Raw genomic sequence first — 72,089 nt, 5'->3', positions numbered from 1 at the left:
TGTACATAAACGTGCAGTTTCTTTCAACCCATGGCATGCTTTATACTTCTCTTCTTCTGTAATATCATAAGGTGTAATATCATAAGGGTGAAAGTGACCAACAGATTTCAGCAGCAATTTCCCATCAACTACTTTTTCAGTAATGGCCCTTCCTTTACATTTATGAAGCATGTTTAATTGACAACACCAGTATCGCTTACTTTTTACATTTTTCTCTAAATGATAGAGATAGCCCTCTACATGTAACATGTCAGTTTTCTTTTGAGACATAACAGTTTCATAGATTACACCTACTGTTCCAGGAGCAGGATGAGAACTGGCAGCCATTTTAAAGTTCAGTCGGAACTAAATGCACAAAACACAACATACTGACTTCACATTTAAGCATTTTACCTAATGTAACTTCTACACCTTGTGATATACAAACTTATTATATTTATTTACCATTTGTTAATCCTTTATTTGTACATTTATTCATTAAGACTTTTATATATTTGTTTTTTTTTAATATATTAACTTAATGAATATTCATGATTACATTATAATGATGCTATATGTTACTCTGTTTTGTAAGGCCAACTAAAACTTTTTAGAAATGTTTGTTTCAAACTTTTAAGTGTTCGTGTTTCATGACTTTCGAAGTTTAAGGTTCGATATTCACGTATTTCAACTTCTGTTAGTTCGACTACATGATATAGACCTTTATACAGAGTGTTAGTGTGTAGCTTGTTCCGAATTCTATTATTTTTATTCATGGTAAGTTGATCATCTGTATACAAACTGTGGAAAAGCTACAAGTTGCTATGCAGTAGTACATCTCCTTTACAACCCTGCTACTCTGCCGTCTATCAGTTGTATGCAGGCAGTTCCATGCTTTTCTTTTGCCTTCTAGCCTTGTGCAGTATGGGGCATTCATATAAACTCTATATCTATTGTGTGAAAAGACATGTGCTGTAAAGGAGTACTTATATATAATGCTTTGTTCACCAGCAACAGATCTCTTAAGTTATCCAAGCTATACTGTGAAGGTCTGCAACTTCTCTCTACAGCTGTTTCTCTTAATGTCTCATTGTAAACAAACCTTTTTATAGAATGCTGGGAACAGAGCTGGAAGTGATGTCCCACAAACTTAACTCACATTAGATAAACAATTTTCTCATTAAGTACAGCAGGGGAAACATGATTCTCATAGAAAGTAATTTACAGCTGTCTTTAAAAACTAAAACAAGTTGTATGCAATATGCAAGTTCTTCAGTCTTATTCTTGAAATACATTACATTCACCTTCACTTAATTGGATTTACAATGTCTTCAAAGCCAGAACAACTAAACTGGGCGGCTGAAAGTGAAATTCATGTTCAAAAAATGTGTTTTATTTTACAAGCAGTGTATTGGTTTTCAAATATACTTATTACACACTTTAGAATTTGGCAAATTTTAGTTTACAGGACAGGAAAAGCACTTTCAAACAAGAAATAAGTGACTAATTCTTTGACTTAAAAAAATAAAGATGAAATAGAAGACAGAAGTGTCAAACTGAAACTAAAGAACAAATGTAACACATTGCCTTTTGCTGCATTTAGTAGGAAGAATGAGGAACAGTAAATTTGCTAGTTGTGTCTATAAGCCTTTCTCTTTGGTCAGCAGACGTCCCAATGAGTCTTCTGTCTTTTTTAGATTGTGATAATTGCTGTTGCCCTAATTCCAAGCATGTGCATTTGTGCCAAGTACGGATATTGCCCTTTTAATGAGGTCTAAGTTTTTGAAGTGTTTCTGTGCAGGTTGGGACCAGTGCATAATGAATGCTCTTTTGCAATCTGAACACTTCTGAACTAGACATTCTGATATAAAAGATGCATTAGGTGTTTACTTAGAAATGCAATAAGCTATATGTGCATGATGATACACTTAGATATGCAAATTTATTATTTATTTATTTCCAGTTTGATAACCGGGGATGACCACTGGGCCCGAAGGCCCGTTTTCAGTGGAAGCCCGGGGAGAAAAGCTCCATGTAACAAACACTTTGCACTTTTAAAGCTGCATATTCCTTAATATTGCACACTTAAACAATTTAATAAAGTGAAGTACTATATATATATACATATATATATATATATATATATATATATATATATACACACACATATACATTGGTAGAAGAATGCAGATTGAGTAGCTGAGAGAAGAGGGAAAAGATGAGTAACAGGAGAAGGCATATAAGCAGAGGGGAAGTGAGGATTTAAAGGGTATCTGCAGCGAGATTAATATAGGGGGAAAAAAAAGAAATGTAGAGTATGGGGAGCAGAAGAAAGATTAGAGAGATGAGGGGCAGGAGGGGGAAAGTAATAGCTAGGAAAGTAATAGGACCTAGGTGGGAAGTATACAATTACATTTCCTGTTTTGGAGGAGGAGAGAATGTAGTAGAGATTTGAATTGTTCAGGACTTGTGGTGATTCTTAGCTGGGGAGGAAGCAGGTTCCATTTCTTTGCTATAGTATAAGAAAGGAGTAGGTGACCAGGTGGTCGTTTAGGTTTGTGTACAGAAAGAAGATTTTTGTGGCCTGATCTTAGGGGCCTGAGAGGAGTATAGAAAGGTAGGATATTCAAAAGAGCTGGGCAAGCATTGGGTTTGAAAACTAGTTTGTGGGCAGTAGTAAGTTGGAGGTAGTCAAGATGACTAGGGAGTTCGAGCCATTGGAGACTATGGAGGGAGATGCAATGGTGAGTAGAATGAGAAGAGTTGGTGACGAATTTGGAAATTTTGTTGTAGCAACTTTCTAGTTTAGAGGAGATGGAAGCTGTTAGGTTCGTTAGAAGAGGAGCACCATATAATAGAGAAGGTAGAAGGAAGGTGGAAATGAGGGTTTGTCTTGTAGCTAATGTTAAGAAGTTAGCGTTTCTATAAAGCATACCAAGCTTCTGGTGGGTTTTTTTTATATTTAGTTGAACATGAGTATTAAATTTCAGGTGTTCAGCAATAGTAACACCAAGTAGCTTGACATGAGTAACAACTTCTATTGTGGAGTGGGTGAGGCTTGTAATCTTGAAAGAGGATTTATCAAGTAGAGGAGCTTTAGAGGGGCGAAAGAGGATGATGTGGGATTTATTGGCATTAAGGGAGATATGGTTTAGAAGCATCCAATTCTCTGTAGCATTGAAGGCCAATTGGGTCTTGGACTGGAGTTCGGGAAGGCTGGAGGCAGAGCAGACTAGAGTGGAGTCATCTGCATATTGCACTATTTGAGAGTGAGGAATTGCAGAGTGAAAATTATTGATGAACACGTTAAAGAGTATAGGTCAGAGAATAGAGCCCTGTGGAACTCCGGTGGGGGTAGGAAGGAAGAGGTCCCTGTTTGCCATTTCACAGCTTGGGATCTTTCTGAGAGATAACTTTTGAACCAAGAAAGGGAATCAATAGAGAGACTGAGGTTAGAAAGGTGGTTGAGAAGAGGTGTGTGTGATACAGTGTCAAATGCTTTGGAAAGATCGAGAAGGACAGTAGAGACAATGTCTCCAGAGTCACGGGCATGGTTGACAATATCTAAGAAAGAGAGTAGAGCAGTAATGGTACTGTGGCCAGGATGGAAGCCGTGCTGAGTAGGGGTAAGGAGATGGTTATTTAGTATGTGGGGCATGAGTTGCTGGTGGATACATTTTTCCAGGATTTTAGAAATTGGGGAAAGAATGGCTATTGGGCGGAAATTAGAAGTGCTATTATTTTTGCCTCCTTTATGAAGGGGCAGGATGTAAGCTGCTCGCCATAGTTTGGGAACATAAGATTCTTGGATGGATCTATTGATGAGAATACTGATTGGTATGGCAATGCCATCAGCTGCAAGTTTGAGAAAGAGAGATGGGATATTGTCGGGGGCATTAGAGCAAGGCTTGAGTTTGGTCAGATGTTTTTTAATATAGCTGGTGGATACAGGTTTTAAGTGGAAAGTGGGAGGGGGATTAGGAGAGCAGAAGTGGGGAGAGGAGGGGGGAGAAGGATTTGGAGGAGGGCAGGGTGTAGATTTCGAGAAGGTTTTGGTCAATTCGGCTATAGAATTGGTAAAGAAGGAGTTACAAAGGGATGCAATTTCTGTGTCGGTCTTGTTATCGGGACAGGGATTGGATTTGGAGCCTGGGTGTAAGAGGGAGTTAATGGAATTCCAGAATTTTTTGGGATCTTTTGAGAGGGTAGACTGTAGTTTAGTGTAGTAGGATTTTTTATCTTTTGTGATAAGTTTTTTGGTTAGATTGCGGAGTTGCTTATATTGAAGGAGTGTATCTGGGTGTTTATTTTTGTTATAAATTTTCTAGGTTTCTTTGATGCATAAGAGTTTTAGTGTCCTTAGTTAGCCAAGGGGCAGAGTTTTGTTTTATTCATTTTGCTCGCGGTGGGGCTTGAGAGTTTAGAATTTTAAGGAAGGTAGTATTGAAGCTTACCACTGCGTCTTCTAGAGGAAGAGTTTTAAGGATATCCCAGTTTGTTAGTTTAAGGGTTTCAGAGAATATAGAGGGGTTAAAATTAGTGAGATTGCAAGTATGGGCATATTGGTGTTGTGAGGGAGGTGTTGGGCAGCTCGGAGAATAAAGGCTGGAAGATGGTCACTTATTGAATGAGGTAAAATACCAGAGTTGGAGATCTTATTAGGATGGCTAACTAGGATACAGTCTAGGATGGACCCTGGTGGGTTATTTTTGTTGGGTCTAGTAATGCTGTTTATTAGTTGAGTAAAGTTATAAAGATTAATAGAGAGAGTGGGAGTATTGTTATTAATTTTATTCCAGTCAATGTTGACATCACCTAGAATGTAAGTCTCAAGTTTGATATTTTTTGAAGCCCATAAGAGAATATTTTCTAGGGTCGCGATGTTTTCACCAGGGGGAATATAAATGGCTATAATACAGATACTTTTAAAGTTGTTCATTTTGAGGATTCCAATGGTTAGTTCGGCATTATTAAACTGAGGAATGGTATTCTGGTAAGGGGAGAGATTCAGCAGGCAGTTGTATATTAATGCTACACCACCTCCTTTTTTGTTTTGGCGATCGGATCGGAGAGCTTGGTAACCAGGTGGAATAATTTCAGAGTTTGCAATGTGTGGTTTTATCCAGGTTTCTGTGACTGCTACTATGTCAGGTACAGTGTGAGTTAGCCAAGCGTGGAAGTTTGTAATTTTATTATTTATACTCTGGATATTAATGGTAATGAACTTAAGATATTTCTGGTTGTTTCTAGAGGAGGACATAGTGGGAGAGGTATTGTTAATGGGACCAGGGTTGGGGTGTACGTCACCTGCTAGAGTTAGCCATGTAAAGGGAGAGGGGAGGAGACTCTTGTGATTGTGACATGAAGTTAGAGGGAGATAAAGTTTAGATTTGGTGGCAAAGGGTTTTAAAGAGATTGTATGGCATTTTAATTTAAAATAATGAAATGGATTAGGTTGAAGTAGGGAGGGGGATATTGGAAAGAAGTGGAGTAATAATGGGGGAGGAATGGAGAGAGTGGAGGAAGTGGGGAAGGAGAAAGAAGAGGGTAGTTTGGTGGAGGTGGAGGAGGTTGCATTATAGAGAGTTAATAGGAGGATAAGACATGTAAGAGAGGTGAGTTTATGTGCTAGAGACATGGTGGGCAGAGTAGGAATAAAATTTAGAAGAGAGGATAGAGTTATTGCATTAATGCATACAAACGCATACACTTGGCATGATTACAAAAGAATATCTGTACAATACATGACTTTAGTGTAGCAACTTTAAGTAGTATGTGCAATACAGTAAAGATAAAGTTGATGGAAAAATAGTACTGCTATAAACACAGCGTGTACATTATGCTGATAGTTGAAGTATTTGCTCATAAAGTGAAACCCAAGTTTCATGTTTGTTAAATGTAAAAAAAAATTGGATTAAGGATATCCCTTATTCTGTCTGAACCTTACAAAAAGCTTAAGGCATAGTGGATTGGATCTACTCAGATAGATCTTTTAGGGTACCGTGAGAAAAATCAAATGGGTACTTCTGGCACTGCCTCTGAAGTCAGTACACTAAAGTATATTTTGTAAACACATTTAAAGATTTCACAAATAGTAATGTATTATGTGATGAAGTTCTTCCTTAATGGAGAGCTACACTAAAAGCTCTGGGATGTGTAACACCCATGAGAATGAGTCATTTAGCCTAACTACAGGTAATACTTTATATGTAAAAGTGTGTGGCTACAGAATGGAGTGCATAAAATCACCTTTTTTTGCGCAACGTGCAGCCTTCCATTTTCAAATTCCTTGATCTGTCACTGAGCCTGGACCAGATCTAGTGTTACTGCAAGCAAACCACCTTTTTAAAAATGAATACTTGAATCTGTCTAAGCAAGTATATATCCTGGTCTCCGTTTATCCCTTACAAGATCTAAGAATAGAGGAGCTGCAATTAATTGAGAAACAGAATAATGATTTATATCAAACATGACAGACACTTAAAGTGGTAACTCAGGAAGCCTGACAGTTGTGAGGAAACATCAGATTGGAGGCAGATTCATTATAATTAATTTTTTCTATCCAGCTATGGGACGTGAAGGCAACAACATTTAAGTTAGGGAAGCACCATTCTTGGTGGTGACTTTAACTGTCTGTTATATTGATGAGGCTGCAGTGCCCCTAAGACAGACAGGCTCACTGCACTTACTAAGTATATTAACCACCTGACATCACAACATGAACCTAGTGATATGAAAGTAAACATTTATAATTGCCAGCTCTGTTGACATAGAGAAACAAAGCTCTGTCCATGTCCCAGGTAACCCAAGTTCATTTAGAGGCTATGGCACACTGGCATGACATAGAGCTGGTGTGGGAGAAAAGGAATCATGAGACTTAATCTGCTTGCATCTTTTTAGGCTTGGGGAGGTTGGTGGGGAGTGTGTCCATGCATGATCTCCATGGTTGAAGTTCTGGCAGATACTGAGGCTCACGTTGCACTACAGCCTACAAGGTTGTTAGGGCACACTCAGTATGCCAAGTTTCACAATGTGACAGTTAAATCAGTTACTGTCACATACACAGTTCTGTTCAAGAACTGCATATATAGTAAGACACAGAACCAGAAGATACTCTTCTTGTGTGCTTTATGTAGGGGTGCAGCATGATGAATTCACCCACCCATCTTTTACAAAAAGATAAATATTATTATGCATGAAACAAGTTAAGTCTAAACTGAAAAAGGTGTGTACCTTTCAGTGCAGGTTTACAATGAATACGGCAACATCGACCCATAAACAGTGAAAACCCACTAATGCGAATGGCCAGGTCAGCGATTTTTTTCCTAGGGAAAAAAATCACATGGCCGTCATCGTGAAATTGCCCTTTACCCCACTGTAGTGTGATCTCAGAGTTAGGGGTGTGGGGGGCACAGCCCCCCCACATTGGGGGATGTGGGCAGCAAAGCCCCCAATTTGTAGTGATTTAGGTGGTGTGTCAAGTGTGGCTGGTCTGCCGATTTTTTTCCCTAGGAAAAAAACTGACCTGGCCATTTGAGTTTTCACTGTTTATGGGTCGATGTTGCCTTATTCGCCGTAAACAGCTTTCAGCAACATAATATAGACCCTTCATTGCTGTTGTATTTTAAAATGAATTTTGAGGTATTTCATGAAATAGTTACATTTTTAATTCATTATCACTATTTTATCTCTATGAATTAATAGCATGTATTCTGCAGTTTCTAAAGCCCTTCTGGCAAAATCTAACAGCCTGGAAACTTTCATCAGACAAGATTCACAACAAATATATTCCACAGGCAGGCAAATACAGTATATCTCAAGATCATAACTGTCTATGCTAATATAAATGGGTGTATATCATTTTGTCAAAAACACAGACCATCAAATCTCTGTTTATCAATCTCAATAAATTAAAAGCTAAATTCGGTGAACGCTCACTTCCACAAATTTTTTCCCAGGGAAACTAATTAGTTGGCCATCGATGGTAATTTGCCCTTTTCCCCACTGTACTGAGATCTCATAGTTAGCATATTTAGAAGGGGGGGTGCAGCCCAACCACTTGGGTGGGTTTTAAATTATGTGGTTCTTATGACTTTCACTAGGTTGGTCCACTAGCTAGTTTTGGGGGAAAAATTTGTGGAAGTGATCATTCCCTGAATTTAGCTTTGATTTATTGAGTTCAATAAATAGGGATTTGATGGTTTATGTTTTTGACAAAATGATATAGATCCAATACAAACACAATGAAAACCAGTTTTATTTATACATCCTTAAAAGTGATGTTTTTCAAACATTTAAATTATTTAGGCATAAAATACATTACATTAAAATCCATCAATTGCCACAAAATTCAAGATACATAATGTGTCTTGTGCTTCTTACTAAAGCAAACATTATGGACATATTGTTATTATTATTTAGGTAACTTGTCCAGAAAATGTTATTAAATCAAGCCATTTAAGCAAAATAGCCAATGATAAGTATAAACCACAAAACGATAAAGTGGGCCTTATAATCTAACACCCTGCAAAGTTTTACCAGATCTAGGTATTCACAACAAATGCATATACATATTACTTTTTACTGAGGGTAAGTTACAAGTGAAAGCCAAATATATCATGTTTTATAACATCCAGACAATATTTATGTTTCCCTAAAAATTATCCTCAGGATTCACGAATCCTCTGTGTAAGACTAAATAAGTCTTACTCAGAAACTGCAGTTGAACGGTATGATGTCAGCGTGCCATGCATATTCATGAGGGCACGCTGACTCCACTCCAAGTCTAACACGGACCATGCAGGAAGGCAGGGGGCATGTCTGACTGCTGAGCAGTCCAAAGGTCCATGCCCCTGCAAGTGTCTGAATTGTGAAATGTCAACACACATGAGCGAGTCCACTCAAATGTCTACATACCCAACACTACACTCCCTCACATTGTAAACCCCCAGTACAGTTATAAAATGTAAAACTTTTAATTTTTTTTATAATTCCCGATATAGCTGCCCGTATTTGCGCCTGTTTGCGTGGGTGTGCCCATTGCTTAGCTGCAGTTAGCAATTTCGACATTGAAGAGCATAATAAGAAATGTTTATACAAATTAAGCCAAATAGCAATAGTGTAGTGGTAGAGCCTTCACCCAAAAAGGAGGCATTCACGGTTTGAGTCCCACCATTCCACTTTCTATTTTATGTTTTAAATTAGTATATGAAATAATTCCTGACATATATGAATAAAATTTTACTAAAAAGCATTGAAATGGCCTATGTATCAGTGAACAAAATGTATATATATAAATATAAGAAGGATCTTGACATATAATTGCCCGTAGCTAAGCAGCGCTTTACCCAGCGCAATATAGTTGCCCGTAGTTAAGCAGCACTTTATCCAGCGCAATATAGTTGCCCATAGCTAAGCAGAGCTTTACCCAGTGCAATATAGTTGCCCATAGCTAAGCAGTGCTTTACTCAGTGCAATAGGTTTGTGCGGAGGTGCGCACCACGCTAACCAGCGCACCATAAGGCAACGTGGAGCAACGTAGAGCAAAGTTGCCTAAACACAGCCACACCTTCTAGCCTATCTGGACAGTAGTAAAATAAAAAGCAATAACAAGGTTTGAACCCAGGACACTGTGCACCATAATCAAAGTACTGAACCACTAAGCCATGACAGCTTAGGATAAACAGCCTCTGTTAACATGCATATACTTATAAATGGTAGATTTACCATTGCTAAGCAGGTCTGCAGTCAGCCGAGAATTTTCAAAAATGGCCAATCACAAAAAAGTGCGGGAAATGCGGCATATTTAAGCTCCATAGGCGGGAATACTCACCATAACTGATTGTAGCTCCCATCTCCAGTTAGAATGGCTGGTGCTGGAGAGGGTACTTGCTTTCGAGCGCAACGCTGGGGCATCGAGGAGACAAAATACATGGTTTGGCTCCTTGTCCACCATCATGAGTCAGGACTCCTGCAGGGCCAGTTCCAAGGGACGGAGTACAAAGCAGAGGCTTGGAACTGGTTAGCTCATGATCTCACCAGTGCCACAGGCATCCCTCGGACTGGTGAGCAGGTCCGTCACCACCATGCAGACCTGAAGAGACAGAAGCAGGACCTACTGAACCAATGGATACAGGAGGCCCGTGACATGCAAGATGCCCCACTACTGAGTAGGTAGCCATGGAATGCAGTATGTAAGACATGCTAATTTAGTCTATATAATGGATAGGTATGTCTCAATATCCCTTCATTTACTTCACAGCTGCAGGTGTCCGTGCTGTGAATCACCAAACCTATGCAGATAGGCAGCTAAGGCTGCACCACCAGGTAGATTAGGAATTATTCTGCATGCATTGTTATATAAAATAGGTGAGAGATCCTGATAAAAAGTGTTGTAGCCCAATAATACAGCAATAAAATGCCCTGAATAATTCCTCTGCATGTACTGTTATGTAAAATAAGTCAGAGAGCCAGAAAAAGAGTGTAGTAATCCATTAATAAAGGTAAAATAAGTCCAGAATAATATCTCTGCATGTACTGTCATATAAAATAAGTGAGCGAGCCTGAAAAAGAGTGTTGTAACCTATTAATAAAGGTATAATATGTCTTGAATATGTCTTCCGTATGCACTGTAATATCAAATAAAGGAGAGAGCCTGTAGAAAGGTGTGTAATGTAATTAATAAAGGTATAATACTTGGAGTGTGTCTGTGTCACTTACTTTAAAATGTTGTTGTACCCTTGCATCATATAAATAGTACTGTTGTATTAAGTGCTGTCAACCCACAGTTGGGCAGTCCCATATAAAGTGGATGAAGGAAGTGCCAGTAGCTGTGAAGCATATATACAGTCCTCAACAGTTGGTTAATGGCTGGCATGCATAGGTAAATCTGGCACACGAGTAGCTTGTTAATGTGTTCCCCAGAAATGTGAGTGTGCTACATGAAATGTAGGGTTCTGTAGAAATTTAACTGAAAATGTCACGTGAACACATCCAGATATGTAGATATATAAATATAAATAAAATATATAACTATGTAGCAGTAACATCTGCATCTTGGACAGTTAGCATGTCAGATATAGGTCAGGTATATAATGAACTAGCCAAACCCATTACACAACCTAATGCATGTTGCCTAGTGTAATAATACATATAGGGGATATACACCTGCAGTCAATAGGAATGTAGTGTAGACTAAAAGTACTTATAAGATGTTAATGGAGGTTTCTTTTTACACTCTACCATATGTGCATAAACAATGCAATTCCACACCTCAATGGGTATGTCTAATTTCAAAACATTTGTTGGGACGTATGTCCTATTGTTCTATAAATATCCGCATTTACTTTGATGCATGTGCCTTGTTCAAACACCACAATCTTGGTGGCCTGTTGCCACCAATCATCCCTGCATGCTGTTGTAATGTCCACTGTTGGAACCCTGGTGTGTTGGGTTAATGGGAATATTACTGCATGTTCTTACAACTAATTTGGAATGCTGTTGTCTATGTTGTAATTAAACACAGCTAATCACAGAACGTATGGGAAGGCCGGTCCCAGTGGACCCACCTGTCCTTCCTCAGCTGGTGATTGCACCTGGCACCAGCAGGTCCGGTGCCCAGCCCGGGCTCCCCTCCTCCGTTGGTCCTGTGCCACCTTCAGGTGGAAGCACTGCAGGGGATGGGACTCGTCCCCCCGTGCAAGCGTGGGTGGAGAAGGGCCACCTGTCACCCTCCGAAGGGTCCGGGCTGTGGTGCGTAGGGAGATCCAGCGTTCAGTCGCCGATCCCCTATGCCAGCTCGAGGTGAGAGTGGCATGACTCACGGGTGAGCCTGCCCCTCTTACGCAGCCCCCAGCACAGCCACCCTCTGGGCTGTGAAGGTGCAGTGGTGACTGCCCATGGGTGGGAATCTCAGTTCCACTGTTACCATCTGTGGGCTCATGGGCTCACGATTTCCAAACATCCGTCCCTGTCAGCTGTGTTCACCCACCCCATGTGTCATACTCTGCCCCTGTATGCATCTTGTTTGTCTTGTCTGTTTACCTCCCCAATCTACCTCCCCAAATATACCTACTTCCTCTACCTCACATTCCACTCTCACCTGAAAAAAAAAAAGGGCAATCTGTCCCCACAAAAAAATTATGCCCCATACATAGCTGCCCATTTCACACACATGTCCGCTGGACATGTAAACTGATAATTATAATTGGCAGTACAGCATACTCTGTTGTCCTCACCCCTCTCTCAGGGGTGGAAGGTTTCAAATTTCACTCCAAATTTATTGCATATGCACAGCTGTTGCTGGTAAAGAAATTGGCAGCTATGGACCTTCCCTACACCCGTCCTGCACATCACAAGCTGGTTTCCCTACTGTCTTTCCCTCTTTGTGCCCCCTTTTTCACCACTTTCCTATCTCCCCATTTTCTTTTCTTTCAAAGAAATGAGCGAGGGTGTTAGCGGGAGTAAGCACTTTTAAGCAGTAGTTAGCAGGTTTAAGCGAGTGTGCGCATGTGTGCTCTTAGCTAAGTATTGCTAAGCGTTGCGCAAACCTGCTTACAACTGCTTAAAAGTGCCTTAGTCATTCTGTATGTCAGGGCCCTTGTTCTGCTCAGCAGCAAAATAAAACACCTCTGTCAGTCTCGAACCCAAACCCAGACCTTGGACACACTTGACTGCATGAAGTACCACTAAGCCACAGCAGATATATAATAACCTGGTGCTGAAATAAATATATCATGCAATACAATGAGTGAATGTAAAGGAAAAATAGGAAGGCCATAACACAAAGCTTGTTCTGTGGATCTTTACCTGCAATTGTTGCGGAATTGCATTACATGACTGTGATAAGAGAAGCAGACATTCTAGCAGCAAATAATGTTATAGAGGCACTTTACAACCCCCACACAGTATCATAGCAGGACAAACACTGTCATATCTGATTAGAGCAGAGGCCATACTTCCTAACTGTGACTACTTTTCAGGGATGTCCCTTATTGTGAAACATATTTTAGCTGTGTCCCTCTGAATCACTCTGAAAAGTACTGACATTAGTCAGAAAGATGGACAGACCACCTGCCTTGATAAACTAACAGGTACACACCAATCCTTTAAGTCCAGTAAGCTAACATTCACACGATAATACATAATGCTCTCTATATGTCTGCACCCCCCCCCCCAAATTTTAAATATACGTGTGTGTTTAGGGTCTACCAAAGATATAGGTAGGCATACTCAGTACTGAAATTGTCCAGTTTTCCTGAGAATCCTGTGCTAATGTCAACAATAAAAAACACAAACCCTGCAGAAGTGAGTACATTAATATGCACAGTATAACAGTTCACAAACAGTTCATGTGCCAAAAGAATACTTCTCAATAACTACTTTTGTATGGCAGTTAATTATATAAGTAGAAAAGAACCTACATACTCACATATGTCTTGTATAAGCATTTGTAGGGGTGAGTTAAACTCTACACTGATAGCTCTGTACTGGAAGTGGCAACAGTCAGGTCTGAGTACAACATGTACATCACTGTCTACACCTCTAGCTTCAGATATAAGAAGTATACCAACCTTCTGACTTAAACAACAGTCTCCACAGCAAACAAGCATGGGCCCCACTCTGGAAATCTGAAAGGGCTACACCTACATAACTTAGCAATTTATAGCATTGGGTTGCTATGGAAGTGAGTACTACAATTGCCACACAGCAGGCTGTATGCATTTACCAAATGCTGGGCACCAATTGGTGCAGAGGGCATCACATGCACATGTGCAGATACCTATAAAAGCAGACTGTACTTGCTATCCCCACATGCAATCATTACATTGCACGTGTTGTAACATCTGTAAACCTGGAGAGGAGTAAAAAAAAATTATTACTTAATAAAACAAAAAATTAATTAAGTAAAACAAATTTACTGAATTACTAACCAAAAATATTTGTTTGTTTGTTTGTGTCTTTCGGCTTTTCCCGGTTAGGGGTCGCCACAGCGGAACTCCGGTCCACTAATGATTGGCAGTAGAGTTTTATGTGCTGGCTTACCAGGCCTAACGCACAACCTTCAATGAAGGAACACCAATTCATGCACATCGCCACACAGAAGACGCTCTAACTGAGAATCGAACGGGCAACGTCTAACTGTGAGGCGATAACGCTACCGCAGCACCACCACTAATTAAGTAAAAAATAAATGTAATTAATAACCAAAAAAAAATAAGTAAAAGCAAACTTTACTTAATTAATACCAAAAAAAAAAAAAAATTGTCAAAACATGCACAGACGGACCTGAAAGTGACAAACAGGTATGTAACAGATATATGGTTACCGGCAAGTAGTAGATGTTTATGAAGAGTACTGTACATACTTTGAAACATGCATATGTGGCAACAGTAGGTATGTATGCACTGATGCCATGCATAACTACTGCCATGGACAAATTAATGTGTAGTTGTGTGCAGTGGGACATAACTGTGACATATGTAGCTCAGCATTAAATGTCAAACATCTGATCATGTTATCTATGTTCTGTACAGTACTGTGTATAATGGCTGTTTGGGGGAGTAGTGCAAACAGCTATATAAACCTGGATGTGACAGAGTAACACATGCATTTTTTTTCACACTGAGCTTATCGAAGGAAGGACACTGAGGAAACTCGGAGCTATAATATATAACATTAAGTATCCTGCTTTTTGTTTATTTTGTTCTTTATTTCTTTGTTATTTATAGCACTTTGTGTACTGTGTATTTTTCTAGCTAGTTTCACTGTGTGTGAGGTATTAACTGGAAATTGTCCACTTTTATTAAGCATCTGTTGGGTTGTTTGTTTCTGATAACTTATTGCAGTTAAACTCTTTTTCTAGAGGCTCCTTTAGCTGTTTAAAACTTTCATTTAAAGGCTCACTGCTGCTTTTCAGCTGTGAGAAACATTTCTGCAGTTTGTTCTAAGTAGTGGGGATATTTGTAGCATTTCCATATTCAGGCTTGTATTTGGGCCTAGTGTTTGTGGAGGCTGTGTGTCTGAGCACATATTCAGGGACATCTTAGTTTAGCCAAAGCCATCAGGCATTTCAGTGAGAGAATTGTTTGAGGTCATTGGCTGACTGAGGTCACCTGGACTACAGCTTAGACTAAGCACCTCATTGGTTCTTTTGAGATTTCTTTCTTAAAAGCTGTCTCAGGTTTCAACTTTCTGTTACCTAAGAAGTTCAGTTGTGAGTGTTCTGCCATTTCACACTGAGCTTATCGAAGGAAGGACACTGAGGAAACTCGGAGCTATAATATATAACATTAAGTATCCTGTTTTTGTTTATTTTGTTCTTTATTTCTTTGTTATTTATAGCACTTTGTGTACTGTGTATTTTTCTAGCTAGTTTCACTGTGTGTGAGGTATTAACTGGAAATTGTCCACTTTTATTAAGCATCTGTTGGGTTGTTTGTTTCTGATAACTTATTGCAGTTAAACTCTTTTTTCTAGAGGCTCCTTTAGCTGTTTAAAACTTTCATTTAAAGGCTCACTGCTGCTTTTCAGCTGTGAGAAACATTTCTGCAGTTTGTTCTAAGTAGTGGGGATATTTGTAGCATTTCCATATTCAGGCTTGTATTTGGGCCTAGTGTTTGTGGAGGCTGTGTGTCTGAGCACATATTCAGGGACATCTTAGTTTAGCCAAAGCCATCAGGCATTTCAGTGAGAGAGAATTGTTTGAGGTCATTGGCTGACTGAGGTCACCTGGACTACAGCTTAGACTAAGCACCTCATTGGTTCTTTTGAGATTTCTTTCTTAAAAGCTGTCTCAGGTTTCAACTTTCTGTTACCTAAGAAGTTCAGTTGTGAGTGTTCTGCCATTTCACACTGAGCTTATCGAAGGAAGGACACTGAGGAAACTCGGAGCTATAATATATAACATTAAGTATCCTGCTTTTTGTTTATTTTGTTCTTTATTTCTTTGTTATTTATAGCACTTTGTGTACTGTGTATTTTTCTAGCTAGTTTCACTGTGTGTGAGGTATTAACTGGAAATTGTCCACTTTTATTAAGCATCTGTTGGGTTGTTTGTTTCTGATAACTTATTGCAGTTAAACTCTTTTTCTAGAGGCTCCTTTAGCTGTTTAAAACTTTCATTTAAAGGCTCACTGCTGCTTTTCAGCTGTGAGAAACATTTCTGCAGTTTGTTCTAAGTAGTGGGGATATTTGTAGCATTTCCATATTCAGGCTTGTATTTGGGCCTAGTGTTTGTGGAGGCTGTGTGTCTGAGCACATATTCAGGGACATCTTAGTTTAGCCAAAGCCATCAGGCATTTCAGTGAGAGAGAATTGTTTGAGGTCATTGGCTGACTGAGGTCACCTGGACTACAGCTTAGACTAAGCACCTCATTGGTTCTTTTGAGATTTCTTTCTTAAAAGCTGTCTCAGGTTTCAACTTTCTGTTACCTAAGAAGTTCAGTTGTGAGTGTTCTGCCATTTCACACTGAGCTTATCGAAGGAAGGACACTGAGGAAACTCGAGCTATAATATATAACATTAAGTATCCTGTTTTTGTTTATTTTGTTCTTTATTTCTTTGTTATTTATAGCACTTTGTGTACTGTGTATTTTTCTAGCTAGTTTCACTGTGTGTGAGGTATTAACTGGAAATTGTCCACTTTTATTAAGCATCTGTTGGGTTGTTTGTTTCTGATAACTTATTGCAGTTAAACTCTTTTTCTAGAGGCTCCTTTAGCTGTTTAAAACTTTCATTTAAAGGCTCACTGCTGCTTTTCAGCTGTGAGAAACATTTCTGCAGTTTGTTCTAAGTAGTGGGGATATTTGTAGCATTTCCATATTCAGGCTTGTATTTGGGCCTAGTGTTTGTGGAGGCTGTGTGTCTGAGCACATATTCAGGGACATCTTAGTTTAGCCAAAGCCATCAGGCATTTCAGTGAGAGAGAATTGTTTGAGGTCATTGGCTGACTGAGGTCACCTGGACTACAGCTTAGACTAAGCACCTCATTGGTTCTTTGAGATTTCTTTCTTAAAAGCTGTCTCAGGTTTCAACTTTCTGTTACCTAAGAAGTTCAGTTGTGAGTGTTCTGCCATTTCACACTGAGCTTATCAAAGGAAGGACACTGAGGAAACTCGAGCTATAATATATAACATTAAGTATCCTGTTTTTGTTTATTTTGTTCTTTATTTCTTTGTTATTTATAGCACTTTGTGTACTGTGTATTTTTCTAGCTAGTTTCACTGTGTGTGAGGTATTAACTGGAAATTGTCCACTTTTATTAAACATCTGTTGGGTTGTTTGTTTCTGATAACTTGTTGCAGTTAAACTCTTTTTCTAGAGGCTCCTTTAGCTGTTTAAAACTTTCATTTAAAGGCTCACTGCTGCTTTTCAGCTGTGAGAAACATTTCTGCAGTTTGTTTACCACCCTCCCTCCCTGTTGGTATAGTGTTTTTATAGTTGGTGGCTTTGCAGTTGCCCGCCCCTAGTGTAAATTTGATCTGGGACCCTCCTCCCAGTCTAGTGTCATTACCTCATTCTACCCAGTACAGGGAGAACATTTGAGAAGGCCAATCAGCTTAGTTTCTGCTACTCCTTTCTCTCTTTTCACTTAAAAAAAATATATTAAAAAAAAATGTATCTGCTTTTACTGTATTTGTGTTTCTTCCTACTTTATTTTGCTTTTGCTTCATCTTAAAAGTACTCAGTTGTATTTATTACTGCTTGGTGTAACTCATTCTAAGCCTTTTAGTTTAAGCACTTGGGCTTCAGACCAGTTGTTTTACATTAAGAAGGTTTGTGGTCTGCACTGTAGTGGCAGAACAGGTAGCTTACATCCATCTAAGTTGGGAACTGCTGATTGAGGGCTCAGTGTCTGTTATTCTAAAAGTGTATTAATTCTGGTTTAAGCACTTGGGCTTCAGGCCAGTTATTTTACATTAAGAGGGTCCGTGGTCTACACTCTTGTGGGAGGAGAGGCTGGACTCTGCCCTTCTGAGCTGGGAATTTCTGGTTAAAGGCTTATAGTGCCTGCATATTTGAACTGCTTCTTACTGAAATTGGTACACCTTGTTTGCTGTAGCATAGACTAGATCCAGGCCTGCTGAATCTAGCTTTGTTTGTATGCTTGTTGTTTGTTTGCTTGTTATTTCCCTGAAACACTAATTCCACCTAAAACGCAGCTTTTCAGCACTTCTGTGGATCCCTAGTGATATCTGCATTGCTTACTGTACTTATTTCCTTGTTTCACTTGAAAGAAAGTTACTGTTTGTCATTTTTGCATTTAAGTTACCTGTAACACATTGCATTTAAGTTACCTGGCACTTGCTCACTAAGTCAGCACTAAAAATTTAAAAGCACTACACCCTCACAAACTCCCCTTGAGTACCTTGTTCCCCATTGGTGCTTTTTTTCAATTATAAAGGAATTCCCAATACTATTCTAGCATGTCCAAAGGTCAGTTGTCAATCTCCTCTCCGGTCCAGCTGGTGAATCTGGGAATCTTGAGGCAATGTTACAACTGCCTCATGTACACAGACAACCCTCTCCTCCTCCCAACAAATTCCAACACATGTGAGAGATGCAACCATATAGCCAAACTGGAGGCTAAGCTCTCTCAACTCAGTACTGGTGTAACCAGTCAGGAGGAGAAGGAAACCACACTCACTACAATTCCACTCTCACATAGACCTACCACGACAGCAAACCAAACACATAAACACACAAAACATACTCGGAGGCTCTAAATAAAAATCTGCCTAAGCAGCAGAGACCTCCAAAGCAGACACCCAAGCAACCGCTACCCCAAAACAAAACACGTGCAATACATAGCTCACAAAGCCAGTGTGCCGAACAGTCACAGCCCTTAAGGCTAAACAACACACCTGATACACTTGTAATAGGTGACTCTATCATCAGGCACACTGACGTCCCGCTCACCAGGCTGAACAAGGAGAAGGTCACAGTGAGCTGCCTGCGGGCGCTAGGATCCGCCACATAACACACGCACTCAGGTCACTCCAAGGCAAGTACAAATATGACAGTCATTGTCCATGCTGGTGTGAATGACCTGAGACGTACCTCCCTGGACTACATGAAAAGAGACATAGAGGAGCTCTCTGAGCATGTAGCCCAGGCCGGTATGACCCTGACCTTGAGTAGCATCTTACCCTCACCAAGAATGATGCCACAATATGAAGACAAGATGATCAATTTCAACAATTGGCTTAAGTATTGGTGTCATTTACAGGGGATCCAATGTCTGTCAGCCTGGGATGACATGCTCGACAAGCCACGATGCTTCGCTAGGGATGGCTTGCACCTGTCAACCCTGGGCTTTCGGATATTGGCAAAGGCTCTTGCTACCCCATAGTGCCTTTTTAGGCAAGGCTCAATAGACATCCCCACCTCCATAGGTATCACAAGGGATAAGAAACTAAGAGTTATGCTACTCAACGCCAGAAGTCTAAACCTCAAGATGCATGCACTCAAAACTCTCCTTAGCATGGAGAACATTGATATCTGTGCAGTAACAGAAACCTGGTTCAAGGTTCGGAGAGCACCCCAGCACTACCAGGTTATACCTCATACCATGCTTTTCGGCCCCAAAACTTGGACTGAACCACAAAAGGAGGGGGAGTATCAATATTCGTCAAAGATACCCACACCTCCAGGTTGGTGGCACAGCACGAAGCATCAGAGACTATCCATGTGCAACTAACAGTGGGTAAAACTGCCTTCCAGTTTATAGCCTGCTACAGACCACCCTCCCAAACCCAGGAACCCCATTCGGCCTTCCTGAGAACACTGGAAAATATGAAGGTCTCTCCAAACACCATTATATTGGGTGACTTCAACTACCCAAACATAGACTGGGAGCATTACTCTAGCTCCAACACCCTAGCCCAAAGGTTCCTAGAATTTATAAACTCAAATGCTATGGAACAACTTGTTACCACTCCCACAAGAGGGGAAAACATACTGGACCTGATCATCACCAACATGGGGACTCTATGCTCCAGACCAGAAGTGTATCCCTCACTGGTAAGATCAGACCATAAACTAATCTCACTGGATATTCACATCCTGACCCCACCCCTTCCCAGAAAACCACAGTGAAAAACTTCTCTAAAGCAAATTTCACACTCCTCAAAACCGAGGTGGAATCCTTCAAAGCCCCCGGGCCTGTGGAAAATATGGCCCAGACCGCAGAATCCTTTATAAACGCATTCTATGAACACCTTCAGGAATGCATGGATCATGCAATCCCAAATAAAACCAAGACCCAATCCTCCAAAGGCAGACGTCCTGTCTGGTGGACCCTAGCCATAAACAAACTATACAATAGAAGGAGGAAGTTACTACATGATAGAGCAAAATCCCAAAAAGGGAAGGCATCTCTGATCAGTATTAGCAAAACACTACGGGCACTCATAAAATCGTCTAAGGCCAGCTTCAAGAGAAAAATTGCACAGGACACTAAGGATAATAACAAGGCTTTCTTTAGTTATGTTAGGAACCTGTGTGGGAATTCCCAGATATGCTCAGAATTAGTCCAAAATGACAAAAAATACACCAAACCCACAGACATTGCTAACATCCTAGCTGACAGGTTCTGCGCAAACTCTCCCCCCCTCCCTACCAAAAGGGCGAATATCTATCCCAGCAGAGTGCTGCCCCCCTGACATCTCAGATGCTCAGGTAAGAGCCGCCCTCTCCAAAGCAAAAAACACAGCATCAATGGGACCAGACAGTGTCCCGGGCTGCGTCCTACATGATCTCCAAGAAGAACTAAACCCAAACATAAAACTACTGTTCAATCTCAGCCTTACTACAAGATATGTACCCAAAGAGTGGTGTACAGCAACAGTGGTCCCTCTCCACAAATGTTGTGCCTCAATGGATCCTGGAAACTATCACCCCATAAGCCTGACTAGCTTGGTCTGCAAAGCTATGGTAAGGATCATCATGGACCTCATAAATAAAGATATTGGGGACCTACAGACACTGTATCCTACCCAGTTCGGCTTTGTTAAGGGCAGATCCTGCCTCTTAAACCTGGTTGATTTCTTTGAAACAGTCACCAAGACCATTGATGAGGGGAAGGTGGTCCACACAGCCTACCTGGACCTCGCAAAAGCCTTTGATACAATACCCCACTCGGGCATTATAGATAAGCTCACCAGCTTAAATATAAACCCCTATGTCACTAGATGGGTTGCAAATTGGCTCAAGGACAGAACCCACATGGTTAGAATTGCTGGAGCCATGTCAGACTCCAAACCAGTTACTAGTGGCATTCCACAAGGCTCAGTCCTGGGACTGCTCTTGTTCGGTATATATTTCTCGGAGGTACAGGCCAACATGGAAGGACTGTGGCTGACCAAGTTTGCAGATGACTGCAAACTGGGCACCATAATCGACTCTCCAGCTGACACAAGCATTCTCCAAAAGGGCCTCATAGAAACAGACAACTGGTGCCAGAGCCATGGCCTCAAGCTAAATGCCAAAAAGTGTATAGTCATCCCCCTTGGCAAAAACAAAGTGCCCACAAATTACCACATAGGTGGTAATCCATTAAGTACAGAAGAAGTAATTAGGGACCTGGGGACCCAAATTGATAGCAATCTCTCATTTGACAACCACTTGGCCAAAGTGGTTAGAAAAACATTTTATATAGCCCACCTAATCATGAAGGGATTCACATCTAAATCAGGGGAGGTCATCGTGCCTCTTTACTCATCCCTCATCAGGCCCATAATTGAGTACAATGCCCCTTTTGGGATGTACCTTACCAGACACCTGCAGCAACTGGAAAGACCCCAAAAGTACCTCACCAAGAGGATCAAAGGGCTCAAACAGATGCCATATGCTGCCTGGTTAAAGAAACTCCAGCTCTACTCAGTGGTATACCACCTGCTCAGAGGCAATCTGTGCCTGACGTATAAAGCCATGTCCAACCTGGAATTAATGGACATGCTGCACCTCAGAAAATCTAAATCCCATTGAGCTACGCGCTCGAGAGACTTGAACCTCAGCACTGAAATAAATAGGACATGCTGGAGGGACAGATTCATAACCCAGAGGCTCCCTTCACTCTGGAATAAAATCCCAGTCCAGGTTAGGCAGAGTCCCTCATTGACTCTCTTCAAGAGGAATCTTGATGAGTGGATGGGAGATCGTAGGTTTATCCCGGGTATCACTTCTGTGTCACTGTTAGACAGAGGCACAGTATACTAACCTCGAAAAAGGGCATAGCAAAATTAATTTAAAATGGGTGGTGAAAGCCAAACACACTCTGGCTAGGCTTATAAATGCCCTAGGGCAGATAGCCTAGTATGAACCTATGAACCTATGAACATGCATGATAGTCATATAATGTGTAGCTTAGCATTGACAACTGCTGTACCAGGCTAGTATAGTAATGTAGCATTAGCAACTATAAATACTCCCTGTAATATTACTGTTATGCACACATGTGACAACTGTTCATGTTGTAGTAAGGTCCAACAGGTCATCCGTGAGGTCTACGGACTTACAACAGTGTGGACCTTGTGTGTGTATGGCACACACATATGGAGAGATATTTATGTGTCAGATATATTAGCATCTTAACATGTGCATAGAGCAATGGACATACTGCAACTGTTTGTGAAGGGTGGACATATATATCTTGGTGAAGGTTGTTATGTGCATATTTTTATGTAGGTTGTAGTGTGTGGCAAAGAAGACAGCATACACTGCTGGTATATGACATGTGGTGTTTAAATGCTGTGGGTATGATTTGTTAGATTTTTAGTCTTCCAGACAGGGAGTCCTGCTAAAGATACATGGGCTGAGAATACCTTCAATGCATTCTGCACAAGACTGTGCAATATTATTACATAACTGTATCCCTCTCAACCTTTGCATAATTGATATTCCCACCATGAATGGTGGACTGTATATGTGCCTATATGTAAATCTATATGTACACCAATGGATGTTTATATGTACGCTCAAGCTCAATGTTGTAAATGTATTGCCTTCCCTTTTGTTAAAAACCCTGTACCCATGAACTACCACATAGGTGGTAGTCTACTCAACACCAAAAGTGTGATAAGAGACCATGGGACACAGGTGGACAGTAGTGTCCCTTTTGATAATCACAGTGCCACACTAGTCATGTAAACTGTGTACGGTTCACATGTCATCAGAAAAGGTGTGTCATCCATGGAAAAAGAAGTCAGTGTTCCACTCTACTCATCAGTCATAAAACCCATCATACACTGCAATGGCCCTTTTGGTATGTACCTCAGAAGACATCTACAGCAACTGTAGACGCCAGGCACATACCTCACAAAGAGTATTACCAGACTCAAACAGATGCCCTATGCAGACTGCCTTACAAAACCACAGCTACACTGTGTCACATACCGCCTACCCAGAGGCAACCTCTGCCTTACATACAAAGCTATGCCAAACCCACAGGTGTTGGACATGCTCCATGTAAACAAATCAAAATCCCTACAAGCTACACATTGTACTGATCTAAACCTTGTAACGTCAAAAAGCAGAACATGCTGGGGTGGTACATTCTCATCTCAGACACAGACCATACTCTGGAACTAACTACCTATCAATAGCAAAGAAAGGTCCTCATTAGCAGTCGTCATTAATAATCATGATGAATGAATGTGAGATAGGAAATACAACCTGGGAATCACCTCTGTGGCCCTGCATGACAGGGGCACATGAACTTAAATTACATGGGTGTTGAAGGGCAGGATACCGTATGGCTAGGCTTCTATAGGCCCTATGGCTAATAGCCTATTAGCTACCTAGGACCCGATACACACACACATGTACTTGTTGCATTAATTGCTATGTGAGGTTGACTGAGTGTGATGGTGAATGTGTAGGTGAATGTGTCAACGTTGTGTATATGTGTGATAGCCTAGTGGGAAACTGTTTATATCATGGTATGTAGTGTTCTAGCTCTGATCCCCGCAAAAGATATGTATGCTATTGCTAGGCAGGAAAAGCAGTATGGCATATGGTGTGACGTAGTCCCATGGTGTTGACTGGAGTGTGCCATTGTAGGCTAAAGCAGTACATGTATGCTTATTGATTGTTAACACTAGTGAATACAAATCCCGTATGAACTGTAGTACTACCTGAAGCTGTAGGCCTACACAGCACAATATGGTGTATATCCACATTGCTTGGAAACACTGTTTTGTTTGTTACCTGTAGTCCTCGCACATTACATACCTCAGGCATAAGGTTTTTAAGTGCTGACACATAGTACTGTATGGTACACAGGTAAAGCTCATCTGGGTTGCCATACCTTTGTGTCTTGTAGGTATGTCTGATGTGTGTGTGGGTATACCTATAACATGGCCTCGGTCGTATGTGTGTTACAGGATATAAGTGCATATCTAGCAACATGTATAGAGTAGTACAGCAGCATGCCACCTATATTGATGAATGTGCACACATGTTACTTAGGGGTTTGCTATCAACAAGTAGTGTGGTGTACTGGTAGTACTGTAACTGTACTTTACAATCATTTCAATGGATGACATATTTCCGTATGCATTAGCTTCATATATACCTCCTGTGGCTAGGTGGTGCATTGTGTCACATACAGTGTGCCATGTACTGTTGTATAGTCTTACATACTGGTTTCACTTTGTTGCTGTGCAGAACATGGTTTAATATATAGAACGTGCCAGGCACTGTCAGGCAGTTGTGGGCTGAGCACTGATATGTGGTATTAAAAGTGTGTATCTACTGACAGCCAATAGGTTGCTATATATGGCATTTCATTGATATCTGTACTTTAGAATGTTAAGTGTGCCACATGACTTGCTCACAATTATTGTTTTATTGTCTTCCAGGGACATGTCTCACCATCGCAACCCTGCGTATTCCCCTGAAGAGGAGGAAATCATAATATCCACCCTAGTACAACATCACACCCTGCTGTTCTCCAGAACCAGCCAGGACCAGCATGAGCACACTGCACTGTGGCAAGATGTTGTCCATCGGGTTAATGATGTAGGCATGCATAACCAGACTTATGAGCAGGTACGCCATCACTGCAGTGATTTAATTAGACATGTCCAGCAGCATGCCTCCGATGTCCGCAGCTTGCCACAGGTGGTGGTGCAGCATTACATCCACCCCTCACCAGAGTGGAAGAGCTGCTCCTCAACATGGTGGCTCCTGGCCAACCACTACAACAGACATGTGTCATCATGGAGGCCGGAGTCACCCAGCAAGTTGACTCGGAGCATGCAGGTAACATGGCATATCTGTAGGCTACTGTTAGCTCGATTGTTAGAACATGCATATGTCAGATGTGTACTGTGTATTTAGAATATGTGGCGCCTGGTGTTGTGCAATACTGATAATTTGGAACATAATCTGTATGCCTGTGACTGTCAACTGTTGTACTACTGTAAAATTGAAAACTCACAGCAGAATGCCATAGTTGTTGACACTGACAAACTGTCTCATATCCTTGTAGGTCCCTCTGGTGTGAGAGCAAGACAGCAGACCCATGCTGGTGAGTGTTCTACATTTAATATAGCAAATAACATGTGCATGTCATAGGTGAGTTGTAGGCCATATACACATGTAAAACATCTACACATAATGCATGCTGTGCATGTTTTCTATGGGACTATGCACATCCCAGTAACATGAGTAGCTGCCTCAAACACATGCAATACACAGAGCATCCCAAACAATTGTGGTACACTGTAGTGGACATTGTATAGGCAGAGTCAATACACATGCACACAACATACACCACTTTGTCATACGGAGTACGTGTTAATATGATACACATGCCGTATTTAGACACCTGCTGTAAGGTCAGACTCCAGTATCCCAAATGTCATCCACACAGCACACATACTATACCTGATGGGTAGAGGCCTATCATGGGGCAGTGCGACACTCTTCAACACACAACACATTTATGTTAGGCAATGCTCCCTATTGAACACCTTACATACCCATGTAACAACTGCCTGTGAAATGGTTAATGTAGCCACAGTGCTGCAGTTCAGGTACAGCAAGGTAGTTGCCAGTGTGGCACACATTAGTGGCCTTGAGTGACTGCATGATGCTGCCTGATGATGGCTCATGGTACTACACTACATTCAGTTACAGTAACTACAATACTACACATAGCATTCATTGCTATACACCTGGCAGTTGTGTGCATCCAGCCATGGTATGTGTACCTGTGAGTGATGGTGCACAGGACATTGAAAAGCATTTAATACTTGCACAGCAATGTTGTGTCCATGTACACATTGTGTTCCAGGGTGAGGCCAATCATTGAACAACACATGTGCATCAAAGACATGTATACTGTTATTAACAAGGACTCTCTACACTCGCACTGCATGCTGTTGAACAACACACATCCTGCATGCTGACACATGTGATAGGACTCTTTGACTTGTGATACTGTACTCCACCATCAACCACTAATGAGTATGTTCTGGATTGCTGTTGGTGTGTGTGTGTGTGTCTACTTTAGTGAATAATGTATTTGTGTTCATGTGTGCATGTGTTCATGTGTTCATGTGTGCATGTGTTCATGTGTGCTGCATGTGTTCATGTGTGCATGTGTGCAGGTGTGCTAACATCATGTACAGATTGTAAAGTGTGTTTCCTGTCTTCCTCTCACAGGTGCTGAGGTTGAGTGCAGCAGGAAACCTGAAGTTACTGCCACAAATAGTGGAAATGATGATACATGTGTTGTGGCACAGGCAGGTTTGACAGGTTCTGTCATTGGGCCGCCAATCGACAGTACACAGCTTTCCACCCCATCTATGCGCACATTCATACTGCCAATACATCCCTCATCACCAATGGCCTTAGCTGAGGGACAGCATACATTAGGCATTGACCAGGATAGTGTGGTATCTATGGCACATGCATCCCCTCACAGCAGCCATTCCCAGATTCCTGGAACTGTACCACATAGGCAGATGTCCAGGGGTTCTTGTGGGAGCACTGCTGGTCGTAATGCCCCTGGCAGACGTGCCCCCACAGGTCTTACAACCTCAGGTATGTTCCGGGCTGTAATGCAGGCACAGGCACATATGGAACGGTACACCAGACTAAGGACTAAGGGTGCAGAGGGCCCATAATACCACTATCAATGACAGTATCCGTGACCTTGCCGGTGCCGTCCGTAATTACACCGAGGTCATTGATAGACGTTGGGGGGAGGCATTAGATGTCCTCCGCAATGTCATGTCCATGTGTCAGGACAGTGCAGGATGGCTGAGACATTGACGTGGACGTATGCCAGCAACATCATCAGCTGGCAGTCGTCGCGGATGACACACAAGTCACAGCCGCTCCCATAGTGGCAGTACCAGCCCCAGCAATGTTGGGGCTGGGCTGTCAATAGACCGTCAAAGAAGACCACATGCATGTGGCTCTGGCCAGTCCCAGCAGGGACATGGGTCCAGTCGACATGCCTGTGCCTCTGATGATAGTACCCAGTCTGGCATAGTACCCTATACTGTCCGTGGCAACCCTGCCAGGCACAGGTACTGTGTCCGTGGCCAGAGACGGTGATCTGTACAGCCTGGTAGGTACAGTCCATGGCTGTCCCACAACCTCCCGTATTTGGCAGCCACATGGTGGAACTGTGTGCATGCAGACACACACACATAAACCAAACACCTAGGGCTAACACATACACACACACATTACATCAACATTGACCCATGCTGTACTGTTGTCCCTCACACACACACACACACACACACACACACACACACACACACATACATGTCAATTGAATGGGTCAATGTCGAGCTCTGGCAAACCAACAACACACCCTGTGCATATGATGAAACTGTGCCACCTCCTGTCATCTAGTAACATTGATGCAGGAACAGGATAACATGGTGCTGATGCACAGGGTGACTTTATAGCAGTGTAGCAATGTTAGCATGTTGTCAACAGTAAAGTGTAATGATATCCTTGTAGGTATATCTGAGCAGACATGATGCATTAAAGTTATGATTATCAATGTAGTATTGTTTACACCAGTGTTAGATCCAAAAATGTATTGTCCGCCCATGTGCCACTTGGCTGATGTGTGTAGTTCTGGCAGCATGTGTTGGTGAGTGGACAGTACGTGTGTGATGTGTGCAGTACAGATTTGCAGGTCTACATTTGTGAACATGGTGGAGGTGCACTGTCTGCATGCACGTGCATAGTGGACACATGGGAAGGGTGACATGCCCTGTATTACACAGTGTTAACACTTCATAGTTTCTATTGGTGGCCAGTATGCATTGTACTACACATATGTTTTAACTTGGGTACACATGTGTGTATGACATGGTTTGACACTATGCTGTAGGTGATACTGTTACTATCTGTCATTGGTTTGCATTCTGGTAGTATACACAACCTCAAGAGCCTGACTATAACCAATCGTTAGATGATGTGTTGACAACTGCCACACAGATGTAGGAAACTCAGTAGCATTTGGATCCTTCCGGTACTATACTATACCAGTAACCAGTGGTATTGACCGCCACCCATTCCTGTGACCACTCCTGTTTGGCATGTAGCCCTCTTAGGTACAAGCAAACACACTAGGGATATGTCTGTCCACATCTGGTAATGCATACAGTGGCCTACAATGGATTCTTCGGATGAGTCACTTATCCTCCACAAGGGTATCATACAGACAGATACCTGTTGTCCAACCCATGCTGTAAAGCTATAAGCCAACTATAGCATAGTCATCCGCATTTACTAAACATAGTATCCCGACAGTACCACATAGGTAGTAGCCCACAACATGTAGAATGGGTACCGATGTGTACATACAGCCACGTGTTATGTCATCTGTCTTTTGGTATTCACATTTCCCAAGGTATTCTGAAGTCCCTCTGTGTATCACATAAGCAATAAGGGGTCTGTATGCATATCCACAAAGTTGTTGTACACCTATAATGAATGTCCATTATTGACAGACTTTGTTGTGTTTGAACATGTCTAAAATATACCCTAGGCATGAACCCTAACTCACACTATTCTATAGAAACTCTCATGGGTGTGTGTGACATAGATGACCTAGGCCACAGATCACTACAGTGGCTGGCCTTGTCACAAACATACATATGTGACCTAAGGTCTGAGAAGCAGCAGCACAATCTGTCAAAGGTAACAGATGTATTCATGTAGGAAGCAGGCTTCACACCTATGAACTAATTGAGGTCACATGTACATATATGTATTTGCACACAGATACCTGAAGTGTGCAATGCACATACTGTTGTTTTACTGATATGTCATACAGTAGTAAAAGCAAAACATACAACACATTGACCAACACAGTCACACACACTCAGCAATTGCAGGATTTAAACCCCTACCTAGTTATGTTATGCTACTAGGGAGATACTCATTAACACGACGAGCTATATGCTTTACTGGGAGCTTTCATTTCCACTGCTGTATTTGTGGGATGCTGACATCATCAGACTTGCCAAAGAGGAATATACCACTTTTAAGGTGTTTTCCTAGTCTTTAAAAAGGGTATGCCTCTCACGCACAAACATGCACCCCTCCCCACAGTCAGTAATTGCAGGATTCAAACCCCTACTTAACTATGTTATTATACTAGAGAGATACGCATTAACACGATGCGCTATATGCTTTACTGGGAGCTTTTATTTCCACTGCTGTATTTGTGGGATGCTGACATCATCAGACTTGCCAAAGAGGAATATACCACTTTCAAGGTGTTTCCCTAGTCTCCAAAAAGGGCACTCCTCTCAAAGGAAATCACACACAAACATACACCCCCCCACTCACACTCAGCAATTGCAGGATTCAAACCTCTACCTAGCTATGTGATGATACTAGAGAGATACGCATTAACACAATGCACTATATGCTTTACTGGGTGCTAACATTTCTCCTGCTATATTTGTAGGATGCTGACATCATCAGACTAGACATGGTAATGTGTGTGCACTTTGTTTTATGCAATCCCAGGACTGAGCCATGGGGGACAGCAGGTGTTACCAGCTTGAACAGGACTCCACAATTCTTAGCTTGTGTGATCTATCTGTGGACCAGTTGCCAATCCATCATATAACAATACATATTTATGCACAGGTTGTTGATTTTGTGGATACAACATGTGTCTGGGATGTTGGAAAAGGGCTATTCAAAGTCTATGTGGGACGTGTGTAGCTCATTTCAGTGATGTATGTCCTGGGTGGCTGCCTTGCAAACAGTCTAGCAGGTTTGGGAACGATGATCTGCCCATGACCAAACCAAAGTTGGTAGTGTTGTGTGTTTGTAGGCTTCCAATAGCTCTGTTTATGACTTCAATCATGATGGACTCCATGGCCTTGCAGATCAAACTTCATAGGCTTATAAGACTATAGCTCCCATGGTCTGTTGTGCACCAACACTTGTGGAGTGTGCCATATGTTGCTGTAACCCATTCAACAGTTTCATATCCTGTAGAGAGGGTGAGGCTCAACAGACTGTTCAGGTGCAGGGTCTGTTTGTTCTGCAGTTCACTTATGACACATATAGGCAAACAATGTAATCCAATTGATGCCATGTTTTCAGCTTTGGAAGGAGCTGTTTACCCATTCTACATGTGATATCTCCTGGTATGATGATAGGGCCTTTTGTCAGTGGGAGGTGGGTATGTATGTATGGGCCTGTCTGACAGGATGTGGGCATTGTCAGTCATTTACAGTTGGCCCTGACTCAGGACATATATGAGTGTACATTGCTATTTATGACATAGCTGAAGGAAGTGTCATGGTTCTGTCTGGACTCTTTCGCAGATAATCTTTCCATAACCTGGATTGGATAATGTTTGGAGTGCACATTGTTTATTGATGATACTGATTGCAGGTTTTTTATCTTCTTTGCTTTCCCACTTTCTATAAAGAACCTAAGTATCTGTAGTGCATATTTGATTATGACAGGGTTCCAATATATTATATATGTGTCTGTTGTCATATAACTGTGTGCACAAGGCAGGATTGGTGAATAGTGAGAGGTTCGTGGGTTAACACATACAACTGCCAGATATGTGTAGCCCACTGCTGTACTCAGACATGGCCTAAGTGTGTGAGCATGTCCAGTTTGGCCTTTCAGTATTTTGTTGCCTGTCATTTGCCTCATTTATTCAAGTGTGTGAGCATGCCCAGTGTGACCTTTCAGTATGTTGCTGTCTGACGTCCACTACATTTGGTGACGTGTGTGAACACGCCCAATATTAACATTTATACTATATGTGTGTTGAAAATCAAGTTGTATTGTTACTGCAGGGCTCACCTTTGTGTCATAACTCGACAGGGATTATGCTGTGCCTGCAGGCTTTCCATGAGACACTTTGCATAGACTTATCAACATTTTTTCATACAGGCTGACCAGTGAAATACTGTCATGGTTTAGTGGTTCAGTACTGTGACTATAGTGTACAGTATCCTAGGTTCGAGGACTGTCACTGCTTTACATTTTCATACTGGGCAGACCAGACTGCTTAAGGAATAGTAAAGCAATATGAGCATGTTTACCTGCTTTTGCTCAACTATGCCCAACTTTGACTGAACCTGCCCAACATTGCTCAATGTTAACCAACATTGCTGAACGTTACCCAATATTGCTCAACATTGCCCAAAGTTGTGCTAGTTAGTGTGTGCAATTTTGTTTACATATACTAAATAGTGGTAAAAGCTGTTTAGCACTGATTTATATTGCTTAAAACATGGCAATCATGCCTCAGGTCGTGCTGCAGGGCTGCCTATGTCGGATGCACATAGTACACTCCCTATACATGTTTGAAAACAGGTAGTGTCAAGTTAGGCATCCCTTTTACTATATGTGCGAGTCAGAGAGAGGTATAATTTCCAGGGTTCCTACTGAGCCAGTGTATGTGCTATGCGTTGCCTCTTTGCCAAGGCCAAAGCATACTGGGCACGCCTCCTTCTGCCTATTGGGGCAGGCTCAGGTTGTTCCTCCTCCGAGTCACGCTCTGCCTGTGATGGCCTTGGCAATGGTGGGAGGCTGTTTGGCCCAGCCCTATGCTGCTCCTGCTGCAGCTGTTTTTGCAGGATCATATTATGTAACATAGCACATACCATGACAATTTGGGTACATGTAGTTAGTGAGTACTGCAAGGCTCCACCAGATGTGTCCAGGCACCGGTACCGTGACTTGAGCAGCCCAAACACATGCTCAATTACATTTTGTGTTTGTGCGTGTGCCTCATTATGATGTTCCTGTTCAGGTGTGTGTGCATTTCTGATGGGTGTCATCAGCCACGGCTCAAGTGCATATCCAGCATCCCCCACTAGGTGACTATGAGGGATGTCCCCATTTGAAAATGTCTGGTATAGCTGTGTCAGATGCCAGATATGGGAATCATGGTAGCTTCCAGGGCAGCCAGCACACACATTCAGTATTATGCCCTGGGCATCACACATGACCTGGCAGTTGATGGAGGGGAAGCCCTTGGGGTTAAAGTAGGCCCTACCCTGCTCACCGGCTGGTGTTTTGATGCATATGTGCATGCAGTCTATTGCACCCACTACCTCAGGGTATTCCGCTATTTGCTGGAAAAGATGCATATTGCTGGCCAATACCTCAAGGGAATTGAGGAAATATACACGATCACCGACATGTGCTGACATGGCATTCAGGAACTGGTGCAGTACCCTGGATGCTGATGCCTGTGGTATCCCCATCATATCACCAGTTGGTCTCTGGAAGGTACCTGTTGCTAGTATTCTTAGGCCAACACATACCTTGGTTTCCACTGGGATGGGTTCCCCTCTGTTGGTTCTGTGTGTGAGGCGTGGCCTGTACAGCTCAACAATTTGCTGCATGAGGTCTCTGTCCACTCTATAGCATTCCACTACCTCCAGCTCATGTAGCCCCTGGTAGGTTACCCTGGGCCTGTACACTCTTCTCCGTCTCCAAACTGTGGGCTGCTCAGCAGCATTCGCATTGTCACCACCCTCAGCATGTTGCATATGTTGCCTTATAACAGCAATGGCAGCCCCTAACATTTCTTTGTCTCAGTAAAGCTTTTTAAGTTTTCACTTCTCTTAGTTTACTGCAGTGTTGCAGTGTCTCTGAGGAAAACATGGGGGATGCAGAGTTTTAAGTGCTGGGCTGGGCTGGGCTAGTGTACTGCCTGTGTAATTGCCTGATTCTGATTGTTTTCACCTGCTAGCTCTGCTAGTTCTCCTTGGTTAACTTCCTACTATTTGTTGTGCTTCCTTTTCCCTTTCTGTTTCCACAGGGGGCAGCGCCTTGCAAACAAGGGCAAACAAGCGCAAACACGCGCACACCAGCTCACACACGTGCACACATGCTTACATGGCCTAACACTTGCTGACTCCTGCTTGTACGCATGCACATAGGCGCAAATACGCTTACACAAATTTCAACAACCTTACACATACTTATTCTGGCTTAAACGCACGCACACAAGCGCACACGTCTTACTCGGATTAACAGGTGCAAACCCGTGTGCAAACATGTTGCAGGCACTTCAACAAGAAACTTTAGTGTTATCCACGGCATACACCTTCAATTTCTTGGCTTTAGCTAGGATGTCTGTTGACACACCTCTTCCAGTAATGAGTAACTGACAGCAAACACATGCCACTCTGCTCCAATGAGCTTACATTCTTTCATACATACCCCCCTCGTGATGTCACCTATCTTCTACTCTGATACTCCCCTTATCCTACTCCACAGACTTTGCTCATTTGCCATGTAAAATTGGGATTCACTATCCTTACCCTCCTTTGCATAGGATTGCCTACTAATGTTTGGTTACATCTCTTAGACTGAGCTTCTCCCCTTAGCAATCTCTACTCAGTAGCCATGTTGTCTTCAGCCTGCCATTCACTTGTATGGCAAATTAATATTTTGAATGAAATCCCTATTTGTGGCTTTTATTTTTTGGTTTTCTGGTTTTTAGAGTGCAGCACATTTGCACGACGCTGCGCTACGCTTAAACTTCGGAGATTGAGGTAAAAAAAAATTATTATTATTTTTATTTTGCAACGGGGAACATTGCCAATGGCCATATATTTGGCCATTGGCATGCTTCCTCAACTGGATACATCCTTTATTTGGAGCTGTCATGGCTCCGTTTTGCTATTTGCAGAATGGCACTCAGTTGTCAATGGAGTACATTTCTGCAAATAACACTACTCTTACTTGGACAGGTTAGGGTTTCCTGGATCACAAATTTACCTCATTTGCATAGCTTTCAGCAGCAAATGAGGTCATTTGCATAACCTAGCCCTGTCCGTGTAAGAGTCGTTTTAGGAGCTCTCTTGCACGCCCCTGCCAGCTGTTTCTGGATCGCTCGGCAGACATGTTGGCTGCATGGAGTCTTACTCTACTCTCAGACTCCGTGCAAGCCTTCATGAATATGGCCCTATGTGTTCAAACCTCTGATGTATTTATACAAAAAAGTATTAGATAATTAAGAATTTTTCACACAAAAATTCAAGGTGTAGCTGTTCATGTGCATCTGTCAGTAAAATTCAACTTGGGTAGAGTCTGTGTTCAGGTAATGCTACTACAAAATGATGCAACATTTCAGAGATGTAGACTTTTATACTACAGAAGAAAAATCGGAAAAAGTTGGGAGAGGAGTGGAAAGAAGTTCTGAAAAACTAAAGAGCAGTTATTTTAGATCATAATCAAAACTATGTTTATCATGCACTTGGTAGAGGCCATTTTAGTCACGCATTATTTTGTTAATTTTATTTCATTGACCTAGCATTTTTTGTAAATTAAAAAATTATTTCCCTGCATGAGGTGTAGTGTTTCAGAGCAGCCTTTAAAATGAATTGGTTGCTTAACATTTTGGAGTTTTTTTTTTTTGGCAGGACTGGTGTTTATTTTTATGTATGACCCATCTGCAGTGTTTTCATCGAATATGGATTTGTGCTTTTTGTCTGCTTATTTACTTAGGTTCTGCATACTGATGTTTGTGCAACACTGAGGCATACTATTAACAAGCAAGCTCTCTTTACTCCACTGTTGTGTGACTATGCTGTCGGTATACTGCATTTAAGAAAGCGGGTGGTGAAATACCTTCTGTATGTTGTTGTTGTGTCTTTTGGCTTTTCCCGGTTAGGGGTCGCCACAGTGGAACTCCAGTCCGCTAATGATCGGCAGTAGATTTTTACATGCCGAGTTGCCGGCCCTGACGCACAACCTTCAACGAAGGTATGCCCATTCACACATGTCTCCACACAGAAGACGCTCTAGCTGAGAATCGAACAGGACAACGTCTTACTGTGAGGCGACAACACTACCGCAGCACCACCACCGCAGTGGTGAAATACCTTCTATATGTTACACTTATTGTCTTGCTGGATTGTGCTTTTTGGAGAACACTTTGATGTATAACATTTGACAAAAAATTTTTAAAAAAACAGTATGAGTCAATGTACCCCAGTGGGAAGTAAAAATACTGCATGAGCAAGAAAGCAGGCTAGGAATAATAATAGTTGGAAATACTGACTTCCTAAAGGCATATGGAACAGCAATTTGATCAATATTACCTCTGCTTGAATTCTTTCAGTTTTGAAACTCCCTTAGGCATTGTCTTTTAGAAGTGAAAAAGCTTACAGAGCAAGGCAACAAAACCCATTGCAGTTTTCAAAACTCTAGTTTGACTCTTGTCCTTTTTTACACAAAAAAATGATGATAAAGACATCATTGAAAAACCCAGCAATAAGCTGTGTTAGTTTCAAAATCTGATGAGAAAATATATGGCTAGCACTATGTCCAACAGGGACAAAAATGCCGGGACACTTATATCCTTAAAATCAAATGATTTAAAGTATCTGTTCTTTCATAGGATCCTAGGAGGTTACTAGACTAATGGCTCTACACTGTTTTTAAGCTGGGCCATTCATGCCCCAGTTTTCCCAGTTATCAGTGCCGATGGAATAGAATGGCTTTGGTATATGCCTATGCCAAAGGGCATCAACAAACTGATCCATCCATAATAACCACAAGCAATACCCAGGGGTGAATTTGCTTTTTGTCATATATTGGTCCAAATTGCATTTGAATAGGCTTGGGGGAGAGCTCTGCTTCATATGAATGGGAAGTCTATCTCTGAGACACAAACCTGTCATAGACAAAGTTTAGATCCTTAGATCAGGTAATTTGCAAACAGGTTTTAAGCAGTAAAGGATATGACATTCTAGAAGATGCAATAGAGTTTATTAAAACTCAGAAGCATATGTAGTTATTGAAATAAGGAAATGGCAAAGAAGCTACACATTTAGAAAAGCTAGATCTTCTCTTAATTAGTAAATAGTGACTGTCTCACAATGTCTCTGTATGTTAAATCTTAATACATGTGTATCTCTAGGCTCATATAACTTCAGTCTATACAATAACTCACTCATTCATTCATCTTCCAATACATACTTCCTCATAGTCAGGGTCAAGGGAGAGTAGGATCCTATTCCAGCTAGCAGCAGGCACAAGGAATGGCACCATTTTGGATGTGATACCAAAACAAACAATCACAAACAATGAGTGTGAATGTGAGAGTGGGCATGTGTATTCACATAACCATAGGAAGTGTTCCACACCATTCAATGGCCCTCAGATGGAAACCTTTCTGCTATATGTATGTCAAGAGTTATTGGACTCCTCAGAAAACTGGGGTCTTCCTAGCTTCCTCAGTACCTCCAAGTCAGTCTTATAGTACCTAAAATTATAGCATCTATAGTTCATCATAAAATAATCTAAAAGTATATGCCAGGCCCATTTACACTTTAGTAACATTCTACCAAAGTTCACCTCACTGGTTACTTGATACAGAAATAAGATGCCCTGATTAATGTTGAGCTCTCTAATATTACTACCATTTTTCTACGAACTGACAAATTCAGATTTAGTTAGTGAGGCTGAAGCTTGATAAATCTCATTTCCTTTGGCTTCTAATCCCCTCCTGTATGAGACCTACCAACCCATTAAGTACTCAAAAAATATAATCTAGTGACATGTCATATATCTTTAGAGATTACTTCCTGGGCTTCTTCCACTAAGCTGTGCCCATGTACAGTTCCAGAATCAAAGCAACACCAGACATTCTCTTTCCCACACCTCCAGCTGTTACTGTATCACATCCCCTCTTCCTTGTTTGACCTTTCTGGTATAAGGAGCCATCAGTACAACAATCTCATTTGCTAGTCCCAGAATTCTGCTAAGCATTTTATTCTCTGAAAGGATTTCTAAGACATCTCCTCACTTCTTCATCTACCTGCAGGCTCTCCTTCTTCTTCACTTGATGAGTAAGTTCTTAACTGTAGTCCTCCTCTCCATCATGTTATGACAGATAAAGCCATTCCTGCTTATTTTATCTCTGTCCCTTTGGCCAACACTATATGAATCCTTCCTTACAGTTCTTCAGTCTTCTTTTTTATTTCTCTTTCTCTCTAATGTGACTCATACTCATTCACCTAATATAATTGTGTCATTTCCATTTTAGCTTTTAATTCCTCCCCCTTTCAGTACCTATCTATAAAATTATTTTACTTCCACCATCCTCCTTATTCTAGTAGAGCTCAGGTATGATGCCAAAACCCTACTTCTTCCACCCACCCTAATCTTTCATATCCCAAGTCATACAAAAGTTCTTCTTCTCATTGAATCTCCAAAAATTCTTCCTTTCATTGATAATCCCCCACTTCAAAACTCTCTCACCCAATAACACAATTTTCCTCTCTCTGTCTCTGTCCCAGCTCAGCCATCCCCCTCCCCAGTGTCACTGGTACTCTTCCTAATTCCCAACTGCTTAATGCCTCCTTAGGTTCGTAGGCTCTTACTAGGTTACTAGGTACTTAGAAGGTTAATAATCAGTGGGGATCTTCAGAAACCACAAGTATAAACTTATAGTCATAGTATGTTTAGTACTATTAACTCAGAGCCCTTTGTGTTATCATTACCAATAACCCAGGACAGGCAAACTTTCGCGTGTTACCCGTGTCCATAAGTGAAAAGGGTGCTAATCCAAGGGTTAATTTATGATTTCCAATTCACTTATCCAGAGTACATTTGAAAAGAGAAAGAGACGTTCTTTGCTTTATATAGACAGGAAGAGTATTCCAGAGAAGTGGTAAACTCTAAGACATATCTATTATTCTAGCATGCTTTAGTTAAGTTGCAGAAGGGACAGAGGTCTCTTGAGCAGGTGTTTTTGTCACAATTAGACTTGTGAATGTGTAGTTGATTTGAAAAAGTGGGGTCAGTAGAGTCTGGTCTGTGTGAGCAAGGCATAGATTACCCTTCAGTAGTCTGTAAGATACCAAAAAGAGGGACTGCTCTTTGAGATGATCAGAGTAGCTTTTGTGATTTAGGACCTTGATTTTCTTAGTGAGAAAGCTTTGTGTTTGCTTAAGTTGTGTCAGGTGTTTGGACAGATAGTACTAAAGGGGGCATTTATACTCAATTTTTGGTATAATGAGTGCAGAATATGGTGGCATGATCACGGCCCTGGACCTGGATGCTGTACCCTTACTAATAAGTTGTGCATTAAAAAAAGGACTTCCTTACTACAATGAATATGTGGTGATTAAGTGACAGCTCATTGTCCACATAGGTCCCACATCCCTGATTACTGGGTACATTTTCAGGAGTGTGTTGTCAATGTATAGTTGCAGGGAATATCATGCTTGCCAAAGGATACAATTGCATATTTGTTTGGCATTTAGTTTTAGGCCATGGCTTTGACATCAGCTTTTTGTTTGGGAAAGACCTTCCAATAGGATCTTGGTATCTTCTGCATAGTATCTGATGGCACCAAGTTTACTGTCTTCTGCAGACTTGGTCAGCTATAAGTCTTTAATATTAGCTTTGATCTCCAAGAAGTAGATGCCAATGAAGAGTGGCCCAAGGACCCAAGACTGGGGTACACCACTAGCAACCAGTCTTTTGGAGGATGTAGATCCACTTACCCTAATTTTCTGGGTTCTGCTTGTAAGCCAGTTTGTTAGCCAATAAGTTACATAGGGATTTACATTCAGTTGCCTGAGTGGGGGATGGTGTCAAATGCCTTTGCAAGGTCTAGATATGAGATATTTACAGATTTACCCTCCTACAACACTTTAGTAACCTTTTTGAAGAAGGAAAGCATATTAAGTAGGCAAGATCTGCCTTTGACAAAACTGAACTGGTTTGAGCTGAGACTAAGCTGTTTATGTCCTTATTTATTAACTTCATAATGACCCATTCCATAGCCTTACAGATGAGGCTGGTCAGGCTTAGAGGTCTGCATGGGGATGACTATAGCAGTCCTCCACTCATCTGGTACAAACCCTGACTGAAGGATGAAATTGAAGCAGCTCTGTAAAGGATTTGACAGGTCCAGTTACAGATTGACCAGTAGCCATTATAGTATGTTATCAGGCCTCACAGAAACAGTGTTCTTGGCACTGGGTAGAGCTTTGAGGACTTGATCCTGGGAGGTTTGAGGAGGGTCTGGATGTTATGTGATCTGTGAGTTTGTGTGTGTGTGTGTGTGTGTGTGTGTGTGTGTGTGTGTGTGTGTGTGTGTGTGTGTGTGTGTCTGTGTGTGCGTTTGTGTGTGGAATTGGCCGAAGTTAGAGCTAAATTTATTTGCTAGAAGATTGGATATGTTCTCAGTATTTTAGTATGTGACTTTGTTCACTATTAGCTCTGAGCAGTTTTGAGCATTATTTCTGAAGTTTCTAACATAAAGAAGGCTTTATGATTATCATTTGCTTGGGTGACTGTTTTTACCTCCCTACTCACCTAATAATTGTACTCCTTCCACCAGACCTCTTTTATTAACTGCAATAACATGAACTCATTACAAAAGATGGAATGTGTGGGAGCATCCATTCTCCAGTCTCTCTTAGTTTCCATAACTGCACAACACCTGTACTCTTAGCCTTAGGCCTGGCTGCATATTCCAATAACATCTGTAATTTCTCAAGACTTGGAAATGCCAAGCAGCATGAAATGCCTGTGGCACTATCATCACCTTGCAGACACACATTCGTACCATCATTGACCGCAGTCATGCTTCCCCAGTATTAACATGGCTTTTTACGTTCTCCTACTAATTACACTTACAACTCTATTCTATACTTCTGACCAAAAGTATTATGGCCCTATTGTCTATCTAATAGTCCACCAGTTCTCCTGACCTTAACTTACTTATGTAACTAGTGCAGTTTTCTTATTATTATTACAAACCAGTCTTAAGATATTGGGCAGGATTCACGAAGCCTCCGTGTAAGAGTTACAAGGCTTAGACGGAGGCTGCAGTTAAACGGTGTGACGTCAGCATGTCATGCATATGCAGGAGGGCATGCTGAATCACACCTAAGGCTAACACGGTTCGTGTAAGACAGTAGGGGGCGTGTCCGTAGGGCGAGCCCTGCAAACGGACACGCCCCCAGAAGAGTAAAAGTCCCGAAAGTAAACCCCCACGACAGAGTCCGTGTAAATGTGAATAAACACAACACAACACATGCCCCCACAGACTATGAACATAAAATGTAGAAATGAACATCTAATAATTTTTTTTTATAAGTTGTAAAGATGTTTGCCTGTGAGTGCGCTCGTTTGGCGCATTAGCGCTTAGCCACAGTTAGCAGTCAGTGGAAAAGCATATAAGACCTAAATATGCAAAGTAAGCCATGAAGCAATAGCGTAGTGGTAGAGACGTCAGCTGAAGAGGAGGCAGGCATGGTTCAAGCCCCCAGAACATCAATTTTTATTTTTAGTGAAATAAGCACGAAACAAGTCCCTGACATATATGTACATATATAAAATTATATTTTATGTAAAATGTAATGAAATGGGCCATGTATTTTGAAGAAATGTGAGATAAAAAATAAAAAAAAAATGTGAGATGTGCCCATAGCTGAGCTACAGTCTAACAAGTTGAGGATATCTGCTTGTAGATGAGCAGTGTTTTAACAGGTGTAAAATGAGTGCCCGTAGGTGAGCAGTGGTTTAATAGGTGTAAAATGAGTGCCCGGGGTTGAGCAGCATTTTAACATGCTGAAACTGTGTGCCTGTAGTTGAGTTGAGCATAATGTGCGTACTGACAGCCAAACCATGCGTAAACCAGCGTGATCCATTTGCGCGGAGCTGCACACCGCGCCAACAAGCTAACCGACGGGCAACGTTGAGCAAGCTGTATCAAAACTTCAAAGAGTACACAATGAGGAACCTTGTTTGCAGACAGAAACGCCTCCGAGTCAAAAAGCTTCTCCTACTAAGACCACTAAAACTAGGTTATAAACCTGACTGTTAGGTTAAGTAAGCCCTGAGTAGTGGACGGTCAAGTCAACTAGCTAGACCTAATGTGTTAGTGCAAGGTGCTAATAACACACAACACTGCCAAATCATCCAATATGTGTTGCCTGATATACGGGTCAGACCTAAAGTCAGAGAAAACTATATAGTAACAGTAGATTTTACCTAAAATAACTTTTTAATTTAAGAACTGGGGCAATGTTGCAGTTAGTGTTAAGGCCAGGAAGACAGAAAGCGTCCAAGCGCAACTGCCAATCCAGCTCACAATTTTCTAATATGTTTGGCCAGTGCGTTGTCTGTACATCCTATCTCGCAGTCTCCTGTCGGTTTTTCCGATGTAGAACCCAGAGCAGCAGTTGCACATAGCAATGTATATAACTGATTGCTCTCACAATTAAGTGCATGCTTGATGACATCAAGCATGCACTTAATTGTGAGAGCAAATCAGTTATATACATTGCTATGTGATAGGATGTATGAGCACTTGTATGCAATTAGGACATGTAAAGATGACAACGCACTGGCCAAACATATTGCTTTGTTCCCAGGACATAGTTTTAGCTTTATGGCTATAGACCATGTACCCTTAAAAATCAGAGGGGGCCCTGTATCTTTAATATTAGAAAATTGTGAGCTGGATTGGCAGTTGCGCTTGGACGCTTTCTGTCTTAACACTAACTGCAACATTGCCCCAGTTCTTAAATTAAAAAGTTATTTTAGGTAAAATCTACTGTTACTATATAGTTTTCTCTGACTTTAGGTCTGACCCGTATATCAGGCAACACATATTGGATGATTTGGCAGTGTTGTGTGTTATTAGCACCTTGCACTAACACATTAGGTCTAGCTAGTTGACTTGACCGTCCACTACTCAGGGCTTACTTAACCTAACAGTCAGGTTTATAACCTAGTTTTAGTGGTCTTAGTAGGAGAAGCTTTTTGACTCGGAGGCGTTTCTGTCTGCAAACAAGGTTCCTCATTGTGTACTTTTTGGTCTGACTTGTTTGGAAGCAGTATTTGTGTATCAAAACTTCCTTTACACAGACACACCTCCTAGCCTGTGTAGACAGTCATAAAATATAAAAATCAATGGCCAGGTTCTAACCCAGGATACCATGCACCATAGTCAAAGTACTGAACCACTAAGCCATGACAGTTGCACTTAAAAATGCAGTAATAGCATATATATAGGAATGAATAGAAAGAGGAGCATGACAAAGCAGGTTTTGTGAAGCTGATACAATTCCAAAATGGCCAATCACAGATAAGTGCGGGAAAAATGGCATATATAAGCCCCATAGGCGGGAATACACAGCATAACCGATTGTAGAACCGACTTGCAGCCAGGATGTCAGGTGTAGGTGAGGGTAGTTGCTTCCGAGCACAGAGGTGGGGCGTTGAGGAGTCCAAATATATGGTTTGGCTCCTCGTCCATAATCATGAGGCCCAACTCATGCAGAGCCAGGTCCTGTGGGGAGCATATAGGGCTGAGGCGTGGGACCGGTTGGCACATGATCTCACCAGTGCAACAGGAATACCAAGGACTGGTGAGCAGGTCCGTCACCACCATGCGGACCTGAAGAGACAGAAGCAGGACCAAGTGAACCGTTGGATCCAGGAGGCCCGGCAAATGCCCAACGCCCCACTACTAAGTAAGTTACATGTAATTATTTATGTAAGAAATTAACCTAGCTGATATTATGGAGATGTGTATTCCAATATTACTTTATTTATATTACAGCTGCAGGTGTCCGTTCTGCGAACCGTCGAGCCTATGGCAATAGGCTGGTGCGGTTGCGCCACCAGGCAGGTCAGTAATTCTCTCCCTGTAACTGTAAATAAATATATAAGTATGACAGTTAGCAAAAGAGTGCAGTGCAGTCACTAATTAATAAAATGTGCAAGTAACAGTGTAAGAGGGTTTGCAAGTATTGCTTGATTACAAAAGTGTGATGCAGCCTGTGATCCAAACATAAAAATGAAACAAGTCTGAAATAAGGATGTCCCACCTGTAATATAATAGTACATAACCTGCAGCAGGCTGAAAAGTACAGTTGCAGAAGCTGAGTAAAACACATGTGTGAAATATATCCCTGTTGAAATACAGAAACATGACATAAGTGAGACTGTTGGAAAGGATTGTTATAACTACAGGTAAAACATGTCAATAAAGCCTAGAATTAAGTACCATCCTGAATTGTAAAAATAAAACAAGTGAGAGAGTGTGAGAAAGAGGTATGAATCCACCAATAAAGTAGTAATAACTCCTGAATAAAGTATACTGCAGTCAGTGCAGAATGAAATGAATGTGACAGGCAGAACCAAACAGTAACATGTGTTGAAAACAGTACTGCAGCTGGAATGTGTGTCCCAAAATCTATATATGTTGCTCTCAGTCTGCAATATGCAGATAGTATGGTTGTCTGAAATACCAAACATCCACAGTTGTCTATAGCTATATAAAGCAAATGTAGCAGGATGATGTAGCTGAGCAGAGCCAGATATGAATGTGTATGAATAAAAATGAAATGTATATTGATGTAGCAGTAACATTCCTATCACCAACCTGAAGTAGTTATCACATAGGAAACTGTAGGCAGAACTTTAGTATGTATATATCTGCAGCTAGTAGAAATGTACAGCATATGTATTGGTATTTGAAGTTGTTAATTAAATTTTCTTCACCCTACCCTATAACCACATATAATCCATTCCACATGAAATTGGTATGTGCAATCACAATTAACACCCCTGGACATTTGTCCTGTTGGTTCATACATATTTGCATGTACGTTGATGCATCTGCCCTGTTCATACATCCAAACCTGATGGCCTGTTGCCATCAATCAACCCTGCATGTTGTTGGATTGTGTATTGCTGTTCAAATTATGCATGTGTTATGCTTGCTGTTCAATGGCTTGAATATATGGGTGTTTGGTTAATGGGAATACTAATGCATGCTGTTACAACTAATTGTGAATGGTATTGTACTTTACTAACCCAAACTGTCATAACATAATGCAAAACATAGGACGACAGGGAAGGCGGGTTCCAGCGGACCCACCTCTCCCACCTCAGCTGGCGAGTGCACCTGGCAGTAGTGCCCAGGCCGGACCCTCCTCCAGTGGTCCTGTGCCACCTGCAGGTGGAAACGCTGCAGGGGATGGGGCTCGTCCCCCCCTCTGCAAGCATGGCCGGAGGAGAACATCCACTCACCCTCCATAGTGTCCGGACTGTGGTGCATAGGGAGATCCGGCACGCTGTGCTTGGGCCCCTACGCCAGCTTGAGGCATGGGTGGCACAACTCACGGGTGTGCCTGCTGCCCGGCCTACACAGCCCCCAGCACAGCCCTGTCCTGGGCAATGAAGGCACAGTGGCAACTGCCCATGGGTGGGGATCTCAGTTCCACTGTTGCCATCTGTGGGCTCATGGGCTTGAGATATCCAAACATCTGTCCCCGTCAATTGTGTAAGCCCCCCCACATGTGTCATACACCTCCCCTGTATGTGTCTTGTTTTTCTTGTCTGTTAACCTACCCAACCTACCTCCCCAGCTATACTGACTTCCTGTACCTGACATACCACTCTCACCTGAAAAAAAGGGCACTCTGTACCCACAAAAAAATTACGCCCATACATAGCTGCCCATTTTGCACACATGTCTGCTGGACATGTAAACTGTCAATTACAATTGGCTGTACAACAAGTATTATTGTTGTCCTTACACCTCTCTCAGGGGTGGAAGGTTTCAAATGTCACACCAAATTACAAACATATGCACAGCTGTTGCTGATGAAGAAATGGGCAGCTATGGGCCTTACCTACATCCCTCCTGCAAAACCCAAGCTTGTTTCCTTACTGTCCTACCCTCTTTGTGACCCCTTTTTCACCACTTTCCTATCTCACCATTTTCTTTTCTTTCAAAGAAAATAGCTGGTGTCGAGTAAGCACTTTTAAGCAGTAGTAAGCGGGTGTGCGTGAAGCTAAGCGGCAGTGCGCATGCGTGACCTCCGCGCAAACCAGCGCTAACCCGCTTACAACTGCTTAAAAGTGCCTTAGTCACTCTGAATTACAAGGCCTGTAGTTTTCTCAGCAGCAAAATAAAATACCTCCCTCAGTCTCGAACCCAGGACCTTGGAAACACTAGTCTGCATGACTTACCACTAAGCCATGAGTGCTATACAAGAACATTGTGCTGAAAGAAATATATCATAAAATAGTAGGAATTAATTTAAAGGGAATATACAAGTCTAGCACACAAAGCATGTCATGTATATTTACTGTCAAATCTAGTGGATTTGTAAAATAGTACTGTGTGCTGAGAAATAGTCATGCTAGTTGGTAGCTACTAGGTAATAATGTCACAGTAGCATCTGGCAAGCCACACACATACTCAGAGCAGGATAAACACAGCCATAGTTGAATAGTTAAGAGTGCAGACATAGCAACTGTGACTGAGATACAGTGATGTCCCTGATGTGAAAACAAATGTCAACTGTGCCCAACTGACACCCTGCCAAATGTACTAACAGTAGCTTACAGAACAACATGCATTGCAGTGTCTACAACACAGCCTGAAATATGAGAGACATACCAACCCTTACACTCACAGAACAGTGTCCACATCAAACCAACATGGTCCCCACCTTGATAATCTGAAAGGGCTACACCTACCTAACAGTCCTTTTTATAGCACAGGCCTGTAATCACAGTGAGAACTGCAATCACTACACAACAGGCTGCATGCAATTAGTGAATGCTGGCTAACAACTGGTGCAGAGGCCATCACATGGACATGTGCAGATACCTACAAAAGCATCCTGTACTCCCAGTCCACACATGCAATATTGTCATTGCACCTGCTGGAGGTAGAGAGAGAGAGAGAGAGAGAGAGAGAGAAAACCAAAAAAAAAAAGAAAGAAAGAAAGAAAGAAAGACAGAAAGAAAGAGAAAGAAATAACAAACCGGAAACATCAAGGCAAAGAGGCAGACAGCAGGCCATGCAACTGCAAGCCTAGACAAACAGCTGCAACAAACACAGGTAATGTAAAGTACTACTATAATACTCTACATACTGTGAACCCTCCAGATGTGTTATTGGTCTGTATCTATGTATATGAGGATGTGCATAGGGACGGGGACATACTGAAACTGTCACTGAAGGCTCCACATATATATGTATGTGATGGTAGCTATGTGGACATAGCAATGTAGGTTGTAGTGCAATGTACAAGTAGATGGTACAGTAATGGGTGTTCAGCAGTACGTTACTGTGTGTATACATATGTGGACCTAAAAAGGAATATATATATATATATATATATATATATATATATATATATATATATATATATATATATATAAAAAACATGTGTATACATATGTATATCGAGATATGTATGTATATATATATATATATATATATATATATATATATATATATATATATATAGATAATATGCATATGTGTATACATAGATAGACAGGGATGTAGAAATACATAGACAGATATAGTTTCACAGTGGCATAGTATAGTACTAGGCTATCTGCAGACAGTGTATAGAATAGATTTAGAAACCTGCGCCTCTGTATAGTAGTGACAGAGTGAAGACCCCCTACATAATAGCATTAGTGTACTGTGCCTCTGTCTAGTAGTGACACAGAGATGACCCCTGCTGTAAACCTATGATCTCCCATCCACTTGTCAAGAATGCACATGAAGAGTGTCAGTGAGGGTCTCTGCCTAACATGAACTGGGATCCTGTTCCACAGTATGGGAAGCCTCTTAGTGATGGATCTGTCCCTACAGTATGTCCTATTCATATGTGTGCTGAGGTTTAAATCCATAGCTGTCGTGCTTCTGATGGATTTGGATTGTATGAGGTGGAACATGTCCATCACTACCGATTGGACATGGCCTACTACATCAGGCACAGATCACCCCTACATAGGCAGTATGCTATGGAATAGAGCATGAGTTAGTCTGGCAGCATATGACAGGTGTTGCAGACCCTTGATCCACCTGGTGATGTACTCATGGGGTCCCCCTAGCTGTTGCAAGTGCCAGGTGAGGTACATACCAAATGGGGCATAGTACACAGTCATGGGCCTGATAAGGGAGGAGTATAAGGGTACAATGACCCCTTTTGATGTGGATGTGAATCCCTTCATGATAAGGTGGGCAAGGTAGGAAGTCCATCCAACCACTTCAGCAACGTGGGTGTCAAATGAGAGGTCAGCATTGCACAGTGTCACCAGGTCTCTGATTACTTTGTCTGTAGTCAGTGGGTTATTGTCTATGTGATAATATGTAGGTACCTTGTCCATCCAAATGGGTATGAGTATACATTACGTGGCATGCAGTATCAGGCCATGACTCTGCCACCAGTTGTTGGTGTCCATGAGGCCTGTCAGTAGGATGTATGTGTCAGCAGGTGTATTGCCTATGGCGCCTAGTATGCAGTCATCTTTGAACATTGTCAGCCACTACCCTCCCATGTCTGCTTCCACATCTGAGAATGATATGCCGAACATGAGTAGTCCCAGGACAGAGCCCTGTGGGACACCACATGTGACTGGCTCTGAGTCTGACATGGCACCAGTGAGGTTGACTATAGGGTTTTTATCCGTTAGCTGGTTTGCAACCCATCATGTGACATATGGATTTACATGTTAGCTGTTGATCATGTCTATGATGGCAGAGTGCGGTATTGTGTCGAATGCTGTAGGCAAGTCCAGGTAGGCTGTATGGATGGCTATGCCCTCAGCAATGGCTATAGTGACTGATTTGAAAAGGTCAACCAGGTTCATAAGGCAGGATCTGCCCTCTACAAAGCCAAACTGGGTGGGAACAAGTGTCTAGGTCCCCAATGTCTCTGTGTATGGGTACCATAATGATCCTTTCCATAGTGTTGCAGACCAGGCTAGTTAAGCGTATGGGGCGGTAGTTACCAGGGTCTGTAGAGGTGCCTCCTGTGTGGAGTGGGACTACTGTTGCTGTATGCCAGTGTCCAGGTACATATGCTGTAGTAAGGCTACGGCTGAATAGCATGTAATGTGCATGTGTAGCTCCTCTTGCAGTTCACGTAGCATGCAACCCGCAATACCGTTGGGTCCCATTGCTGCTGTGTTTACAGCTCCGCTGAGGGTGGTTCCCAGCTGGACATCTGAGATGACAGGGAGGTTACAGTCAGCTGGGATAAGTAATTCCACATGTGTGGGTGAGGGAGTGTAGAAACCTGCACTGAACCTGTCTGCCAGACTGTTGGCATTATCTGTGTGTTCAGTGTAGCATATGTCACTGTGAACTAACTGTGAACACAACTGAGGGTTCCCACCCAGGTGTGTAACATAGCAGAGGAAGGCCTTGTGGTTATCTGTAGTGACCATAGCGATGTCCCTCTCATTGTTGGCCTTGCATGTTTGTATGACAAAACCCATCTGTCTACTACTGCTGATGAGAGATGCCGTAGCTCTATGGAAGTATGCTCTGCCGTGCAGTAGCTACCATCTGTTGTTATACAAGTTGTTCAATGCTGGGGTCCACCAGACAGGACGCCTGCCCTTGGTGGAGAGGGTCATGGTTCCATTTGTGATTGCATGATCCATGCATTCTTGGAGATGTCTGTAGAAGCATATGTGAGGGTGTCTGCATTGTGGGAAGTGGATTTTACTGGCCCAGTGGGCATTCAGGATACCAACTCAGTTATAAGACGTGTAAAGTCGGCATGTGAGAGGTCTCCCACTTAGTCTGTTGTGTTGTGGGGTAGGTGGGATGTATATCCAGGGTGATTAGTCTGTGGTCAGATGTGACTAGTGAGGGGTATCCTTCCAGTGTGTAGCACATTGTCCCCATGTTTGTGATGATCAGGTCTAGTATATTATCTCCTGTTGTGGGAGAGGTGACTAGCTGTTCCATTGCATTTGACATAGTGAATACTGGGAACCTTTGGGCTAGGGTGTTTGGGGTAGAATAATGCACCCAGTGTATGTTAGGGTAGTCGCACTATCCCAATATGATGGTGTGTGGTGGGACATTCATATCCTCCAATGTCTACAGGAAGGCCAACTGTGGTCCCTGAGATCGGGAGGGTGGTCTGTAACATGCTACCAGTTGTATAGCAGGTTTGCCTACGGTTATCTGCACCTGGATGGTCTGTGATGCTTCATGTGTTGCCACTAACCTGGAGGTGTGTGTGTCCTCCATGAATATGGACACACCCCCTCCCTGTCCATTTTGTCCCGAGTCCTAGGGCCAAAATGCATGATATGGGGTATAGCCTGGTACCGCTGGTGTGCTCTCAGGAGCCTTGAACCAGGTTCTCACGTACTGCACAGACATCGAGATTGGTAGAATATGTATGTACAGATATATGTAATACACACATACATATATAGATATCTGTAGAGACTTACACATATACAGATAGATCTGACTGACAACAGACATGTCTGTATATGACTATCTCTCACTCTCTGTCTCACCCCCTCACACTCACACTCACCCTGTGTCTCTCTCTCACTCTCTACCCCCTCTCCCCACATCTATATGTATATATCTACATCTAGATATACATATGATCTATACATATATACAAACAAATATATATCCATATACAGATATAAATATATCAATACATATATATACATATATATATATACATATATAGACTGTGTGAGGCACATGTGTGCAGATGTCTTGCTACAGGTGCCTGGTGTCACAGGCATGGAGTGAACACCAGTGTGGATACTGGAGTACTATACCCCATTCAAAAACACTGACACCATTAACCACCACATATGTACATGCCTGCCCACCACTGCATGTGTCAGGGGGGAACAGGGTCAACAAGTGTACAATAGGCTCCACATCGATACACACAGTGGCACACTAGTCCTGTAATACCCGTACATGGAATGTGTCAGCAGACATGGTGTGTCAGCTATGGACATGTAGGTCACTGTACCCCTCCACACCCCACAATGTCCTACACGGTATGTACCTCCCATGACAGCTACAGATATGGTGAAGGTCACAGACATATGCAAGTAACTGTGTCAATGCACTCAAACACCACAGAGCGCCCACAGACTACCTACATAGAGGTTACCACTGCTGGATATACATAGTTCGGTCACACCCATGACAGTTGTCTTCCAACCATGGTAACACCTCCAACATCCACAACACAAATTACCTACGTCTGTCGTCCTTGTCACTGCAGTATAGAGCACATGGTGGAGGTATGGGACCCTACCCACAGATATGACATATCCTGTAGTAGACCACACAGAATTAAGAAGCAAGCCTCCCCATGAGTAGATGTCAGACATACCCCTGCTGAATGTTATGCTGATAGGTAATATGCCATATGAGTCACCCTGTGTAACTGTTTGTAAGGAGCAGGTACGATCATAACACATGTGTCACAAGGGGCAGGATAGCATAATAGTATGCTGCTCTAGGCCCAGGGCCAAAAGCACACTACCTACCTAGGATCAATGCACACCCATTAACACATTGCAAACGGAATATGTGAGGTGGAATGAGTGTGCTAGTGACTGGGTGCATGTTGTGTACTGGTGTGATTGCTCACCATGACTGTCTGTCTGTCATGGTAGTGTGTGTCCATGGTGTGAGGCCAGAGACAGGTGTGTGGGTATTGCGATCAACACATACTACATTGCCATATGTTGTGCTGTGTTACCCTGTATGTCACTGTGGTGTAGGTAGGGTTATGGCAAGTAAGAGTAGTGTGCAGTACCAGTGAAATATGTAACGTGCATTGTGTGCAGTGCATGGGCTGATAATGTTCCCCATACAGTTCCTTGATTCAAACCCCCAGTGTGGGGTCGTGTATTGTACCTGAAACAGTGCGTTGACTGCTGCAGTATACTAGTCTGTTGTATGGAGTGTGCCAGGTACTGTTGCACAGTTGTCGGATGAGCACTGATATCTGGTCATGTACATGTGTATCCCCCAATAGACAGACAGATGCTATATATGGTGCCTAAGTTATATCACTGCTGTCAAGTATAATGTGTATTATGTGTGCTATAGTCTGCTGACAGATATTGCTGACATATTTCCCTTTTCCTTTTCAGGGACATGGTTCACCAGCGGAACCCAGTCTACTCCACTGCAGAAGAGGAGGAGATACACCAGAGCCTGGTGTGGGATTTCTCTGTACTCTTTTCCCACACCAGCCAGAACCAGCAGGAGAGGGCTGCACTGTGGCAAGACCTGGTCCGTCGGGTAAATGACATAGGTACACATAACCGGACATATGAGCAGGTACGCCATCACTGCAGTGATTTAATTAGAAATGTCCATCAGTGTGCGTCAGATATCCACAGGCAGCAGCTTGCCACAGGTGGTGGGGTGGCTAGACATCCCCCCTCACCAGACTGGAGGGACTACTCCTGAGTGTTGTGGCTCCAGCACAGCAGCAACAACAACAGCATACATGTGTAATGATGGAGGCTGGAGCCACACAGCAGCAGGACACAGAGCGTGCAGGTAACATGCCATGTGTATAGTGACCATTCTGTACACTGTTAGGTTATGCATGTGTGGGGTGTGTCCTTGATTTGTAGCTGTTATCTTGGTAATTATTGTGCATTAGTGATAACCTCATTATCTGCAGTACACCTGTGGAAGCTAACTGTTGCACTACTGAACTGTAACATGCCCACAGTATCAATGGCACAGTTGTGCCCACTGACGATGAATGTCTCTTTTCCGCAGGTCCCTCTGGTGTAACAGCAAGGCAGCCTATCTATGCTGGTGAGTGTGTAATACCATTACCTTCACTACTCTGTATACTAATAGTAATAATAGGCTGAAGCAGTAGTGCAATGTGTTTGATTGCAGGTGTGTTTGTGTCTGTGGGTTGATATCTCATATACTGAGGTGTGTGCATGTGTGTATGTGCCCATGTGTGCATGTGTGCATGTGTGCATGTGTGCATGTGTGCATGTGCCCATGTGTGCATGTGTGCATGTGTGCATGTGCCCATGTGTGCATGTGTGCATGTGCCCATGTGTGCATGTGTGCATGTGTGCATCAGGGGTGGCATGGTGTACACATTGTAAACTGTGTTTCCTGTCTTACTCCCACAGGTTTTGGTGCTGCTCTGGTGTCATGCAGCAGGGAACCTGAATCAGCTGCTGTGGATAGTGATGATGATACCTGTGTAATGGCACAGGTAGGTGTGCCAGGGTCCATCATTGGTCAGCCAATTGACACTACACAGCTGTCGACCCCATCTATGCGCACAGTCATCCTGCCAATACATCCTTTGTCACCAATGTCCCTAGGTGATGGACAGGATACAGTGGGCATTGACCAGGGTAATGTGGTACCGGTGGCACATGCATCCCCACACCGCAGCCATGGCCAGGGCCCTGACAGGGTAGCACACAGGCAGACATCCATGGGTTCTCGTGGGAGCATCCGTGGGCGTACTGCCCCTGTCAGACGTGCCCACAGAGGTCTTTCAACCCTAGCTATGTTCTGGGCTCTAATGCAGGCACAGTCACGTATGGAATGGTACACCAGACAGGGTCTGAGGGAGCTGAGAGCATGTCGCACAGCCATGAGTGACAGTATGCATGATGTTGCGGCTGCCATCTGCAACTTCACCGAGGTCATTGACAGACATTGAGGGGATACATTAGATCTGTTCCACAACTATATGTCCATGAGCCAGGGCAATGGTGGACGGTTGAGGCGTCAGCATGGCCGTATGCCAGCAACAGTAGCAGCTGGCAGCTGTCGCGGATGACAACAGGGCCGCAGCCACTCACATAGTGCCAGCAGCAGCCCCAGCAATGCTGGGTCTGTGCTGTCATCGGACCGCCCCAGGAGACCACGTGCACGTGGTGCTGGACAGTCCCAACAGGGACCTGTCTCCAGTCAATGAACACCTGCTTCTGATGACAGTACCCAGTCTGGATTGGTACCTGATATGGTCCGTAGCACCCCTGCCAGGCACAGGTACCATGTCCATGGCTACAGACAGTGATCTGTATGTCCTGGCAGGTACAGTCTGTGGCTGTCCACAAACACCTGTATATGGCAGCCATGAGGTGGGACTGTGTGCATTCATACACACATGCAAAGTGATAACACCTAGGGCTACCGCATACACGCACACACTGCATCAACATTGCCCCATCTTGTACTGCTGACCCTCACCAACACACACACACAGACATGTCAATTGGTTGTATCAGTGGCAGACTCAGGCATACCAGGTACACACCCTGTGCATATGATGAAACTGTGCCACCTCCTGAAATCTGTAAGGTCGGTGCAGGAATAGGTTAACATGGTGCTGATGCACAGGGTGACTACATAGACGTATTGTAATAGTATGATGTTGACAACAGTACAGTGTAATTATGGCATTGTGGGTATATACCAGCATGCCTGATGCAGTTACAGTATGAATGTCATTGTATTGTTTTGTACACCCATACTAATTACCACAGTGTTCTGTCTGCACATCTTTGCATACTGGTGGTGAGGCTGTGAAGGGATGGCCACCTACATTGGTAGCACAGGGGATACAACAATGTACATATTGATAATGATGGCCATGTCAACTGCGAGTTGCATGCTGTCCACACACGGCTCTGCAATGCAGATGTTTCAGGATGTTGATATCTGTGCAGTACTACACAGCAGGTTCAGGGCTCACAAAAGCACACTAGCACTACAAGGTCACACCTCATACCCTGCATAACAGCACCAAAACACAGAACTAACTATGACAGGAGGGAGAGTGTCCATACATGTCAAGGATACCGTGGTGCCAGGACAGATAGCATACATCATACTATGTCTGGAACTGCTGAGTGAGGGCTCAGTGTCTGTTATTTGAGATGTGTATTATTACAGGTATGAGCACTTGGGTATCAGGCCAGTTATTCAACATTACAAGGCGTGGTCTATACACTTGTGGGGGTTGCGGCTGGACCCAGCCCATCTGACCTGGGAATGTCTGGGTACTGGCTTAGAGTGCCTGCATATATGCACTGTTACATACTGATAGTCGTACACCTTGTTTGTTGTAGCATAGTCTACATACAGGCCTGCTGACTGTAGCTTTGTTTGTATGCATGTTTGCCTGTTATGTTCCTGAAACACTGATTCCACCTGCGGTGCAGATATACAGTGCCTCTGTGGATCCCTAGTGACATCTGTGTTGCTTACTGTACTGATGTCCATGTGTCACTTGACAGAACGTCACTGTTTGACCTGTTTGCATGTAGCTTGCCTGTAACACATTGCATATGATGTACCTCACATTTGCTCAAAACAGCATTCATATATGCCAGCACTAACAATTCAGGAGCACTACACCCTCACATAGTCACCTTGAGTACCTTGTTCCCCATTGGCCCTATGTGTCGTTACTTAGTGTGGGAGTCACAATGCTATGGTAGCATGTGCAAAGGTCACCTGTCGATCTACTCTCAGGTCCAGTTGGTGAATCTGTGAGTCATGTGGCAATGTTACAGCTGCCTCATGTACACAGGCAACCCTCTCCCCTTCCCATACATGTACAACACATGTGAGAGATGCAACCATGTAGCCAAACTGGGGGCTAAGCTCTGTTTACACAGCACTGGCATTCCCTGTCAGGTGGAGTGGGATACTACAGTGAATACAGTACCAGTCTCCCATAGACCTGCCACGACCACAATCCAAACATAGACACACACAGGTACATTATTTGGCTCTCAGAATAGCATCCTGCCTGAGCAGCTGACACCTGCAAAGCAGACACACAAGCAAACATTACGCCAGAGCAGAGCACATGCGACACATAGCTCACAAAGCCTGTGTGCCTAACAATGTCAGGCCATACGGCTAGACAACACACCTGCTACGGTTGTATGAGGTACCTCTATTGACACGTACACGGTGGTCCTGCTCCCAGGCTGAACAAGGTGATGGTCACGCTGAGCTGCCCGTCGGGCACTATGATCCACCACATAACACAAGCAAAGCAGTCACTCCAAGGCATGTAGCAGTATGACTCAGTCATTGTCTGTGCCAGTGTGTATGACCTCTGACGCACATCCCTGGACTACATGTTAGGGGACATGGAGGGGCTCTCTGAGGTTGTGGCACAGGCTGGTATGACCCTGGCTTTGGGTAGCATCTCACCCTCACCATGAATGCTCCACAATATGTAGACAGGATCATCGGTTTCTGCATTTAACGTATCTTTCAGTGACATCCAAAGGGGATCCAATGCCTGTCAGTGTGGGATTACATGCTGGACATGCCACATTGCTTTGCTTGAGACAGCTTGCACCTGTCACCCATGGGCCATTGTATATGACCCTGGCTTTAGGTAGCATCTCACCCTCACCATGAAAGCTGCCACAATATGTAGACAGGATCATCGGTTTCTGCACTTAACGTATCTTTCAGTGACATCCAAAGGGGATCCAATGCCTGTCAGTGTGGGATTACATGCTGGACATGCCACATTGCTTTGCTTGGGACAGCTTGCACCTGTCACGCATGGGCCATTGTATATTGGCAGAGGCTGTTGCTACACACATACTGCCTTTGTATGCAAGGCTGACATTACATAGCCACCTACACAGGTAGCACACGGGATGGGACACTAATAGCAATGCTACTCAACAGTAGCAGTGTAAACCTCAAGATGCATGCAGTGGAAACTGTCCTTAGCATGGGGTAAAGCAATATCCGTGCAGTAACAGACTTCTGGTACAAGGCTCCCAGGTGCACACCATCAGTGCCAGGTCATTCCTGATACCATGCTTGTCATCCCCTACACATGCTCCAAAACAGAACAGGGGGGATGTATCCAAAGGCACCTCAAATACACACACCCCCAGGTTGGTGGCACTGCACAAAGCGTCAGAGCCTCTCCATGTGCAACACACAGTGGGTTAGACTGCCTTCAGGTTCATAGCCTGGCACACACCACTCCCATACCCAGGAAACCCACTTGGCCTTCCTGACAACACTGGGAATATGACGGTCTCTACACACACCATTATATGGTTGTACTGCAACTACCCAAACATACAGTGTGAGCATTATTCTAGCTGCAAGACCCTATCTGAAGGTGTCTTATTATTCATTCCCTGCATTGCTATGGAACAACTTGTTACCACTCCCACAAGTGGTGACAACATGCTGCACCTGTTCATCACCAACATGTGGACTATATGCTCCAGACCAATCATGTATCCCTTGCTGGTGGGATGACACCATCTACAACCCACACTGTATAGTCACATACCACATCCATCCCCTGCACAGAACACCCCAGTCATACAGTTGTCTGATGCATATTCCATGTATTCACATGAGGCAGGCTTCGGACATGGGAACTCTTGCAGTTCACAGGTACATATGTGTAGGTGGCACACACATACATCATGTGTGCATTGACATTACTGATATAATGTATGTCGTGCAATATTGGGAACATCCCCCCACACACATGGACAAACTGTGTGACAAAATTACACATGGCATTTGTAGGATACAAACCCCTACCTAACTATGTTAGATCACTTGTGAGAATCACATTAGCAGAGCACGCTATTTGTATTATGGGGGGATGGCTTTCTCCTGCTGTACTTAGGTGCTGACATCATGGAATATGCAGCATGTTTTGTGTAGTACTAGTTGCCAATGGATATTTCTCATACACATGGAATTGCACACACTACTCCCCCATACACAGTCACACACACACTGGGCACTTGCAGGATTCAAACCCCTACCTAACTATGTTATGACACTAGTGAGAGATGCATTAGCAGAGCGAGCTATTTGCATTACTGGGGGGATTGCTTTCTACTGCTGTACTTATAGGGTGCTGACATCATCAGTGTTTAGACAGTGGAATATGCAGCATGTTTTGTGTAGTGCTAGTTGCCAAAAGGGACATTTCTCATACACATGGAATTGCACACACTACTCCCCCATACACAGTCACACACACACTGGGCACTTGCAGGATTCAAACCCCTACCTAACTATGTTATGACACTTGTTAGAGACACAGTAGCGGAGTGCGCTATTCACATTACTGGTATAATTTCTGCTCCTGACATATGTATAGTGTGCTGACATCATTATGGATGAAGAGGTATGTACATCTGTTACTATCCATCAGTAAGGGGGAGAGCATATCTATGCATTAACTTTGCACAGGCACAGTGGCCTACTGTACTGTTGAGGCAGATGCCAAATACACTGTGGATAGCCTTCTGTATTCCCTAGGGACAACGGTCAGGTATTGCACTCTACGGCCATATGTTTACCTGTCAGATGCACGTATCTGTTGCTCATATACTGTTTGTGGGTCTTTATTGCCATAGCCTTCCCTATCTCTATAAACAATGTGTGTACTGTGGGAGATGTTTGCATATGAGTGGGATCCAGTACTTTACTTATGTCTCTGTTGTAACTTCACTGTGTGCACTGGGCATATGTCTGTATTGTGGGAGGTTCCTGTGTTAACACATAGAAATGCCAGATATGTGTGTGCAACTGCTGAACTGTGACATGGCCTAAGTGTGTGAGCATGCCCAGTTCACAGTCTGTATGGCTTCTTGACTGCCACATCTCATTTATCTAAGTGTGCGAGCATACCCAGTGTGACCTTGCCTTATGTTTGGATCTGTGGACCACCACATTTCTGTTTGTGTGTGGACGGCATCTATATATCACATGTACAGTTGAGTGTTGGACATCAGGTTGTGTTCTTACTGCCCAACTGCTGTGTGTCTGAACCTAACAGGCATTATGCTGTGCCTGCAGGGTCGCCATGGGATAGTTTGCATACAGTTTTCATCATCCTTTCCTGCTGACCAAACAGTTGTATTGTTGTATAGTGTACTGGTGCAAAACTTTCACTGTGGTGGACAGTATGATCGGTTTCAGTCCTATCACTGCTTGTAATGTTTATAGTGAGCACACCAGACTGGTTGAGGGCCAGTTGTGCAGATATGACCATGTTGCATTTTGTTCAGATACGGACAGCTTAGTACATGATTGTCCGACATTGTTATCGTATTCCACAACTTGTGTGGACAGTGACAAACAATGGCCATGTGCCCTAGTCCATTTGTAATGCTAGTCAGAGAGTGTTTGTCCTTCAACACACATTTACTGGTGTTTGCCATGACATATGTCACAGTTAGTGTGCTGTGCCTCTGTCTACCCATGACATACAGGTGATATCCAGGGTACACCTGCCATCTCCCATCCAGTCATCATGATTCCTCTGGATGACAGTCACTGAGGGACTCCTGGATATCCTGTAGTGGGAGTTTAGTCATGAGTGGAGTGAGCTTCTGGGTTGTGGACCAATCAGTACAGCATGTCCTGTTTATGTCTGTGCTGGGGTTCAGGCCTGTCAGCTGCATAGGTCACCAGCATTCAGTGTTTACATGGTGCCAAACGTCCATTGATACCAGGTTGGTCATGGCTCTAAACATCAGGCACAGTTCACCTCCAGCCAGGCAGTATGGCACTGTGTGGAGCTGCAATTACTTTACTCAGGCGACACATGGCATCTGTTACAGCTCTGCAATCCTCCTGGTGGGGTATTTGTGTGGTCATTCCAGTTGCTGCAGGTGTCTGCTACGGTACATCCCACAGGGGCCATTGTACTCAATTGTGAGGCTGCAGTTTGTTTAATCAGCCAACACATGGCATCTGTTCGAGCTCTTTGATACTCCTGGTGAGGTACCTTTGGGGTCTTTCCAGTTGATGGAGGTGTCTGCTGAGGTACATCCCACAGGGGTCATTGTACTCAATTGTGAGGCTGATGAAGGATGACTGCAGAGCCACAATGACCTCCCCTGATCTAGATCTGACTACCTTCATGATTAGGTGGGTATATGGTATGTTTCTGTAACCACTACTGCCACATGCTTGTCCAATGCAAGATATCTATCAACTTGTGTCCCCAGGTCTCTTATTACTTCTTCAGTACTTAATGGGTTAACACCTATGTGGTAATTGGTGGGCACTTACTGTATATCCACAGGGGATGACTATACACTTTTCTGCAATTAGCTTGCTGACATGGCTATGGCACCAGTTGTCTGTTTCTATGTGGCCCTTTTGTGGGATGCTTGTGTCAGCTGGAGGGTCAGATATGGTGGCCAGTTTGTAGTCCTCTGCAAACTTGTTCAGACACAGTTCTTCCATGTTGGCCTGTACCTATGGGACATATATACCAAACAAGGGAGGTCCCAGGACCGAGCCTTGTGGGATGCCAGTTGTATCTGGTTTGTAGTCTGACATGGCTGCAGCATTTCTGACCATGTCAGTTCTGTTCTTGGGCTGGTTTGCAACCCCTCTACTGACATAGGGGTTTATATTTAAGCTGGTGAGCTTATCTATAATGAACACATGGGGTATTGTATGGAAGCCTTTTGCAAGGTCCAGCTAGGCTGTGTGGACCACATTCCCCTCATCAATGGCCTTAATGACTGTTTCAAATGAGTCAAACATGTTTAAGGGCAGGATCTGCACTTAAGAAAGCCACACTGGGTAGGGTCCAGTGTCAGTAGGTCCCCAATATCTTTATGTCTGAGGTACATGCTGATCCTTTCCATAGCTTTGCAGACCAAGCTTGTCAGGATTCTGGGGTGGTCGTTTGCAGTATCCATTCAGGCAACACCTTTGTGGAGAAGGACCACTGTTGTTGTACACTGCTCTTTGGGTACATATACTGTGGTAAGGCTGACATTGAGCAGTAGTGTTATATGGCGTTCCATTCTTCTTGGAGTCCATGTTGGACTCAGCCCAGGACACCATCTTGTACCATTGATGCTGTGTGTTTTGCTTTGTAGATGCTGGCTGTTACCTCAGCATCTGCAATGTCAGGGGGCCAGCACTCTGCTGGGATAGATATTTGGCATTGTGTGTGTGTTTGGTATATTGTTTGTATTATTTGAGTGATTCAGAGCATATCTGTGAATTCCCAACAAGGTTCCTACCATCAGTTAAGAAAGCCTTGTGATTATCCTTAGTGTCCTGTACAATTTGTATGTTCATAGGTTCATAGGCTTATACTAGGCTATCTGCCCTAGGGCATTTATAAGCCTAGCCAGAGTGTGTGTGGCTTTCGCCACCCCTTGCTATGTGAATATTATGGCCATTTAGGATTTACTTTACTGTGCCTCTGTCTAGACGTGACACAGTGAAGACCCCCAGTGTACATGTACGATCACCCATCCACTTGGCAAGATTCCTGTTGAAGAGAGTCAGTGAGGGGCTCTGCTTAACATGGAGTGGGATTCCGTTCCGGGGTGTAGGGAGCCTCTGGGTTATGTATCTGTCCCTCCAGCACATCCTATTTCATTATGTGTTGAGGTTGACATCTCTCGCTCTCACAGCTCTGATGGATTTGGGTTTTTTGGGGTGGAGCATGTCCATTAATCCTGCGTTGGACATGGCCTTGTACAGCAGGCATACAATGCCTCTGCGTAGGCAGTATGTGACTGCATACAGCTGTGGTGTCTACAGCCAGGCAGCATGTGACATATATTTGAGACCCTTTATCCTCTTGGTGAGGTACCTTTGAGGTCTTTCTAACTGCTGCAGGTGTCGGGTGAGGTACATCCCAAATGAGGCATTGTACTAAATTATGGACCTGATAAGAGAACAGTATAGGGGCACAATGACCTCTGTTGACGTAGATGTGATTCCTTTCATGATAAGGTGGCCAATATAGAAGGTCTTCCTAGCCACGTTGGCAATGTGAGTGTCACATGACAGGTTACTGTCCACTTGTGTCCCTAGGTCCCTGATTACTCCTTCCATATGTAATGGATTACCACCTATGTGGTTATTTGTGAGTACCTTGTTTGGTATTTGGTGAGACATTCATACTGTCCAGTGTCTTCAGGAAGGCTGAATGGGGTTCCTGTGTGTGAGAGTGTGGTCTGTAGCATGCTACAGACTGTACAGCAGTTTTTCCTATGACTAGTTGCACATGGGTGGTCTCCGATGCTTCGTGCATTGTCAGTTACCTGGACGTGTGGGTATCTTTGCTGAATATGGATACTCCCCCTCCTTTTATGGTTTGCTCCAGGTTTTGGGGCCAAGACGCATGATATGAGGTATAACCTGGTAGTGCTGGTGTGCTCTCAGGAGCCTTATTGCAGGTTTCTGTCACTGCACAGACATCGATGTTCTCCATACTGGGGAGGGCCTCGGGAGCATGCATCTTGAGGTTTAAATGTCTGGCATTGGGCAGCATTACCCTTATGTTTCTTTCCACTTATGTTTTCTAGGGAGGTGGGTTAGTCTTTTCAGCCTTGTCTACAAAAGGATCTATGGAGGTGGCAAGAGCCTTAGCCAATATCCAGATGCCCAGGGGTGACAGGTGCAAGCCATCCCTGGCAAAGCAGCGTGGCTTGTCAAGCATGACATCCCAAGCGGACAGACATTGGATCCCCTTGGAATGACACCAGTAATTGTGCCACTTGTTAGAGCTGATCATTCTGTGTTTGTACTGTGGCATCATTCTTGGTGAAGGTAGGATGCTGCCCAAGGTCAGAGTCATACCGGCCTGGCCTACATAATCGGAGAGCTCATCTATGTCTCTTTTCATGTAGTCTGGGAGGTAATCTCAGGTCATTCACACCAGCATGGACAATGACTGCATCATATTTGTACTTGCTTTGGGGTGACCTGCGTGCTTGTGTTATGTGGTGTACTGTAGCAGCCTACAGGCAGCTTACTGTACCCTTTCCCTTGTTCAGTCTGGTGAGCGGGTCAGCAGTGTGTCTGACTATGGAGTCACCTATTACAACTCTATCAGGCATGTTGTTTCTCCTTCTGGCCTGTGACTGTTTGGCACACCAGCTTTGTGTACTATGTGTTGCATGTGCTATGTTTGGAGGTAGTGATTGCTTGGGTGTCTGCTTTGGAGGCCTCTGTTGATGTGGTGTGTTTGTAATTAGAGCCTCCGGGAATGTTTTTCTGTGTTTATGTCTTTGGTTTGCAGTTGTGATAGGTCTATGTGAGACTGGGTTTGTGGTGTGTGTGGTTACCTTCTCCTCCTGACTAGTTTTGACAGTACTGAGTTGAGAGAGCTCAGCCTCCGGTTTGGATAAATGATTGCATCTCTCACATATATTTGTATTTCTTGGGGGGAGGAGAGGGTTGTCTGTGTACTTGGGGCAGGTGTAACATTGCCTCAAGATTCACAGATTCAACTTGTTGTAGCTGGCCTTAGTGGATTGTATGAGTGGACATATTTTATTGCCATAATACTGATCAGAGATTACTTCCCTTTTTAGGTTTGCACTATCATGTAGCAGCTTCCTCATTCTCTTGCATGGTTTGGTAATGGTTGGGGTCCACCATGCCAGATGTCTGCGTGTATGGCATTGTGTCTTGGTTTTATTTGGGATTGCATAATCCATGCATTCCTGGCAGTGTTCATGGAATGCATGTATAACGGGTTCTGAGGTGTGGCCCATATTTTGCACAGGCACAGGGCCTTTACTGGATTCCACATCAGTTTGGAGGAGTGCAACATTTGCTTTACACATGTTTTTCACTGTGGTTTTCTGGCCAGGGACTGTGGTCGGGATGTGTATATCCAGTGTGATTACTCTATGGTCTGATATTACCAGTGAGGGATACACTTCTCATCTGGCCATACAGTACCCATGTTGCTGATTATCACATCCAGTATGCTTACCCCTCTTGTGGGAGTGGTACGTTGTTCCTGAGCATTTTGGTTTATGGATTCTAGGAACCTTTGTCCTAGGGTGTTGGAGCTAGAATAATGCTCCCAGTCTATGTTTGGGTATTTTCAGTCACCCAATATAATGTGGTTTGGAGAGCTTGATATATTCATGTATTCCAACATAGGCCAAGTGCAGTTCCTGGTGTTAGGATGGTAGTCTGTAGCAGGCTATAAACTGGGAGGCAGTTTTAGCCACTGTTACTTGACCATGGCTAGTCCATGCTGCTTCCTGTTGTGGTACCAACATGGGGTGTGGTTATCCTTGACAATTATTGCTAGTCACCCTCCTTTTGTAGCTTGTTCCATGTTTTGGGGCTGTAAAGCACAGTATGAGGTGTAACCTGGTAGTGTTAGGGTGCTGTTGTGAGCCTTGACACAGTTTTCTGTTACAGAACAGATATCAACATTCTCCATGCTGAGGGGAGTTTAGACTGCATGCATCTTGCTGTTTAGACTTCAGGCATTGGGTAGCATTACATCTAGGTTCTTATCGCTTGTGATACCTATGGAGGTGGGTTTGTGTTTTGAGCCTTACCTATTCACGGCACGCTGGGGGTAACAACAGCCTTTTCCAGTATCCATAAGGCCAGGACTGATAGGTGCACACCACCCCTAGCAGGTGGAGCATCATGTCGTGCTCAGCATTTCATCCCAGGCTGGCATGCATTGGATCCCCTTTGACTAACAGCAATACTTCAGCCAATTATTGCAATTGATCATCTCATCTTCATATTGTGGCATCATGCTTGGTGAGGGTAGGATGTTAGGGTCATCAAGTTTGCATATACTACATGGTGTTACATTGCTTAACACATGGCAATCATGCCTCAGGTGGTGCTGCAGGGCTGCCTATGTTGGATGCACATACTATACTCCCTGTAGATGTATGAAAGCAGGTTGTGTCAACTTAGGCGTCCCTTTTACTATATGTGTGAGTCGGAGAGAGGTATAATTTCCAGGGTCCCTACTGAGCCAGTGTATGTGCTATGCATTGCCTCTTTGCCAAGGCATATTGGGCATGCCTCCTTCTGCCTACTGGGGCAGGCTCAGGTTGTTCCTCCTCCGAGTCATGCTCTGCCTGTGATTGACTTGGCAATGGTGGGGGGCTGTTTGGCCCAGCCCTATGCTGATCCTGCTGCAGCTGTTTTTGCAGAATCATATTATGTAGCATAGCACATACCATGACAATTTGGGTACATGTAGTTGGTGAGTACTGCAAGGCTCCACCAGATGTGTCCAGGCACCGGAACCGTGACTTAAGCAGCCCGAACACACGCTCGATTACATTTCATGTTTGTTCGTGTGCCTCATTATGGCATTCCTGTTCAGGTGTGTGTGCATTTCTGATGGGTGTCATCAGCCACGGCTCCAGTGCATATCCAGCATCCCCTACTAAGTGACCATGTGGGATGTCCCCACTGGCAAATGTCTGGTACAGCTGCGTCAGATGCCAGATATGGGAATCATGGTAGCTTCTAGGGCAGCCAGCACACACATTCATTATTATGCCCTGGGCATCACACACGACCTGGCAGTTGATGGAGGGGAAGCCCTTGCGGTTAATGTAGGCCCTACCCTGCTCACCAGCTGGTGCTTTGATGCGTATATGCATACAGTCTATTGCACCCACTACCTCAGGGTATTCCGCTATTTGCTGGAAGAGACGCATATTGCTGGCCAATGCCTCACGGGAATTGGGGAAATATACATGATCTCCGACATGTGCTGACATGGCATCCAGGAACTGGTGCAGTACCCTGGATGCTGATGCCTGTGAGATCCCCATCATATCACCAGTTGGTCTCTGGAAGGTAATTGTTGCTAGCATTCTTAAGCCAACACATACCTTGGTTTCCACTGGGATGGGTTCCCCTCTGTTGGTTCTGTGTGTGAGGCATGGCCTGCACAGCTCAACAATTTGCTGCAGGAGGTCTCTGTCCACTCTATAGTGCTCCACTATCTCCAGCTCATGTAACCCCTGGTAGGTGACCCTGGGCCTGTACACTCTTCTCCATCTCCTCACTGTGGGTTGTCTGGCAGCATTTGCATTGTCACCACCCTCAGCAAGTCACCTATGTCTCCTTATGACAGCTATGGCAGCCCCTAGCATTTTTGGTCTGAGTGAAGCTTTTTCAGTTTTCACTTCTAATAGCTTACTCCTGTCTTGCAGTGTCTCTTGAGAGAATCATACTGCACTGCTGTTTGCAGACTTTTAAGTGCTGGGTTGGGCTAGTATTCTGCCTCTAATTGTTTTCACCTGCTAGCTCCAGCAGTATTCCTTGCTAGCTTCCTACTATTTCTGTTGCTTCCTTTTTCCTTTCTGTTTCCTCAGGGGGGAGCAACGCGCATACCAGTGGAAACATGCTCACAGTGGTTTACACGAGCGCACACATGCTTACACGGTTTAGAATCTACTTATTCAGGTTAAAACGTGCGCACACCAGTGCAAACAGTCTTACAAGTCTGCCTACAGGCTCCCACATGCTCAGTCTACCTTACATGCGCACACACTGCCCTACTCGCACCTCCTGGTGTGCACACATGCGCATGCACGCCCAGAAAGAAACTTTGGTGTTGGAAACAGTGTACACCTTCCATTTCTTGACTTTCCCATGCTTATCTTGTGGCACTCCTCTTTCCATGATATGTGTCTGACATCTGTCACGTAACACTGACCTCCAATGAACTGCATTTCTTTCTGCCATTCCCCCCTGTGATGTCACCTATCTCCTACTCTGTTCCTCCCCCTTATGTAACTCTTACACTACTTGGAATGTGCTCATTTGCTATGTGAAAGTGGGATTCAGTATCCTAACACTCATTTACACAGGATTGCCTACTAATGCTTAGTTACATGTCTTAGACTCAGCTTCCCCCCTTAGCAACCACTAAATGGTGGCCATGTTGTTTTTGGTCTGCTGTTCCCTGCATTGTATATCTATGCATTGCATAAAACCCACATTTGTGGGTTTATAACCTTACTTTTATGTTTTATGTAGTGCAGCCCGCTTTAAACATCGGCGATTGCCAAAAAAATAATTTTTTCTCATATTTGCATCAGGGTGCCTTGCCAATGGCCAAATATTTGGCCATTGGCATGCTGCCTGACACATATGCACCCTTTATTTGGAGCTGACATGGCTCCATTGTGTTATTTGCAGAAATGTACTCAGTTGTCAACTGAGTACATTTCTGCAGCTAACACGACTCTTACACGGGCTGGTTTGAACTTCGTGGATCGCTAATCTACCTCATTTGCATGCCTTTCGGCTGCAAGTGGGGTGATTAGCATATCCACGCCCTGCCCATGTAAGAGTCGTTTTAGCTTTCTCTTACACGGGATTTCGGGCTGTTCCTGGATCGCGATGGCTGCATGGAGTCTTACACGGCTCTTAGACTCCATGCAAGCCATCGTGAATCCTGCCCATTATTAAACCTCACATTTACCTCTAGTACATGTCTCAACATACACCTTAAATTGTATGTTAAAATGATGTGATGCTTTACAAAAATACGGACCCATACTGCTTTTACTGTTGACCTCTCCCCCACCCCTATTATGTCATATTTACTCTTCCCACAAGCCCCTGAATCAGTTGGAGAAGCAGGCATTGGAATAGTGAGTATCCCCATCTAGTTCACCATTTTGTCCTTACATCATTAGTTATCTTCCTTTACTTATAACATCAGAAACCACCTATGTGTCTAGGGTATGTATTCAAGCCCTAAACCTGACTCCAAATCATTACTTTATTTGAACTGATTATGTTGGGCTGGCAGCTTGACACTGTAAAAATTGACTGCCAATCATTAGCAGACCGGAGTTCCGCTGTGGTGACCCCTAACCGGGAAAAGCTGAAAGACATGACTTACTGACGTAAATACTTTCTATATGTTAAAAAGGGCTATATCTTTCCCTCATTCTTCGCTTTGTTTTCTTTTCTGATAACATTTACTAAGTACATCAACTTACCAATACTTTGCCTACCTCTAACAAAGCACTCCGATTTAATCTATTATGAATCATAGGAGCACCATGACTAAAATTATGATATCAGTGTTCTGCAAGAAAATAGACCTGAAGGAAGTCCTCATTCCCTTTGCTGGAACTGTTATACTGGCCAATAACTGCTTTTTACTATTCTGTTAAATTCTTTGTTGAGTATAGATGACAGCTTTATCCTTCTTTTATTTATAAAACCCAGTAACAAAACCATTCTTTACAATTTCCATAATCTTCTCTAAAATTGTCTTTATGCCCAGGATAATTCTGTCTTCATTCTCCAGACGAGGCCTCCCTTCCCTCTTGTTCTATATGCTCTCTTTCCCCTCCCCTTCAGTGTCCACCAGTCCCTTGTAAAATTTCCTAAACCTTTCTCTGATATCGTCATCAGTCTATATTCTCCCCACCTCTTTTCCTCCTTACTGGAATTTCCAGGCTACATTTCTTCTTATCTTGATCCCCCTGCACCCACCAAAAGATTGTTCTGCACATTTGCTGAGACCACTTCTCTGAACTTCTACCGACTTTATTTTTCTCTTGTTGCCCTTCTCCATTTCCTTTAAGCTATGCCATCCAATTCTGAACCCTAAGCAGTACTTTTTCTGGCTTTGAATGTTACATTCTGCACAATTTCTTCTGGTGCCCTGCATTCCCATCAACCTACAGCTAAGCAGCACCATCATCTATCCCATTACTTTTCTTTAAATGTTTTTGTTCCCAGCTTATTGTAGTTCTCAGAATTTACCGCAGGTCATCCTGCATCATTTACTCTCCAGTTATAGCTACACTATCTCCATCTTCTCTACCCTTGTGTGTTTTCCCTGCATATCTTTAATATAACAGAAGCTTGATTAGAAATACCTCTTCCTTTGTTTCTGCATCTATTGCCTCCTGTAGTGTATGTGTAATTCTCCTAGAGAAGAATCTACCTAGGTGGCTACTTGAACTATGCCTTTCCTAAAGAAAGAAGACTGCCTTCTTTCCATGTACTGTGTCCTTCACATATCAGTCTGCCCTCCATTCCTCCTATTCCTACCAATTGCACACTACTTTTTATTTATCAATTCCTTTTTCTGAGCACTATCTGTCTACCGCGAGAGCCGCAGTAACACCAATATAATTCACTTATAGCCTGTATTTTCCTAAAAAGTAGTATAAGAAATCTTTTTCTTCTTATTCAGCTCATATAATTCTCCATATTACAGCCTTATCCAGCCTGTCCATGTTAATCTACCAACCCAGTTTCCCACCATCCTTTGTAACTGCTTCTAAACCTCTCCTGAAAAAACGACAGTTTCTGCTACAGCAAATGATCACTTCTTAACACTGAGAAACTTCTTTCTCACAGTTTATCACACATTCTGATTTTCACGTTAGTTTATGGAATAAAATATATCCCTTAGATAGGTCCTATTGAAGCAGTGTCACTTTTCATACAATGTGCACACAACTTGACGTTCCACATGATTATAAATACCACTTCTCCCTACCCCTAACTACTCCATGGATATTGTTTATACAAGTCCTCCTTCTTAGGCTGTATCTGTTGGTCCTTGGGCATAAGCCTAAACCTAGGTATTTCTTTATGAGTGACTTGGATGTCCCCCTCATGACAAACTTGGCACGACCTCCCAACTTCACCAACCAAGTTTTGCTGGCGATTCTTGCTATGTTGGTCTCCAGTTTCAGTGCTTACTTATCCCTTATAAGCCTAGTTTGTATACTTTCTCACCAGTATTTTCCTCTCTCTGTTTGTTTGCTTATTACTGCTTTACATTTTAAAGATCCTAGAACCCCACCCTCTTCTTTCTACCCCGCTGTTCAGTGCTGCTGCTTAATCACCTCATTAGGGTGCTCCCCTAAGTCATCCTCCCTATGTCCCATTGATTTGCTGAGACTGCTAGCTACCTCGTTATGTAACAATTTAATTTAACCATTTCAATTGCGATTAGTACAAAAGCACATTGTTATAATAATTATACATTTATTTAACTAATAAAAAGTTAATGTATAATATAGCCATTGTCTTCAGCAGAGCAGTTACTAGGCTTAGGTCAAGTATTGTGCAGAAGAGAGGAAGAGACAAACACTGTATCTATCTTTTTACATGCTGTTGCTTAATGTGACATCATTTGTATTACACTTGTTCCAGGTTTGCAAATTCAGATTGCAGCTGCATTGTTGTTGCCTACCTCCTACTGCATCTAGCTGTTTCTTTTCAGTTGCTCTACTATTTTGTTGTCTTTTGCACAATCACAGCCTCTTAGAGAAGCAGGGTGATGTTCTACACTGTCTTTTGTTGATAATTTTTTATCCTTAAGGTGTAAATTCAGTTTAAGGATGAGGAGCATGAAGGTTTTTGTAGGGTGCACTAAGCTTATCCTACTGCAAAAAAAAAAAATGTGTATATATATATATATATATATATATATATATATATATATATATGTGTATATATTATATATATATATATATATATATATATATATATATATATATATATATATGGATTCACTTTATAACCTCGAAATACTGAAATATTTAATTTTAGTATCTCGAGACTATAAAACCGAATCCACAAAACACCGACACAAAAAAACACGAAATTCACAACATCGAAAAAAACACACACACTATACCACACATACACCACAACACCCACATCACAGCATAAACAAACAAAACTACACACATACACAACTCATACACACATAAGCAGGGGGCAAGCCCCCCTGCACCCCCTATGTGGGGGGCTGCACCCCCCACACCCCCTTACTTATATATACTAACTCCAAGATCGCACAAACACAAAACAAAAGCCAACTCACACACGCACATTCTCCGACTCCTCACACACACATCAAACACATCAGCACACTCAGACACACTCTAACTCCCACTCAAAACCCATAGAAAACACTTACCTGACATAACACCTACATCCACACATGGCACCGCACACCATCAAAACACAATCCCGGACATTACGCAGCGTAAGATCATAACAGCGAATTCAACATATATTCGAGTTCGCGATTATGAACTTTCGCTATTTTTAACATTCGGCTTTATAGTCTCGAGATACTGCAATTCGACATTTCAGTAATTCGAGGTTATAAAGTGTTTCATATATATATATATATATATATATATATATATATATCTTTGGATCACATTCACATTGCCAAAAGTACAGATCTCCGAACCACATTTTGCTGAGACCATAACTCCGAATTTACACTTCTCTGAAATGGCACTTTCCCAAAATGGAAAAGAGTTAAACCACATTAACTAATTTTCTCACCCCTTGATAATTATATATACTAACTCAGAGAATGCACTACATTGACAACAGTATATTTGTTCATACATACTGTAGTGCGATGGCAAAGTGCCATTTCAGAGAAGTGTAAATTCGGAGTTATGGTCTCAGCAAAATGTGGTTCAGAGGACTGTTCTTTCGGCAATGTAAATGGGAAAGAGAGACAGAGGTGTAGTTCTGATTGGACTGCTTGATTTATGTCATTTGTTAGGAAGGAGTAAAATTCATTCTTATAAGTGACAGCTGAGGATAAATGGGGCTGAAAATGTTGCAGCTGAATTTTGAGAGATCATCATGTAGTTTTACTTTTAAGTCACTGAATTCAAAGGTGTTTATTGTGCTTGGTTTAAATGTCCTATAGGAGAAGGTTACATATTTTATTATTGTATTTGACAAGTGATGATGACATTATAGCAGCAATGCAAGTAGGTGTGATACTAGTGAGGATGAGAGCAAGAAGACTTTGGCCCTTAGGATGAGGTCAGGAAGACATTGGCCCTTAGTTGACTGGTTAACTATTTGCACAAGTGAGTTTTGATTTACTAAGTCTAGGAATCTTTAAATGTACCCAACCTTTGTGGTATAGGTGCGGCACTTAATCCTTGAATCTTTACTAATGAGCATCTCATTATGCATATTTAGAAATCATCTGTGGCCAATTGGCAACATGGAAGGTGGCCTGTAGCAGGCTATGAATGTATAATGTGTCTTGTTCAAGTAAATCTGAAGTTCAGTAAGCACTGTGGGCTTTGGGGAATCTTCCTAGAGATAACCATTTCTCTAACAAATCCTGAAACCCCTCCACAGTTTCTCGAAGGTATGAATGTGTAATAGGTTTTGAAACCCATAAGAAGGGAGTGCTCTATTTACGCAGAAGCCAAAGGTACAGGTAATCCTTGATGAAACAAGCTGGATTATCAGTCACCTCATCCTGAGCTAATATACACTGGTTCCCCCAAGAAAGGCATCAGCTGCTTAGTTAATTGTTAAAGCCAGTATCTTCTCCTTATGGCTGGTATCATTCTGGCTAAGAGTGGGATTCTCCTTCGGGGCTAAAATCTTACAGACATTTTATGCATGTAGACTAAGTTACAACTGGTCTCTCTACATGTCCTTCTGGGTTGAGTATCTCATGTTATTCATACCTACATGAGTCATCAGTTGGTTGAGGTCATATTTGCCATGTTTGAGGGACTGTAATGTTCTTATTACATCATGGATCCTTGCAATGGAAAGTCATTTGTTACCCTTTGCCCAACCTACTGAGTGTGCACAGTGTACCTGATGATGAGATCACCACTTACTAGGACACGGATCCTCATACTTAGTGGCAGTTGAATGTTCGCAGACTGCAGCCTGGCTATTCACTGAGTTATGTGTGCACAGTGGAGTTATGCTGCTGGATTGTTGCTGAAGGTCTTTAGTCCTGATTCTTCGAGACTTAAGGAGTGATTTTTTTTATAACCTCAGTGGTTGTTGGCTTAGTGTGATGTTATGGAGACATGGATCAGTTTTTATGTTTAGCAACCATCTGTGCAAGTGAGAGAATGGAGACCACATTATCTAGCTAATACCACCTCTGACAAATCATGGTATATCAGTTTAGTAGTCGTCTGTTGTTGGGGAGCAAGAAGCATTTCCTACTGTCTCAGAATACCAAGCACAC

The sequence above is a fragment of the Protopterus annectens genome, chromosome 5.part0 (genome assembly GCF_019279795.1).
Source record: "Protopterus annectens isolate FY-2018-M chromosome 5.part0, PAN1.0, whole genome shotgun sequence".
Lineage (NCBI taxonomy): Eukaryota > Metazoa > Chordata > Ceratodontiformes > Protopteridae > Protopterus > Protopterus annectens.
The sequence above is the reverse complement of the archived record's forward strand: the minus strand, read 5'-3'. Positions refer to the sequence as shown.